Source organism: Adiantum capillus-veneris, chromosome 26, assembly GCF_014529385.1.
Source record: "Adiantum capillus-veneris isolate H3 chromosome 26, ASM1452938v2, whole genome shotgun sequence".
Taxonomy (NCBI): domain Eukaryota; kingdom Viridiplantae; phylum Streptophyta; class Polypodiopsida; order Polypodiales; family Pteridaceae; genus Adiantum; species Adiantum capillus-veneris.
The window spans coordinates 20,923,736-20,992,500 of record NC_140956.1 but is presented as its reverse complement, the minus strand read 5'-3'; the positions used below and the strand labels follow the sequence as shown (position 1 = coordinate 20,992,500).

At 41.7% G+C, this 68,765-nt stretch overlaps 1 protein-coding gene and 1 pseudogene across 1 annotated transcript; both read left to right on the top strand.

Annotated features, from left to right (window-relative positions):
- Positions 1-11,845: 11,845 nt before the first annotated feature.
- LOC147423098 (uncharacterized) lies at positions 11,846-36,575 on the top strand (annotated as a pseudogene).
- On the top strand, positions 33,340-34,560 carry LOC147423099 (uncharacterized). Its single transcript, XM_086502352.1, has 5 exons — positions 33,340-33,397; positions 33,488-33,560; positions 34,161-34,230; positions 34,332-34,404; positions 34,493-34,560. Exons 1-5 carry the CDS (start codon positions 33,340-33,342, stop codon positions 34,558-34,560), a joined length of 342 nt encoding a protein of 113 aa, XP_086358478.1.
- Positions 36,576-68,765: the final 32,190 nt, after the last annotated feature.

Sequence of the window (68,765 nt, the reverse complement as noted above, 5' to 3'; positions counted from 1 at the left end):
TTTTGGCACCGCTGCCGGGGAAATGCCTTGCATTAAGCTTGAGTAGCACTCTATGGTGCTTTGTGGTGCATTTTGAAATGTAGGAAAGGTAGAGAAGGAAGGTGTGTGTGCTGAGAATGATTTTGTTTTGCTGCAGTGTATTGTTTTTGTTACTAAGGTGTTGAAAGGTACCGTGTTTTCTCTATGATAAGGTGTTAGAATTAAGGTAGTAGATCCATAATGTTAGTTCTGTGTAAAGTACAGTAACTAGACCTATTAGCTCATGAGTTACTGTAGTACTATGTTACTGTGTAACAATAGCTCTATTAGTTGTAAGTAGGTAGGTTAGGTGTGTGTGCTCGCGTGCACAGCGCGGCCGCGACGACCTTATCCCAAAAAAATAAAAAATAATAAAAATTATAATATATATATATATAATTTTAAAGGTAGGACCGGGGTCGGGAACATTCCCCAGACCCAAGCCCAACAAACCCCAGTCCAAGCCCACGCTCAGGCTCAGGCCCTAGTCACCCTTTAAAATTACTTATTTTAGCCTCATGCCTAAGTAAAAATAGACCTTTTTGAGGACCATCGGAGCTTCAAGTAATCGAACGTTGTACTGTAAAGCACACAACGACCCTCTAAGCGATACGCTCGTCTCCAGCTATCACACGCTCTAATCCAAAAATCGATCATTAAAAATATTAAAAAATGAGTGAAAATGATCAAAAAATCAGGCGGTTAACCTTTGAGGGAATTTGCCGACGCTTGTAGGGTTGCCAAAGGCACATGCATCTGCATTCTGGTTGTGTGCTAGAGACCGAGCAACTAGCGAGCATTTTGAATTACGCGAGTTCTCAATACCTATCTACTTTAGGTATCGGGCCCTCGATGGGAACCCAAGGTAGTACCACTCAGGACCTGCATATAGCGTCTGGTGACTCTTCCTCTGACTACAACGTCATGGACGGTTACCCAATGCCTAATCCTGATAGATCAAGCCAAGACATGCATGTCATGGGCCCACGGTCCAAGCCGAGCGTGCCTAGCCACTTGAAGGAAACGTTTAGTAGAGCCACTCGCTCCGTACATGGAGCTAATGATGTAAATGGGGGGGGGGGGGGGGGGGGGGGGGGGGGGGGGGGGGGAGTAAATTCTCCATTCATGACCAACATAGACCCTATGTCCTTAGAGAATGTGCACGTGAATACTCCATTCACTGCACCCTCTGACTCTTCAGATCTATTTCCCTCCGAGGTTATATTACCTGATGGTAGAAGCCTTGCCGAAGTACAAGAAGCTGAGCGGTATATCATCGCGGCTAGGGAAAAGGAAACTGAGAGCTTACGCAAGGCGGAGCAACGAAGAGGGTTAAAAGAGAAAGCCCCTATGTCAATATCTTTGCTAGGAGAGCAATTGAGTGCTCCTGAATTAGCAACCACTAAGGGTCAACCCATAGAGAGCCACATTGCATCTAGTTCAAAGACACCCCTAGCACCTCAATCCTAGATGGAGTGTTCTTAAATGAGAACTGAACTACAAACAGAAACTCTAACAGATCTATAAACAGGTCACACCTATCACGTGGGTTGATTAGATGTTTTACAATCCACAACGGGTGCTACTAGTGTGGAGGATCAACAACAAAGAGTTTGTGAGGTCATCCATAGGGTTATTGAGTTAGAGAGACAGAACAAGGGGATCCACATGCCTTCAACGAGTCTCATGAGATTCTTAGATATAGGGAAGGCTAAACAACCAACCTTATCGCAAATGGAGACTCCCTCGGTAAGTCCAATGGATCCTCCATATGTTGTTTCCCTAGGGGTCTCAGTGAAATCTGAGCCCACAAGTGATAGCTTTACTTTTCCAAGTTTAGCTCATCTTTCCCTTGATGACACCACGGCGACCATGCCTACACCAATGATGGGCATGCCAAGAAACACGCCATGGACCTCATTTATTAGTAAAGCACTGCTACATGGTAGCTCAATGCCTGCAACAGTACGTACAAGTGTGTACCAATCGTATACACCTATGGGTCCTCATACTCATGTAGTCTCCACCCCTCCCATTGTTTCAACAACCTATGCTCTACAACCACAGCACCCAAGTTCTTATTTCCATGAGACCATACCAGCTAGCATTAGCATGTCACATCCAACGTCTGCTATGCCTAGGGCCACACATATGAACTTTGGGCCGCCACATGGCACAACACTGTATCAAAATTGGAACCCAAGGGCTTCCTACGCGCCAAGCCCAATGCCAATACCTACTCCACATGTAGTCTTTGGAGAGCCTTCACCCACGGTGCCTGCTCACTTAGGTGACTTGGCAACATTTTCTCAAGCTATCGGTGGATCTATTGCTAAGAATATGCGTAACATGCATGATAGAGAACCTAGGAGTAAGACAATACAAATAGCCAAGCTCACACAAAAATTTAGTGGAGACGGGGATGTGAGAAAGCATATCAAAGTGTTTGAACAAACATGCGATTCTCTAGGAGAACACAATAACCTGCATAAGAGTAATGATTTAAGCCTAACCTTAAGTGGGAAGGCTGGGGATTGGTATAGAACCCTAAGGGTGGAAGAAAAAACAATTTACCCTACTCTTAGGAGATTGTTCTTGAAAGAATACATACGAGAGGGAGTGCTTTGGGGTGTAGCCTCTCAGCTCCAGAAAGCCCAACAAGAGAAAGGAGAGTCGGTGAGAGACTTTATTAGTCTCTTGAAGTGTTTGAATTCTCGTTGTAATCCAAATGAGCGCTTCAATAATAATCAATTGATTGATAGATTCATTAGGGGATTACGACATGAGGATATCTTCAATGGCCTAGTCATTAAAGGTATCACCATTTGGGAAGCAGTCACCACCAATGCGATCCAATTGGAGGATAATTTAATGATTCAAGGAGAAAGAGTGTCGTTGAGCCTAAATCTATTAGCTCGCAAGCATCGGGGCATTAGCCAATGACCCTAAAGCCTATTGCTAAGGAGCCAAGATATATGAGATGACTTTAGCAGATCTCACCAAGGCCATTCAAGAGAGTCTTAGAGACAATCGTGCTCCGCAAAACAATCATATGTATCCAAGAAGGGAGCAAAAGAAGGGAGCCAATGGTGCTCAATATGCTACGATCTGCATAGTACCAGTGAATGCCCTACTTTTAGAGTAAAAGTCAATGGGAACTGCAATGCCTGTGGGAGGTATGGTCATCAAGCTAAGGATTGCATATTATTTAAGCACGCAATGGCCAATAGACCAACCTTAGCATGGACAGTCACACCCCGAGTGCCTACATTGATGTCGGCCCCACCTCTTGAACAAACGCCACAACACATGGTCCCTAGGGCCCAAAATGTTGTTCAAACAACACCCTTACCACCTCCAGTGCTAGGACCATAACCACCACATTCGAGAATCACTTTTTTGAATCAAGTGGGTTGTGAGTCATCTATTGCTTGTTTGGAAGGCTGTGAGGAAGATATAGACCCTAATATTGCCTATGGGATTGATGTGCTTGAAGAAAGTTCAAAATACTACATGGAGGACTATTGGGGACAAGTCAAACCTGTTTATCAAGTAGCTAAAATGCTGCAAGAGGCCAAAATATCAATTACACTGGTAAGAGACCACCTCTTCAATGCTATGACTGTGGAGGTCCACATCGTGTGGCCGAGTGTCCTATTAGGATACAAAAGAACGCCACACTAATGCAAACCAATCAAGCGAGCACGTCTACAATGCCGATACTTATGTGTAATCGATGTGGTATAAATCATTTGATTGCCCAATGTCCAAATAATCCAAATGCACCGAAGATCATGCCATTAAACTTGATTGAGGTTACCGAGGAGCCATCACAGAGTACACCTGTGGTACCAGTAAATATACTCACACGATCGATGCTTCAAAAACAAAATTATATTCTTGAGGAAAGAGACATGGCATCAATTGCCCAATCTTAGAAAAGGAAGAAAACACAAAGGAAGAGATCGTAAAAAGCAGTGAAGTCAGACCCCAGTTCAAAGACCAACATAGGGACTGGTGATGACCCCGTATATATGAACGATGCTAAAGAAGATTTTGATTCAAGTGAAACCATGGAGATCAAAACGACCATAAGATAGAAACCAACAAGGAAGATTTTTATGAGCCACAATAGCCAGGATCCAAGAAACGATAGGAACTTATCCAAACCCTATAGAGGAGATCAGGCGAGTCAAACAATTAAGGAGTTTGGTAGAAGATACCCAAAGGGATCTAGAGCCAGCACCTAGGAAGATCCAGATTACAAACACAATATTCCCTACGCAACAACAACCTCACCAAGTCCATAGACCCTTAGCCATACCTAGTGTCATCCAAGAAGAAAGTGACTTAAAGTCATGGGAAAGTGGACGTACTCACTTCTTGATGGAAAGAATGTTTACAGAGGGACTATACCCCACACGACTTGGGGTCAGAATCATGAATTGAATTTGACTCTAAGGACGAAGAATCAGAGTTAAATCTTAGTGCAAATGTGGGGACAAACCATTCAGGGCCCAATGGTACCCTAGATGACAATCTATCCAAGGGAGCAGAAGACACTAGTAGCAATTTATCTAGTGACTCTTCACTAGAGATTGGCCATAATAAGAATTTAGACAAGAAGAGTAAGAGATATAAGAGGCAACAATATCAAGCAAATGTGCGTGTTAGAATAAATTAAAAGAAACCTAATGCATAATGGATTAATTATATAGGGGCATGTGATGCTCATTAGAAGTTGGTAGATAACTGGGGTGAATACCTTCAAAGCGTTATGTGGTGTAGTCCACAACCCATTGACATCGCACAACTAGAGGCTACAGAGAAGCCAAAGTTGAGCCGTACGATAAGGAGACGACAAAAATTGAGAGTTAGCTCAACAACAAAAGGAAAAAAAGTGAAATCATAGTTCACAGAACAATAGGACCCCACAGACTTACACCCTGCACCTGAACATTTCAAATCCTACACCACAGAGGAACGTAAGGTTGTGTATACAAAGGCTCAAAGAAAACCTATCACTGGAAGCAATGGAGTCTATGATGGTCCAATGATAGTTAAGGAAATAGAGTTAGCTGACCCAAGAGAAGAGTCCAAACCTGTCTTCATTGCCCAAGATCTGACAGAGAGTGAGGAGTGTGTACTTAGAGAACTTCTCAAAGAATTCAGTGACTTGGACATATCATGATATGAAAGGCGTTCCACCTTCTGTGGTGCAACACACAATCTCCATGAATAGCATGGCTAAACCAGTTCATCAACGAATCTACCAAATGAATCCTAAATATGTAAAGATTGTTCAAGAAGAGATTGAAAAGCTTGTGAAATATGGATTCATATACCCTATTGAGCACTCAAAATGGGTGTCTCCAATAGTGATTGTGCCAAAAAAGAATGGGAAACTCAGAGTGTGCATGGATCTCAAGAAGGTCAATGCCGCCACTAGGAGAGACCATTACCCCTTGCCATATTCAGAATATGTGCTTGAAAGAGTTGCAGGGAAGGAAGCTTATAGCTTTTTAGATGGGTACTCTCGCTATAATCAAATCACAATTGCACTAGAGGACCAATGCCCCACTAGGAGAGACCATTACCCCTTGCCATATTCAGAATATGTGCTTGAAAGAGTTGCAGGGAAGGAAGCTTATAGCTTTTTAGATGGGTACTCTGGCTATAATCAAATCAAAATTGCACTAGAGGAACAAGATAAAACAACCTTTAGAACCAAATTTGGAGTGTTCGTATTTTGTGTTATGGCTTCTGGCTTAACCAATGGCCCTGATACCTTTCAAAGATTAATAAACACCGCTTTTAAAGAATATTTGAGGAATTTTTGCAAAGTTTTCTTAGATGACCTTTGTGTTTATTCCATCATGCTTACGAAAAGTGTTTGAGAAGTGCAGAGTGTATCACATCTCCTTAAACCCTTTCAAATGCCAATTTTGGGTTAAACATGGAGTCATTTTAGGGCATATAGTGTCCAAAATGGGATTTCCACAGATGAGAGAAAAATTAAAGCCATTGCTGAATTGCCACCACCTACAAACTATAAAGGACTTCAAAGGTTCATGGGCCATGTTGGTTATTACCGACGGTTTATTTTAAACTTTACCGAGATAGCTCGTCCTTTGTACAAGCTTCTCATTGAGTTTCACTGGACTGCGGAGTGTGGCCATGCTTATAAGTCATTGAAAAAGACCTTGACTAGCGCTCCTATTCCAATTGGAATGTAATTTTCCATGTGCATATTGATGCATCAAACTTTGCTATTGGGTGTGTTCTAGCTCAACCAGGAGAATATAAATTGGAATACCCCATTAGCTTTGGAAGTCGTCAATTGAATGATGCCGAGAGAAACTACACCACTATAGAGTGAGAAGGTTTAGGTATGATTTATGCAGTGAAGAAATTTTGCTACTACCTTCTGGCCAACAAGTTTGTTTTCTATGTTGATCATCAAGCCTTGTTGTATCCAATAAATAAACCTTGTTCCACAGGAAGAATTACACGATGGTTGTTAATTTTACCTTTGTGGTGAGACCTGGTAAAAGACATGTCATGACGGATCATTTGTCTCGCATACCCAATGGTGAAGACCCTACTGGAGTCGATGATGAATTGCCTGATACTTCTCTATTCCTAGATGAGACCATACCTGAATGGAGTGAGAAGATTTTGAACTTTCTAGTTAATGGTTTTCCACCCAAAGAGCTTTGTAAGGACATAGCTTGAAAACCGTTAAAAGAATGTGAACCATTGAAGGAAATCTCTAGAGACTAGGGAAGGATGATATTCTTAGACGTTGTGCCCATGAGGATGATTATTTATACATAATGCAAGAAGCCCACATGGGTATAGCCGGAGGACATTCTCAGGGAACTAACAGCTACAAAGGTGTTGGAATGAGGCTATTGGTGGCCTACCTTATTCAAGGATGCATCACTTTTTGCAAAAGGGTGTAATGAATGCCAACGTTACAGATCACACAACGAAAGGATAAGATGTCCTTACATCCTGTTAAAGTGATTCAGCCATTTGAAAAGTGGGGTTTGGACTTTGTAGGCCCAATTAGTCCATGCAGCTTGTAGCACTCAATCTCGATATATTATCATTGCCACTGACTATGTAACAAAGTGGGCGGAAACCAGGGCGACACGCAAGGCTGATGCAAGGTCAAATTCCAAGTTTCTCTTTGAGAACATTATTAAAAGATTTGGTTGTCCCTTTGAGATTGTGAGTGACAATGGCACTCATTTTATAAGCGGAGTGATAAAAGAACTCAATACCAACTTCATGGTAGCTCACCATAAGTCCACACCTTATTATCCACAAGCACACGGCCAAGCTGAGAGTACCAACAAAACTCTCATCTCCATTTTGACAAAGACAATTGAGGCTCATCGTACAGATTGGGATTTAAAGCTTACATCAGCTCTATGGGCTTATCGTATTGCGTACAAAGTTTCCATTAACTGCACACCGTGTAATATGGTGTATGGCCAAGAAGAGGTTATGCCATGGGAGTTTGTCGTTCCTAGTCTTTGAGGAGCTTCACAAGAAGGTTGGGATGGTAACCCTATAGTTGAGCGATTATATATCCTTGAAAGGCTAGATGAAGAGAGGCAATTAGCTGTGCAAAATGCACTTGTGGAGAAAGATAGAAGGAAGAAATGGTTTGACTGTCATCTAAAGAACAAGGATATCAATGTTGGTGATAAACTTCTTATGTATGGACTGCGTAACGAAAAGAAAAAGTTGAAATATGCGGGAAAAGGACCATATAGAGTATGTGAAATCACCCCACAAGGGACCATTTGTGTGGAGACTCTAGATGGAGTTGAAACCATTGGATTCCTCAATGGGAGTAAATTCAAAAGGTACTATGATCCTTTAAAACAAGAGGAACTACGTGTCATCCATAAAAAAAGGCAGCCAAGGCACAAACAAAATTGAAAAAGATACAAGCTCAAGCCGAGGAGAAAGAGCGACAACAACGCATAAGACGCCAACGAGAGGCCAACCTTGGAGTTACACATGCATTCCACGTTGAAACCAACGAGGATTGGTTGGACTCTGACACACCTCTAAAATACCCTATTGAGCTAAACAACGCCTATGGAAAAGTACTATATAACGCCTTATTGGACACGGGTGCTAAGTATAATCTACTATCATATGGGGTGTGGTGTCAATTGGGAAATCCACCTCTATTTGAGAGTATTATCCAAGTCAAGGATGTCAACAAGAAAAAAACTGCAACTTTAGGAATCTGACACACTTCTGTTAGTTATGACAATGGGGTTGTACCTCAAGACTTTTTGGTCATGCCTGCTGGAACTATGGAGGGTAATATAAACCTAGGATGCACGTGGATGATAGCCACCAAATGCACTATTAATTGGGGGACAGGGGGTGTCACAACGCAGAAACCAATGCCACTCAAGCCATAGTCCTAGAGATATTGCCCTCTTAAGGAAATAAAACCCAAAACATTGCATGTCCAAGAGGTTGAACCATATGTCCCCATAGCCCAACTCTCTAGAGCTTCAACTGATGTAGTTGAATTAAAGCTTGAGACACACAAGGCCCATCCCAATATAACAAAGAAAACATACAAGTGGGTCCCTAAAGCTTCTTTAGCGACCATAGCTAGTGCTAAAAGATAGGAGCCTTGTACGAGACGTCCCACTCACCCCAAGAAATGTAAAGAAATGTTGCATTAGATTTCTAAAAGACTATTGGAAGCCCAAGGCTACTATGAAGGAAATGATCAAATCTGAGTGCCAAAACCTAAATTGTGCTCTTACTTGTCACCTGGCCATGTGAGCCCAATCCTGTGTCTCCAAAACGAATTGAAGATTGTGGAAAGGAAAAAATCATGGAATGCTACACACCCGCTCCAGATTTAGTTTGGTATCGAGGAAAGAATGATTTGTTCCACCTAGCTCAGGAACAGGGAAGTCAAATGAAGCTTCTTGCTCTTTAGTTCTTATACAAAAATAGAAGCTTTGACACAATCTCCACCTACCATTGTACATATCCATACAAACAAGGAAGAGTTTGCACCTCCCGTTGTAAGTTCACCACCTACAACAATGTTGCAAATAAAATCATGGGAGAGTACCTTACCACCCTTGCAACTAGATGAAATGCATAGGACGGTCGAAAACTATTGGTTAAAGTCTTTACCCATAACAACTTGGGACAATTGGTTTCAAAAGGTGACGACATCATTCCAAAAGGTATGATCTACCCAAGGAAGGGGGGAGTGTTTCTGACATCCATCATTCACTTGCTTCCCTCTCAACCTTCCTCCCTGACCTCTCAATATCCAATCCTAGGGAATGTATATATAAAGCCTTATAATCACAAAAACAAGATAAAAAAGTAAAAGAGCAAGAGCCACCAAACAATAATGTGGAAATTTACAAGTTCTATACAAAACACAAAATCATAAAAACACATTATGCACAAGAACACGACCCTTGCAATATTTGCACTCTAACCATCATCTATCTGTGTGTATAGATATTGCTAGTATGCTAGAGTCATCCACTCATGCCTTGGGTGAGAGGTACCCTTGTTACTTTTCACAAGTATTTCACATGGTCTTTCCGGTGCTTGCCTGTGAATGGGATTTGGTAGGTACGCTAGCATGTGAGAGGGATTTCAAGGAGTTAGAATGGCTGATACGTCTCTTGACCACGACTGATCCATACTTAGTAGAGAGTGTCTCTCCCATTGCACAAGCCTATCCTTTTGACAAAGATGACTATAGGCGTCTAGTGACCTTCTTAGTAAACACTGGTGCCTTTGATGATGAAGAAGATTTACATGATTACACGGATGGCACATATGGTCTCACGGATGATGACTTTGTTTTTCTCTACGACGAGGATAGGGGTTTAGCCTTATGATTCCCCCCCAATCACTATAATATCCTATTCCCTTTACTCTCTAGGGGGAGTGCAAATAATTAGATTAGGGTTCCTTATGTTTTTTTAGTTGTGTTCAATAAGTGTTGGTACTTTTCCCACTGATCTGCCATTTAAGATATCAATTTGTAACAATCAAAGATCAAATTTTTGATCTAAAAGACTGTATTATCCAGTAGACACAGAATGTTGTATTGGTCTATATGAAATGTTAATCGAGTATTATGACATCTTGTTTAAATTTCTTTTTTGTTATTTTAATATATTATTCAATACAATTGTTAAGTATGGTTCAATTATGAGGGGATTTTCATACTTAAACACACACACACACACACACACACACACACACAAAGAGCTCCGTTCAGGACCTCGCTACCGATCAAATCCATCCCCTTGCTTGCAAATGCTCAGACCCCTAAATCTTCTTGCAATTCAACATGGGCTGCCACAAATCATGTCGAGCGGCTAGACAAGCTGTCCACACACACACACACACAAAGAGAGAGAGAGAGAGAGAGAGAGAGAGAGAGAGAGAGAGAGTAGATCTGATGTGTGGACGTTGTGCATGTAGTCTTTTGTAGGTAAGTGGGTGAGGTAAACTCTTGCACACGGGCCATGTCGACCCGCCTCCTCTTGCACATTTCAAGAAAAGTTGTGTGCATTTCAAGATTATGCACACACTACCTTAAGGTTGGGTGTTGAGGTGTAATACTGCTTGCAGAACAGGCAGGGGTTGGGGTGGGAGGAGACCGCATGCAAATGTGTAGGAGAGGGAGAAGTAGGGGGAGCTTTCGAAGGCTGAAGCAGAGAGAGAGAGAGAGAGAGAGAGAGAGAGAGAGAGAGAGAGAGAGTTGTCACGCGACAAGGGATTGTTGACTTGGATTTTGGAGGGGGGAGGGGAGAGGGAATATTTCAAAGTATCATAAGAAGTAACTCGATATCTTTTAGTATGAGCTAGCGTCGAGATAGTAGAAGTAAGTGGAGGCAGTTTACCAATCTTCTTTCCATGATCTTCCCCTTTCCGACAGCAAAATGAAAACACATCACTATGGTTTTAGCCCTTTGGGAAGGCCAAAAACATTATGTGCAATTCTTTAAAGGTTATCGTTTTTGTTCTCTCTTAGACCATAGTAAGTGTGATGATTGTTACGCTTTGTCACTTCACTGAAGACTAAGGTTGAATACAAAGGCCATTTTACAGTTGGGAATCCCTATTCCATATTTAGACATTAAACTTTAAAAAGTAATATATGAAACCCTTAGATAGGGATGGCTCTCTATGCCTTTTTTGGCCTGCTAAAGAAAGGCCCTAGTATTGGGTCAGCTTAGGCGTCCTTTAACTGATGGCGTCCACGTGGATGACCATTACTTTTTTGAGTGTTTCGTTGTAGGTGAACTCGTGAGCCTCGAGTCCTCAGTGGACTTTGTTCCTGGGGTCCCTGCCTCTCGTCATTAGAGCTGACGGAGCCTTATCATCGTCAGCACAGAAATGAAGCACTAAATACAGGCAAATTCGTACTCGTTCCTGTTCCGTGCACGCACACACACATAGGGAGTCATCTGTGACATTCTTTGTGTACACTGTACAGTGTGTGTGTGTGTTGAGAGAGAGAGAGAGAGAGAGAGAGAGAGAGAGAGAGAGAGAGAGAGAGAGAGAGAGAGAGAGAGAGAGAGAGAGAGAAACTGTCTTCTTGACTCGTGAGAAACTGTCTTTGGATCAAGCAAGACCTAGCTTTGCCTCTTATCATGGACCTAGACCGTGTTATCCGCATAGAGAAAGAAGTAGCATTAATTTGTACCCTTTGTAGAGGGAGGTGGATCAAAGAAAACCCAAGCCCAAAAGGCAGTGGGATTCACAAGAAGATGCCGCCCTCTTCGCAATGCCTATGTCAGATGCTCCGTCGTTTACTATCTTGCAACGTCCAAATGGTAATGAAGCAGCCAATGAGTCGGCTACCTGGTTTCTCACCGTATCTGATGTAACCGAATCGCCCATTCTGGTGTCTAAGTCAAGGTTGGGTACCAAGGCCAATGGAACCAAACCTTGCAATAGTCCAAAATGCTCCCCTGGACCGGAAGAATAAGAATGGGATCAATGGGAAGAAGGGGTTTTTTGATTCACAGATGGACAAGTCCAACTTTCAGGGCTGCCACATGGGAGTGCCCAGACTCCATGACTCTGTCTCAAGCATGTCGGTAGATCAAGCGGTTGTGAAAGACCCAAAAGGTGAACAAAGCAAACTTAACAACGCTATGATCGGGAGTATGGTCAGGCCTAGGAGGAGCTGTGACGACATTTTGATGCTATCAAAAGGGCTGAATCAAGTGCCAGTGCTTGGAATCCACGCTGAGCAGAGTCTCCGAACTACGCATGCAACTGAGAGTGTCAGCCCCAAGGCGGTGCTCCTAAATCAAGCCTCCAGAATACTGGCTAGGATAAATTTCGAGCACTACCTCCAGCATGGCGGAGGTAATGCCTTGCCAGGACGGCAACTAGCCCACCGTGGCATGTCGCAAAAAGGCTGCAACCAGTCTTGCATGTCGTTGCCAAAAAGCTGCAGCCTGCCCTTGCGCTGGTACAGTACTGCCACACCGTCATTGCAACTGTTTAAAGGAGGCAATTTAATTTTGAGCCTTAAATTTTAGGGATTAGAGAAAATTACCAAAATACCCTCTAAAAGGGAAATGGCATAACCAATCAACCCTAGCGATCGAACCCTAGCCTGTCATTGCCTCTGTCAAGGCGGCGGCCCTCTTCACGCTCCATGCAAAATGTCTTCTCCCACTATCCCACCTCATCACACTCCTAGCGCAAGGCCCCGCAATATCTGGGCCACGGGCGCTCTCCCCCATCACACACTCGTGGGCAATAACTGCCAGATACTGCATGGCGATGGTCTCACAGATTTCGACCCAAGCACATTCGCCCCGCATAACCCCCTAGCCGCAATGCTACTAAATGGAATAGACCACCATAGCCCGCTCGTCGGAAGTGCAGAGAAGCTCGAGGCTGCTAGACTATTGCGCCATGATTTCGGCTTCTTCTCCCAACCAACAGCTCACCCTCAGCATGCAGGTGGATCTTCGGAGGCTCTGCCATTGGCATACCGCTGACATGGAAAGTAAATACTGACAAATCAAGTAGAGGCACCTATTGGGTAGGGGTTGCTGTTGAGTCACCAGTGCAATTTTATGATTCTGTTTGTCTACGCAGGGGGGTCTGTCAGAAACAGAACCCAACTCTGGCAACAACTCTCTACTCTAAATGACCCCACCATCCTCTTAGGGGATTTCAACATGGTTGAGAGTATAGAAGACCGATTTCCCCTCAGGGGTAATGTGATCAATGGAGCAGAAAGACATGAATGGAATCGACTCAAGGATCACCTCGACCTGTGGGATGTCGGCTCTCCTGGGGAATTCACTTGGCAGAATTACTCTAGAGGTACTAATGCTAGAAAAGCAAGGTTAGACAGATGCTACCTAAGCACTGCATTGGCCAGAACCTTTAACACAATCAAGGCCAAACCTAGGATCACTTCTTGCACCTCATATCATTATCCTCTAGTTATAACATTGGATGACAAATGTAAGAAAATAATGAATCACTGGCCACAAGGGGATTCTCCCTCTACCTTGGATCTCCATATTCTTTGGCCCTGAGGAGATGACCCCTAGTGGTTCCCCCCTTCTTAGATCACTGTGGGGAGCTTGGAACAGATATAAAGAGCTTCTAAGAGTAAACTGGGATTCCAAACACAACTACTACCTAAGAACCCACGAATCGTTGTGGTGGGCTATGCCTCCTATCCCCCCCCTCAGCCAGTCTCAGATTAGGACTGCCAAACGCATCCAGAACAAAGGAATCTCAACCTGAAAAAACCTGTGGCACAAGCTCGAGCACAGGTGGCTCTCCCTTACCGAACTCACAAGTCGTTACCCACTGCAACCTTGGGAGATAGCACTTATAGAAAGAATGAAGGCTCTCTTCCCAAAGCAACTACAATGGACCCTCTTGATTAATAGCGACCCCTCCCCCAAGGCTTTCCACTGGGCAAATGGGAGTGCTTTGCCCAACCCCCCTACTCTGAACCCTACCCTGAAAGAACCTCTGCACAACGCTCTTAACAGGAAATGGAAAGTCGCATTTAACTCTAGGCAATGGACTTTCAAATTCCAGGCCTTGTGGAACAAGGGCATCCTTGCAAAGCATTCCGTCATACTCTGGCTAATTTTGCACAAAGCAATCTGGGCAGGCCAGAGAATGAAGAATGCTGGTCTAGGAAACGGAACTTGCTCACGATGCAACAGAGATGAAGAGGACATCCCCACCTTTTCATCAACCGTCCTAAAAGCTTAAAGATTTTGGCCCCTCTTATTGCAGGTCTAGGGTTCACACCCAGTTGGAAGCAACTTCTTCTAGGAGATTCAGTTTCTTTACTGTCGGTTTTTTGGAATAGGATAAGAGGGGAGTTCTTTTGGATCATTTGGTCTGACCGAAATGACAGGTTGTTTAACAGGGCTTACCAGACTAAAAGTCTGAGAGAACTTTTTCATTGCTTTTCCCTGCAGGTTAACCATCTAAAGCTTGATCAATGCAAAGTTTACGAAGCAAGATTCAAAGTGCTTACCGATTGCATGAGCTCTTACAATAGCGCCAACATAAACAAGCAACAAGAGGTTCTCCTTGATGGTTCCTACACACACCTGCAAAGGATGCTTGATGAATGCAGAATGGACGTTGAAAGGCTACGAAGGCTTCACAGCAATGGGATACGTCTGGTCGCCCACATGCAGGATCTTTTAGAAAACCCGACAGCTTAAATACCTTGTATGCAGAATGGTGTGATGCTCCCCAATTTTTTGTAATTACCTCTGAATGTAAATCGCTGCTATCGGATCATACGGAAGTAACATTTTGTAAAGCCCCACAATGTAATTTTGTTCTCTACTTAATATAACGCTCTCACGCCCTTTATGGGAAAAAAAACCCCCCTCTAATTTGTAGAAATTCCCAAAATACCCCTCAAATTCCAAAAATTCCCAAAATACCCCCAAAATTTTGCCATAAACTTCTGCAATGTGCTTCTAATTTTCTAAAATTTCCAAAATACCCCTAGTTGTGAGAGTAAATTTCTCCAAAAATAAAAAAATTTGTAGCTTTTCATAAGATGACTAATTGTCTATAGTACAAGATGCTAAAACTAGAATTTGAGTTGGTTACGTAGGCTTTCGGGATGAATTCTTTCAATATCTTTGAACGTAATTACCTTTTTTGTGAAGTAATTTGTGACAAATTACATGCTAAGCACTCGAAAATGGATCTCATTTGTCAAAAAGGAATAAAGATTAGAAAATGTTGAACAGTCCAACCAAAATATTTTGAGAATTTTTGAAATTTGAGGGGTAATTTGAGAATTTCCACAAATTAGAGGGGTATTTTGGTAATTTGCCCTAAATTTTAATTGAGCCAAATATCGGTAATAATATGCTAGCCATTTATCCTTAGAACTTAGTTACTTTTTTTCAAACTTCACAAGGTCCCCCCCCCCCCCTCCCCCCCCCCCCCCAAAAAAAAAACACACACACGCACACACACACACACACACACACACACACACACACACACACACACACACACACACACTTTGGACAGACACGTCATCACTTTGTGACATACCTCCCTCTTGAAAGCATTGTAATCAATCTCGATTACGCCTGCAAAACAGGAAGAATCCATAAACCGTCTTAGCAGACACTGGCTGTCAGTACCTACGTACTAGGAACACACATCTAGCACATGTACCAATCGACAATCACATCACACGACATCACAGGACATCATAGGGCATCACATGACATTCAATCATTCATTGGGATCTTAGACCGTGATTTATCGACAATGTAGCTAGCAATCGCATCTAGATCCAATTGAGACCTCATCGATGTCCGATTGACTAACCCCTATTGTAACGATGTCTATTCGAGATCAATCAGACCAAAATGTTGCAATGATTTCGTGTATCAGTTCCTGCACTTAACAGAAGTCAAGAACGAATCAGTATCATAGTCAGGAATTCCACCCGACTCTCTCTCCCTCCCTCTCTTTCAAAATTAAGTGAACAAACAAAGAAAGCATTGTAGTGGTTTTAGGCTCAAACTTGAACTGTTTATGGATATTTAGACTAAAAAAACATGAAATTACCGCACTATTGTAAAATTATCCCATCCTCACTTTAACAAGGAATAAGAGGAACATTACTAAGGCTGTACTTATTGGTAGTGAATTTGAAGGCCGCAAGCAATCCAAGCGATGAAGATTAGGCAGGTGCCAGGGTGCTTTGGAAATATATCACTTCCCATTTTTAGGTAAAAATTTGAAGCATTTGTTGGTTTTAACACTAAAACTTGTAAAATTTTTCAAGCCAAGCTTGGAATAGCCAGTATTTCACAAATTTAACATATTAAAAATAGAATTAGTGGGATATGTGAACATTGGGACTCTACTGTCCACACACGTCCCAATTTTCAAATTCCTAATCCTGTTCGTTAATTTTGGAATTTACAAAAAATTACCTCTAATTTGTGAAAATTCTCAAAATACCCCTCAAATTTCTAAAATTCCCAAAAGACCCTTGTATCTATTTTGGTTGGAGTGTTCAAGATTTTCTAATCTTTATTCTCTTTTGACAATTGAGATTCTTTTTTGCTTGCTTAGCATGTAATTTGTCACTAATTACCTCACAAAAAAGTAATTATGTCTGAAGATAATGAAGCAATTCATCTCCAAAGCCATAAATTATATAATCAACTCAAATTCTAGATTTAGCATCTTGATTTTATAGACAATGAGTCTTCTTATGAAAAGCTATAAATTTTTTATTCTTTGGAGAAATTTAATTTCACAACAAGGGGTAGTTTGGGAATTTTGGAAAATTTGAAGTGCATTTTGGGAGAGGTATTTTGATAATTTTCCCTTATGAAACAAGTTGAGGTCTTACTAAAGAAAATAAGGCTCTCACTAAAGAAAATAAGGGCACTAGCTTGAAATCTACTTAACATAATATGGCGGCCACCCTTGCACTTTACACGTGTCGCCTTCTACGAAATGAAGGCTTGAGTCCAAAAAAAGGGAATGAATTTTTTTCAGGCAATTTCCGGGCGGCTCTGGAAGGCTTTGAACGCTCAGGCAATTTCCAGGCGGCTCGGCAAGGCTTTGAACGCTCATTTACTTGCGTCTCCTTGCTCGCTCATGTTTCTTGCTCGTATAGCTCCTTGCTCTCTTATTTCGTGCTCCTAGAGAGAGAGAGAGAGAGAGAGAGAGAGAGAGCCTCAGTCTACAGGTAATGCTCAACACCTGCCCGCCATTGTATTTCCTCCGGCTCTGCTGGCTGCCCGTCATCACCAAGAGACTCGTGCTCTCTGCTGCTCTCTGTCGTGCCCACCTGCTCATGTACCTTCTGCTGCTGCAGTCTTGCGCTGCCCATCATCGCCAAGAGGCTGCTGCTCACTAACGCGCGCACCTGCTGTACCTACGAAAGGTGCTGAGCCATCCGCTGCTGCAGTCTTGCGCTGCCCATCATCGCCAAGAGGCTGCTGCTCGTTGCCGCGCCCACTTGCTATACCTACGGAAGGTGGTGTATCGCCAAGAGGCTGCTGAGCAATGCCTTGCGCTTCCGACAGCTAAACGTCGACAGCTTCTGAATGCCTTGCGCTGCCGCCTGTCTTGAGCAACCTGCCTGTGCCGAGCTAAACACCGCTGCGCCTGCTGCCAGAAACGTGAGTCGCCTGCCGCATGTCCTGTACGCCCCCGCCACCTCACGCTTTTATTATATTAATATTCATATTAATATAATAATTAATGATTAATACTAATACTAATACTTACTATTTTATTATTTTTTGTGGTAGGTGCAGGCACACACAGCTTCGAGGCACACACCAGTTCTAGGTAACTTTGTTGAATTTACTCATTTGTTTATATATTTATTTATTAAAATCCCTTGACCTAAAAAAAAATCATAAAGATACACATGAGAGAGAGAGAGAGAGAGAGAGAGAGAGAATGAAAAAAAAATGGGGGAGAGGGAGAGAGATTAACCTTATGCAATGCAAAAAATTCATAAAGATGCACATAGAAGGAAGAGAGAGAGAGAGAGAGAGAGAGAAGAAGAAGAAGACCAAAGAGCATGAAAAAATGGAGAGAGAGAGAGAGAGAGAGAGAGAGAGAGAGAGAGAGATGACAATGAATCTCTTTGGGGGTCATATGTAGTTTAGATATTTTGTTTATTTAATTTAAGTGTGTGTGTGTGTGTGTGTGTGTGTGTGTGAGAGAGAGAGAGAGAGAGAGAGAGAGAGAGAGAGAGAGAAAAGACCAAATAGTAAATGACAATTGACTTGAATTTAGGTAAATTAGGTAGATGAAATGAAATGAAATGTTCGATTAGCGTCTTTAAAAGGCGAAAATGACCTATGAGACCAAACTGTTACAAAATTGAGAATCTGATACCATGTCTGGGTGCTAAAAGACTAGAACAAATATCGAGAGTATGACTCGAATCTTCTTGTGAACTCTTTGTCGATGCTATGTAGCTTCACTCCTCAATTGTGGGTGTCTGGACCTCCGTAGCTCCTATGAGAGAGAGAGAGAGAGAGAGCCATAAAATACCAAAAAGTAAATGACAATTGACTTGATCTTAGGTAAATTAGCTTAATGCAATGCCCGAGAGAAGAGAGTTTTAACGATGTAGGAAACGTTCCCAAAAGACCCTAAAGATCTAGCATACGAGGAGTTGAAATGAAGACATGTTATTCAAGAGGGGAATGAAATAACCAAACTACAACACTTGGGAGAGAAAGTTTATACTTTTTCTCTTTTTATTAGGGGACACACACTCACCCACCCACACACACACACCCGAGAAGAAGAGAGTTTTAACGATGTAGGAAACTATCCCAAGAGACCCTAAAGATCTAGGAGACGAGGACTTGAACCCAAGACATGTTATTCTAGAGGGAAATGGCATAACCAATCTACCACACTTGGGAGTCCACAATGGTTATACCCATGTGTGGACATAGAGGAAAAAAACCCATAAAGATTATACAATTTTTGTCTTTTCATTAGCGCGCGCGCACACACACGAGAAGTAGAGAGTTTTCACGTTGTAGGACACAAAATTGTCCATAACGCTTCACACACATAGAAATAAAACACACACATGCACAAAGACACATAGAGAGACATAGAGATGAAAATGAACTCAATTGGAGGGTACTTACACACATACACACACACACTACACATACACACACACACAAACACACACAGAGAGAGAGAGAGAGAGAGAGAGAGAGAGAGAGAGAGAGAGAGAGAAAAGAAGAAAAAGACCAAAGAGAATAAAAACAATTGGGGGGGGAGAGAGAGTGATGACAAGGGGTTGAACTTGAGAGCGTTATACCATTTAACTCTTTCCATTAGCGCACACACATACCCTGTTGGGGTATGAAGCCCAATGTGGTCGCCCAGGTAAGTGGGCGGGCCGCCAGGTATGTACACATATTCTTTTGTAAAAACCTAATAAGAACTCAGTATGCTCTACACATTACAGTAGAGCGAGTTCACCATATCGTCGTGCTCTTCTTCTCGCACTCTCTCTTGCGTCAATCTTTCGCTCGTACTCCTTCAACCGGTATAAGAGCTCAGATCGAGGCTCGGGGCAACACTGCAGGAGGCTAGAGTCACCAGCTCAGATTGGAGTGAAATTCGACAGGCGAAGATACGGCCCCAAATCTCGTGGGACAGCCCAAAGGGCTTGGTGTTGTCAGAATTTCATTCTGAGGTCATCTCGGCCACCGTTCGGCTTCGACAAAGGTCTGCGCAGGCCATTTTCGACTACGTGGTCTCGGCGGGTGCAGATCCGATTCTGTAACTTTGGGGTTTTCGGCCTACGACTGCAGGTGCTGAGGATATCGACACTCCCAGAGTGTTGATTTGTGGCTCTCTACACATCGAAGGACGGCTCACAGTTCTTGGAGGCGTGTCACATACGACACGGGCGCATCTACACATAAACTGTAGGCGACATCCACTAGTTCATCAAGTAGCTTGTGTTTGCTGCTTGATATTCCAGATTTCATCCTGACATTGCAGGTACTTCCACATGGGATGTATTGTCAGAGATGATGTATGTCTGTTGAGGGTTTGCTGGCTGTGAGTCACGCAGCAAACAACCGCCGCAGCGGTTACAGCATACAGTGGGAAATTTGTGGATGTATGACTTTGTGGGAAGTCTATGTACTGTCAGATTTACTGCAGCCTTTGTTGAGGGTCGAGTGAGGTTTTATTGAGCTGGGGGATTCTCGAATGTTGAGATCCTTTCGGTGATACAGGTCTTGGAGCGATCCCTCGAGCACCCTTACATAGGCAGCTAGGATGTATTGACTGTGAGTTAGACAGTTGGGATTACATATTTGCTTTACTGCCGTTGAGGCATTGTCGCAGTCTATGCTTATAGGACAGTGACAAGACAGTGAGAGACAGTACACGTGCAGGACAGGTTTACCCGCAGCTTACAGTGTCAGAGAGACAGTGTTCTTTGAGCTATTTTTTGGTCTGTTTTCAGTACACTAGAGCCATTTTACAAAGGAGACTCTGCCAAAATTTTTGCAGAATCTGAAGCTTTCTTGGTTCATTTGACAGGTTGATATTGGTTCAGAGGTCAGTTTACAGGGGAAACTCTGCCGAAATTTTCCCAGAAAAGTAAACTACTGTGAAGCGTAGCTATGGCTGGATCACAGGACACTGCTCTTTACAATATCAAGAAGTTGGATGGAACCAATTTCCCATTGTGGAAGAAGCAGATTTGGCACGTGTTGGTACAAAAGAAGCAGATAAAACCTATAAAGCTCAAGGGGATAAAACCAGAAGATATGGACGAAGATGAATGGAGCGAAATGGATGAATTGGCACTTTCTACCATTATGCTGACTTTGGCAAAAAGCGTTTACTTCAATGTAGCAGACGAGATGTCGGCTTATCAAGCATGGTTAAAGCTAAGTGATCTTTATGAACGAAGGGACACCTATGTCCAATCATCTGAATGAATTCAACACAATCTATAGTCAGTTGTCAGCTCAAGGTGTCAAGTTTGATGAACCTGTTAGAGCTATGTTCCTATTGATCACATTGCCAGAAAGTTGGGACACTTTTTTGCACAGCTTTGAGTAATTCTGCACCTCCAGATGGTTTGAACATAGCAGGTGTAGAAGGAAGTCTGTTTACTGAAGAAACCAATAGAAAGACAATGGACAAAGGCAAAGGAACAGCCTTAGTTGTCAGGGGAAGGACCAAAGAAAAGTACAAAGGTGGAAAGAGGAATCAGACTCGTAGCAAGTCCCGCAGTGCTAAAGGCAAGACTGACATAGAATGCTACCATTGTGGCAAGAAGGGTCACATGAAAAGAGACTGCAGAGAATGGAAAGCAGAAAAAGGAAAAGAGAAAGCTGAAGACCATGGTGAGAAGAACAAGTCCTCAGTGAAGATTCAAGAAATAAATGTGACAAACACTGTTGCAGAGGATGACAGTCTAGTGTCAGGAGACATTTACTTCTTGAAGAATACAATGGACTCAGCTCTTCTTACAGCATCTGATGGAAATGCACTGAGTGACTGGATTATAGACTCAGGGGCATCACTTCATGTGTCTCCAAACAAGGAGTGGTTTACCTCTTATGTGACCACTAAAGATCATGTTCGGCTAGGCAATGGGCAGACATGTGAGATCTTAGGTGTTGGAGATGTTCAATTGAAGTTTCAGAATGGCTCTTCTTTCACGCTGAAGAATGTGAGACATGTTCCCGCAATTACAAAGAGCTTGATCAACACAGGTTTACTTGATGACGCTGGCTACGTCACCACTTTTGGACAGAACATGTGGAAGATATCCAAGGGTTCTATGACAGTAGCACATGGAGTAAAGTCTGGAGGACTTTACATGATTTATGTATCAAATGTCTCTAAAAATGTAATCAATGTAACCGAGCAGCCGAACGTTTCTTTGTGGCATAGCCGGTTAGGACATATGTCCAAGAAGGGAATGGAAATCTTGTCTCGTTCTGGTTATTTGCTTGGCTTTTCATTTAATGATTTTGAATTCTGTGAACATTGTCTGTATGGTAAGCAAACACAGCAGCCACATAAGCATAGAAGCAGTAGAAGAGATACACAGTTGGCACTTGTTCATAGTGATTTGTGTGGACCTATGCCTAACCTATCTCTAGGGGCAGCTTCTTACTTTATGACATTTATAGATGATTACTCGAGGATAGTATGGGTTTACTTTCTCAAGCACAAGGATGAAGCGTTTAGTGTTTTCAAAACATTTGTGACACTTGTGGAGAACCAGAGTGGCAACAAGCTTAAAGGCTTACGCACTGACAATGGTGGAGGGTATGTTTCAAAGGCCTTTCAGGACTTTTGTGAGTCAAAAGGTATAAAACGTGAACTTACTTCTCCTTACAATCCTCCTCAAAATGGTGTTGCTCGGAGGATGAATAGGAACATACAAGAGAAGGTTAGAAGTATGTTGTCTAATGCACAGCTGCCAAATGGGTTTTGGGCTGAAGCTGTATCAACAGCTGTTCATCTTGTAAATAGATCTCCTAGCAAGGTTTTACAGAAGGATTCAGTGCCAGAGATGGTATGGTCAGGCAAAATGCCCTCATACAAGCATCTCAGAGTCTTTGGCTGTGAGGCATATACTCACATTCCAAAGGAATTTAGGAACAAACTTGAGCCAAAGAGTAGAAAGTGCATCTTTCTAGGCTATGGTAATTCTGGTGAGATGGGGTACAGACTTTGGGATCCCGAATCCAGATTGGTTGTCCGCAGCAATGATGTTCACTTTAATGAATCCAAATATCATTCTAAACCAGAGAGGGTTGAGGAGATTAGAAGAGTTGTCTTCCAAGAAGATGGACCTGCACGTGCAAGACAAAATGTCAGGGCTCAAGAGGAGCAAGGACAGGATAGAGTGGAACCACAGGTTGTGGCTGAGCCTGAGCCACCCATTGTGCATAGATCTGGACGTGTCACGCGACCTCCTGATAGGTTTGTTCCATCTATGAACTATGTCATGTTGACTGATTGCAATGAGCCTTCATGTTACAAGGAAGCACTGCAAATGAAGGACTCCGGGAATTGGCAATTGGCCATGCAGTCAGAGATGACAGCTTTGCATAAAAACCAGACTTGGAAGCTAGTTAAATTACCACGGGGCAAAAAGGCTCTACCTTGTAAATGGGTTTATAGGTATAAGATCACTGCTCATGATAGTCAGCCAAAGTACAAAGCAAGGCTTGTTGCCAAGGGCTTTAAGCAAGAACAAGGCATTGACTTTGATGAAATCTTCTCTCCGGTGGTCAAGATGACTACATTGAGATGCTTTCTTGCATTGGTTGCCATATTAGATTTGGTGTTGCACCAAATGGATGTCAAGACAGCGTTCTTGCATGGTGATTTAGATGAGGAAATTTACATGCAGCAGCTAGAAGGGTTTGTTGAGAAAGGCAAGGAAGATTGGGTATGCCAGTTGTTAAAGAGTCTTTATGGCTTAAAACAATCATCGATGGCATGGTACCATAAATTCCACAAGTTTATGCTTTCTCAAGGCTACAAACGTAGTGAGTTCGATCACTGTCTATATACAAAGAAGGCTAAGGATGGTAGTTGGCTGATCCTTATTTTGTATGTGGATGACATGTTGATTGCTGGCAAGCACTTGGAAGAAATTTCAGCTTTGAAGTCAAAGATGGAAAAATCGTTTGACATGAAAGACATGGGTGAGGCAAGTCATATACTTGGTATGCGCATTGAGAGAGACAGATAAAAGAAGTTGATTTGGTTATCTCAAACAGAGTATATTGACAAGGTTTTGCAATGTTTCAATATGGAGAAGGGAAAGGCATTGAGTGTTCCATTGCCACCATATGTGAAACTTAGCAAACAAGATTTTCCTGTGTCTAAGGAAGAACAGGCTGAAATGGATAAGATTCCATATGCGTCTGCAGTGGGTAGTTTGATGTATGCAATGATTTCTACTCGCCCAGACATTGCATTTGCAGTGGGAGTAGTAAGTCGATACATGTCAAACCCAGGCAAGAAACATTGGGAGGCAGTGAAAGGAATATTGAGATACCTAAAAGCTACAAAGAGTATGCGTATATGCTACGGGAGTTAGGAGCTAAGTGTAAAGGGTTTTACAGACTCAGAATATGCAGGTGACTTAGACAACCGAAGGTCTACGTCAGGGTATGTCTTTACATTGGCTGGTGGAGCAGTATCATGGCGTTCTAGATTACAAGATTGTGTTACTCAGTCTACTGCAGAGGCGAAATATGTTGCAGCATCAGAGGCATGCAAAGAATCAATTTGGCTTAATCGACTAGTAACAGATTTGGGAATCAAAGAAGAGATGCCTATGTTATATTGTGATAGTCAAAGTGCTATACAATTGGCTCGCAATCCAGTTTATCACTCAAAGACAAAGCATGTGGATGTGAAGTATCATTTCATCAGGGAAATGCTCGAGGATAAGCAACTTCAGCTTGTCAAAGTTCACACCACAGAAAATCCTGCTGATCTACTTACAAAAGGACTTCCCTCAGAGAGCTTTGCGCATTTTCGCAAGCAGTTAGGTGTAGGGTAGTACATCACTTCTCTATATCTCTTGTAAATTAGCTTGTATAGTAGCTTCTCTCACATTTAAAGTACCACATTGGACTTTAAGTGGGAGGTTGTTGGGGTATAAAGCCCAATGTGGTCGCCCAGGTAAGTGGGCGGGCCGCCAGGTATGTACACATATTCTTTTGTAAAAACCTAATAAGAACTCACTATGCTCTACACATTACAGTAGAGCGAGTTCACCATATCGTCGTGCTCTTCTTCTCGCACTCTCTCTCGCGTCGCACTTCCGCTCGTACTCCTTCACTAAAAGACTAGAACAAAAATACTACTACTACTAGAATCCATCTTCATCTGCACTCTGGATCTCCGTAGCTCCCGTGTTAGAGAGAGAGAGAGAGAGAGAGAGAGAGAGAGAGAGAGAGAGAGATAAACACAAACTTGACAATAAGGCCTCACACACATAGAAGTAAAACACACACACTAACACACGTAGAAAGCTAGAGAGATGAAAATGAACTGAGAACATACTTACAAGAGCATTTCAAGAAACCCAAGAGCTTAAGCTCATGATCTTAAAGCAAGAGCTTGGATTGATTCGTCATTACAAAATTTACTTGAGTTGGGTTCAAAATAGATTTAAGAGAGTATGGCATGAAATATTCTACTAATGTTTCCAAAAGGCCAAAATGATCTATGAGACCAATTTGGTACAAAATTGTGAATGTTTTGACCTAAATCTAGGTAAATTAGGTTATATTAAAGTCTTCAAAAGGCCAAAATCAACTATGGGTCCAAACTGTTACAAAACTGTGAATCTGATACCATGTGTGGGTGCTAAAAGACTAGAACAAAAATACTACTACTACTACTAGAATCCATCCTCATTTGCATTCTAGATATCGAGAGAGTATGGCTCAAATCCTCTGTTGTACTCTCTGCTATGTAGCCCCATAGCTACATAGCCGTCTGTATCTCCATAGCTCCTGTGCTTGATCGAGAGAGAAATAAAATGAAAGGAAATGTTATGTTAATGTCTTCCAAAAGGCCAAAATGACCTATGGGACAGAGGGTTACAATGTGTTGAATCTGATACAAGGTCAGAGTAATAAAATGAAAAGAAAAAATGATAAAATGATAAGACAAAAGTACTATGGGATCCTAAACAAGTAGACGTGAACTAAGCCGAGAGCGCGCGCGCGCGCGCGAGAGAGAGAGAGAGAGAGAGAGAGAGAGAGAGAGAGAGAGAGAGAGAGAGAGAGAGAGAGAGAGAGAGAGAGGAGAAAACACACACAAACACACATAGAGAGACAAAGAGTTGAAAATGAACTGAGTTTGAAGGGTACTTACTCACATTCACGCGTGCATGCTACACAACCACATACAAACAAAGAGAGAGAGAGAGAGAGAGGGAGAGAGAGGGAGACGTAGGGAGAGTTAAATGTGAGTAACAATTCCATCCAAAGATGTAGATTTTAATGTCACAGAGAGGGTTTCCAAAGATCTCGGGCTTGATGTAAATGCCTAGAGCAATTCCAATAGACCTTAGAGATTCTTGCGTAGTCTTGAAAATCAAGGGATGATACTCAAAAGGAAATCCCAAGAGAGCCTTCATCCTGAACCAAGATGGTATCTTTGTCTTCACCCTAATAAGGAATATTTTTTTAGGGTCCTGTCTATGGAAGTATTAAAGGATCTATCTAATGATAGGCCCTCCAAATCTACCTATGCTATTCCAATGATGGTTAACATAACCAGTTTGTCACTCTCATACGAATAGTTTCAAAAGTTTCCAAGGTTATAAGTGCCCTGTTGTAAGAAATTCAAGAGGGAATTTGGAAAATTAACATCAACATCTTCTTCTTAACAATAAGATAAAACACCTGATTGTTCTATACATCATGCCGAGTTTGATAATTGTGGGAGGAGATGATGTCCCAAAGAGGCAAGGACTGATCTATTTTCCGTATGATGCGAAATGAGGGCTTCTCTCCTAATGCATTTACATATGCATTACAGTTCAAAATAATCCATAGTTTGACCACCAAAAGGTGACCACATGGATAGAAGATCACATGAAACCATTATAGATTTCAAAAAGGGTTGGATAGAGAGAATAACACGTGTGATTGAAAGATCTAGTACTGCTTCCGAACCCTATAAATTTTAGATATAGAGTGAAAGTGAGAGATAGATAGATAGAGAGAGAGAGATGGAGAGGGAGAGAGAGCGATGGGAAACATACCTAGAAACAGACTTATTTAAAGAGACATATTGTTTTGTGGATGAAGTCCTAGAGTAACTACACTTACAATGTCTCTTTTTTTTTCTTAGGAACTTTATGGCACCTAGGGTATCTGCTGAATGCTTTGTTCATGGATTGGAAGCGATGGAAATAGTAATGGATCATGTAATGATTCACTACTCTCCGGAAGACAAAGCTGTCTTCTTTCAAAGCATTGTTCGAGGTTTCTTTTCGGGTGTTACTATAGAAGAAGCTTGGAGAACCTACGACCGCACTTCCATGACCAAAGATGGGACACCCTTTCACTAGGTGTTCGTCAGAATCCAGAATGATCCCAGTCAATGGTTTCGCAACCTACGCCTTTTGCAAATTCGAGTAAAGATGGGATATTTAGATGCCCTCTACCTTGATTCTGAGTTAGGTTGTTGTTCTGTATCTGAAGTTTATAGCAAAATTAATGTGCTAAAGAACATTGTAGGACCTGACAAGATAGAGAATCATAAGGAGCCTATTTTCAAGTGTCCCAGTGCTAAACGCTCTTTTCCCATTTTCAAATGTAGATGGGGTTGAGCATGTATTGAGCAAAACTTTTATCTACTGAACAAAAGTGATTCATGAGCATTTTGGTTTGTTTTCCACTTCTCATGCAATGCTTTGTTGTTTTTCACATCTAGATGAAGATGATGTATTTTTTATTCTAAAATAGCAAGCACTTAAAAACTGAATATTCTATGAGGGTTGATTTTTAATTTACAAGCATTCAAACCTTCTCTTTTGTTGTCACATTTCTCTTTGCAACCACTGTAGTTTTTTGTGTATAGTAAAATGGAGATTAGTTGTGCCATTCCATTGGCTATTGCAACCAATGGCTTGATATCTTCTGGGATATCTGTAAGTGCATTAGCGGGTGAAGAGGAGATACTGTCATCTCTTCCTACTATTCGCAATGTGCGTGCAACAAAGAGAGAAGCTCGAAATGTAGGGAGGAATAGTGCACCTGCTAATGAACGGGAGATACTTTCATCTCTTCGTATTCGAAATGTGCGTGCGGCAAAGAGAGCAGCTCAAAATGTCGAGTTGAATTCAAAGAAGCAAAATATAGAAACCTTGCTAGAGATCAAAGCCTCCTGCAATAGGATAGAGACAATGCAGACCAATGTCTCGGATGTGGTTGAAACTTTAAGCTCTGCATTGGAGATTGAAAGTGGGATACTATGGAAATTGCGAGAAGAGACAAAATTGCAGAGATTAGAGAGTGAGGCATACATGAGAGAGAAACTTTCCAAAGTTGAGGATTCTCAACAGTTGATATTGGCATCTATTGAGAATCTTCAAAAAGAGGCTTCGCAGAGTCAACGTGAATCAAAAGGACGAATGCCAGACAATAATCTACGACAAATCGTGCCAGGATTGAGAAGTATCGTCAACAAGCTTGGTGCTTTGACAAAGGTTCAAGGTTCAAGGCTTTCAGATATCCGAGCTACCTCAAATAAATTAAGTAATTTGGCTAGATTAGTTCGACCAAAGCAGCGTCGAGTTTCTCAACGGCCTATTCCTACTAACCCTACTAATGGTAGAAATATGTAATGTTTTGCTGTATCTTCATCAAACTGTTCTTTTTAATTGAGTCAAGCTGTTGTGTCAAATGTATTTAGTTCTACTTATGGTAGAAATATGTAATGTTATGCTGTATCTTCATCAAACTGTACTTTTTAATTGAGTCACTATCAATGTGTCAAATGTATTTAGGTTAGAGGATATAGTTAGATGTCCCACCTTATACTGATTTTTATTATGCATAAGAATGTTCTTTTAGTGACAGATCCAAATTATATCAGGTATATTGTATTTATATGAGATCTATTTGCACCTGATTTCATAGATGGTATTTGGACCACGTATATTTTCACCTTCGTCATGCACGACGTAGTTGACTGTGTGATGATTCGCGAAAGGAGAGGCGCCAAATAGCACGAGAGAGAACAAGGCATTCACTACAAAGTACTATTGGAACTTTATTGGAGTGCAATGAAAGGCAAAGCATGCATGTTGTACATGAAGGAAACTCTGAAGCCATGAATGCTAGGACGACAATGAACTTAGTAGAGAGAAACTATTCTAAGGTATAAAAGCACTGTTTGTCCATCCACTTTGAATATCCAACATCTCTCCTTTTACATCACAAGTCTATGGCACCAATTCTATCCAAAAGTGTGTGTTGCACAATTTAGGAAGCTTAGATTATGTTTGCTCCAAATGTGGAGCAAAGGCCTGGAAGGACGAAGGAAAGACTATCCAAACATTTGTGGGTAAATATTGCTGCTCTGATGGAAAAGTCCAATTACTTCCTTTGAATGAGCCACCAAATGAATTGAAAGATTTGATGAGCTCAACCACAACAAGAAGTAGACAGTTCTTACAAAACATTCGAGGATATAATAATGCATTGGAATTTGTGTCTCTTGGTGCCCATATCGATGAGAGTATTAATTATGGTGGGAGAGGTGTATACACTTTTAAGGTTCACGGCTTTGTCTATCATAGCATTGGTTCTTTAGCGCTAGCCGAAGGACAAAATGAAGTCCCACGCTTTGCACAATTATATTTTGTTGATACCGAACATGAGTTGAGCAACAGATTGCATCATGTTTCAAATTTAGATCGTAGTATTCTAGAGTGTTTACAAGTGATGATGCATAGAGTGAATCCTTATGCAAATGCTCTACGATCTGCTGCTTCTTTTTCTGGAGATGCTATTGTACCCAATATGAGGATGGTTAGCATTGTTGTGATGGTTGGCAATATCTTGCTCCAAGGGGTTTTGAAATTGCTACAATTATGCCAGGACAAGGGGATGATAGAAATATTGGCTATTGCGACATTGTACTGAATTTTTGACACGGGGGTTTGAAAAGAATCTCCAGCATGCATCGAGCTTACATGTCCTTATTATATGTTTTATTATTTCCAAGTGAAGAGGATGGGTGGCATTTTTATTTACATACTACCGATGGAAAAAAATTGAGTCAAAAGCAATATTATGTCTTTCGCTCACAAATAAGAGATGATACTGTGGAGTGTCTTCTTAGAGGAGGTAGGCTATTACAACAGTATGTCGTGGATGCTTATAGTACTCTAGAGGAGTCACGGCTTTTGTGGATGCGAAATAACCGAAAAACACTTCGTGATGAAGTGTACCAAGGATTGGTTGACATGGTTGAGAGACTAGAGATGGCTTGGAGAGGGCTGAAGGTCAAAATGTTGGCCGTAGAATTGTTTTGCCTTCGTCTTTTGTTGGAGGTCCAAGATATATGTGCCAACTATTTCAAGATGCAATGGCAATTGTTCGTAGTAGGGGAAAGCCGGATCTCTTCATCACATTCACATGTAATCCACGATGGAAGGAAATAGATGATGCATTACTACCTGGACAAAGTGCTGTTGATCGTCCTGATCTGACTATACAAGTGTTTTATCAGAAGTTCCAAGATATGATGCATTTACTTATCAAGAAAGCCGTATTTGGGGAGGTGATTGGACATGTTTCAGTGATTGAGTTTCAGATGAGAGGTCTTCCTCATGCACATATATTTTTGATACTTGCATCCGAATATAAACCCACAGATACATTACACTATGACAAGTTGGTTTGTGCAGAGCTCCCTAACAAGAATGTGGTTCCAGAATTATTTGATGTAGTGAGTCGTTGTAATGTTCATGGGCCATGTGGTCCTTTGAACCCATGTTCTCCATGTATGGTTGATGGTAAGTGTAGATTCAAGTTTCCACGAACATTTTCTACGTCTACAAATGTAAACGAAAGTGGATATCCTGTGTATATGAGAAGAGATGATGCAAGGTTTGTTACGTCTAAAAATTACAATTTAGATAATCGTTGGGTTGTTCCTTACAGCCCTCTCTTGTCACTAAGATACCAAGCCCATATTAATGTAGAGATTTGCTCAACTGTCACTGCCGTGAAATACCTTTATAAGTTATTCTACAAGGGACATGATCGAGCCACTGTTGTCCTTCAAGATGATGAAGGAGCTACTGGTGAGATCAAGAGTTATCTCAATGCACGTTATGTTTTTGCATCTAAGGCTATGTTGATAATATTTGGCTTCGACATGCATAGTGAAAGGCTAGCTATTCAATGATTGCAAGTACACCTTCCATTGCAGAATATGGTTACATTTCAAGATGGTGATGATGTATCACATTTGCTAGATAATGAGCAAAATAGAAAAACTACCTTGACAAAATGGTTTGTTGCAAATCAAAATTATCCTGAAGCAAATAGCTTCACATATACTAACTTTCCAAATGGTTGGGTATGGAATAAAAGTCGAAAGGCATGGTCTCCATGACAATAGGGTGTTTCTATTGGAAGAATGTATAATATTGTCCCTACTACTGGTGAGGTTTATTACCTACGAATGCTGCTCAATATTTGCAAGGGATGTAAGTGTTTTGAAGACTTGCGTATGTATGATGGTCACATCTATGATACATACAAGGAGGCATGTATAGCTAGATGATTATTGCAAGATGATGAAGAATGGTCAATTTGCCTCCAAGAGGCATCTTTTTTTCAAAATGGAATGCAGTTGAGACAACTGTTTGCAATCATATTAGTCTTTTGTGAGGCACTTCATCCGGCTGCTCTTTGGGATAGGTTTTGTACTGAATTTTGTGAGGACTATGTTTATGCCCTAAGGATGCGTATTTTAGATGCAAGTGTGCGATTTGATGTGGCAAAAAATCAAGCTTTGCTTCATATAGAATGCTTTTTGCAACAACATGGCAAGAGGCTTTGTGATTATATGTTGCCTGCAATAGACTCAACATTGGTATCCTTAAGTAAAAATGGTGCTATAGCTGAAGAAACAATGTTCAATGTTGATGAACAGTGTAGTATAGCAGATTGTATGGAAACTTATTTAAATGAGGATCAGCGAGATGCGTATTACCAAGTGCTACAAGCTGTTGACACACATTCAGGGAAGGTATTTTTCCTAGATGGTCCTGGTGGCTCAAGAAAAACTTACTTATATAATGCACTTGTTTCACGAGTGCAAGGAAGTTGTAGAGTTGCTGTTGTACGTGCATCCTCGGGTATTGCATCTTTGCTTTTGAGTAATGGAAGAACTGCTCATTCTAGGTTTAAGATACCTTTGGAGCTTCACTCTGAAGAAACTTGCAATATAAAGGTAAATAGTCAACTTGCACAACTTCTAAGGAATGCAGCTTTACTTATATGGGATGAAGCTCCCATGACACATCGCTATGTATTTGAAGATTTGGACAGAACTTTAAGAGATATTATGCGAGATACTTTGTTTTGTGGAAAAGTCATTTTGCTTGGAGGTGACTTTCGACAAATACTACCTGTTGTACCAAAAGGTAGTCGTACAGACATTGTAAATGCTTTGTTGTGTCATTCTCACATATGGAAATACACGAAGATACTGAGGCTTACCAAAAATATGCGTATAGTTGATTGCGGCACAAATTCACTTCAACAAAGTTTTTCCTGTTGGGTGCTTGATATTGGCAATGGGGTTATGGATGATGGAGGAGACTTAGACACAATCAAAATACCTTTACACATGATGCTTCCAGGAAATAGTTTGGCAGATCTCTAAGCTTTATATATGGAGATTTGTGTCATTTGCAAGATCATACAACTTTTTTCAGAGATCGAGCAATACTTGCTCCACGGAATAAAGAGGTGGATTTAATTAATGACTATGCATTGCAAAGAATGCATGGAGATTGCAAAGAGTATCTGAGTGCAGATTCAATTTGTATGTCAGAGGAAAACACACATTTGTACACAATTGAATATCTGAATAGCCTTACTCTTGGTGGTGGTTTTCCACCTCATGCTTTAGTCTTGAAAGAAAATGCTCCTATCATGTTGCTGCGCAATTTGGATCCAAGACGTGGATTATGCAACGGAACTAGATTGATATGCAAGAAATTTCATCATAAGGTAATTGAGGCAGAGATAGTTACATGATCAAATATTGAAGAGAGAGTTTTTCTTCCAAGGATTGACTTTATTATTGGAAGCCATCAGGGGCTTCCATTTCAAATGAAGCGTCGTCAATTTCCAATTAGGCTTGCTTTTGGGATGACTATCACCAAATCACAAGGGAAAACACTTGGAATTTTTGGTCTATATCTTGAGTCATCGATCTTCTCTCATGGATAGTTGTATGTTGCAATGTCACGTGTACGAAGTGCAGCTTCTATGAGGATTGTTGTCAATACTGAAAACACTCAAGGAGAGTGTTACTACACTCCAAACATTGTATTCAAGGAAGTATTACAACTAGCGAGCTCATAAAAATAAGTTCAAATTGACATTGTGGCTCTCACTTAAAGTCAGACACACTTGATGTTAAATTTTATTCATATCTCTCAGATCAAAGTATTTCCAAAGGATGGACCCTCGACGCAGTGCTTCCTATGTAGTGGGTCACATCACTGAATTCATTCGAGGTATTTATCTTCTTTTTTAAATTAGTTTATTAACTTGACCTATTATTTTCTTGAGAAGATTGGCTTGTACATTGACTTAATCTGTTCAAGATCCACCGCAATGGAGGGGAAGAGTTCCTTCTATGTTGTTGGTGATCTTATTTGATCAAACTCATATTATATTGTAAGAATTTTTATATATGGTATATTTGTAGTTTTAAGCTTTTATTGCTCTACATAATTCATGGATGCCTTTGCAGAGATCACTCCCATCGAGGTTTTATCATCGTAGGTGTTTATGAAATGCTATACTTAGGTAGAGATATGTCCATGGAAGTTCTTGGATACTACCATGTTGCCTTTTCTTTGAACCACAAGCATCGTCAAATTCAAGTTAATATTTGGTTTGTGGGTGACGAGAGACCAGTCAATGCACAACAAGTGAGGGTTGCTGGAGACCGCACTACACCATATCGATTGTGGATATTTACTCAAGTTGAAACACCACCCCGTATCTTGAAAAATGTATACAACATAGGTCCTTGGAATTATAGAATCCCTAATGTGGTCTCCCGAAGGCTACACTTTGAATAACTATTTTGTATTGTCTCTTTGTGAAGTTGTGAAATTTCAAAGTCTTTTGAATTGCTTTCGTTCCTCTCTCTCTCTCTCTCTCTCTAAAACAAAAGAAAGAAGGACAGGATTCGCTACGACATGATCGTCAAAGTCTTCTTTATTCTATTTCATATTTTTTTCTCTTAAACTTCCAAATCTGTGCTGTTAGAGCAGATAAAGAATGGCACGACACATCATGGTTTCGTACACCCTCAATGATGTACTTACTTATATTAGAGGTATGTAAATATAAAATCTTATCTTTTTTACTTACTTTTACCATGAATGAGAACTTTTTGGCCTTTATTTTGTATGTTTACACGTGTAACATTTTTTCTAGATCCTCCATTGTGGAGGGGTCCTGCACATGCTGAGGATATTGTTCGTATTGTCGAGGATTTTGAGATCCTTCGGTGTGTATAGCTTGAACTTGAATCCATATGATGTTAAATGTGTTGTTACTTTTTATGTCTGAATGGTTGGTTGTTATTTTCGTTGCAGGCTTCAATATTATTGCAGACATTCTGTCTTGGCATTATATGAAGCACGATATTTTAGAAGTGTCGTAGGTTATTATCACATAGAGTTTGATATAGATGATATGCGAATCACTGTACGAGAGTTAGGTATGCAACACCCTCTCAATTGCAACTTTTCATATGGTCCCTATGGAGTGAATGAATGGATGTTTAGAATCTATTCTTTGGGTGAATCACCTCGACGCCTCGGTCGCAGTGTTCGACGTGTCGGACCTTGGATCTTGAGAGTTCCAAGTAGAGTGTGTCGTAGGATCAACTTCTCTAGATGATCGAACACTTTGATCCATTGTTTATGCATTCTAAGTGCCATATTTTTTTAGTTACCGTTGGCTTAATCAAGTGGGTTTTAATCTACTACATAGGTTAATGTGTGTGTGTGTGTGTGTGTGTGTGAGAGAGAGAGAGAGAGAGAGAGAGAGAGAGAGAGAGAGAGAGAGAGAGATTTGCGAATTGCTAATGTAGGTTAACATGGGTCATGATGTATTGGATATTCTCCCAATAGATATAAGGATGAATATATATTTGAAAGTTAAGGAAGAGTACATTTGTCAAGGATATGGTACATGGTGTTGGTGGCATCATTGGGTGTATTCATATGCTGATGGGTGGTATGGAAATTGTGGACGCTTAAGCATTACACTATGTAAAGTGTCACAAATATTGAGCGAAATAAAATTGATGAGAGTCCTACAAGAACTACATATGGTTGATATTTATTATGTCAATGTTTATGGTTGTGATATTCAGTTGCGAAAGATATATCACAATCACAAATCTTACATTTCGGATGAAGAGTTTAAAATTTTGAAACTAATTGTGAATTTTATCAATGCGGTATATTGGAGTGATCCTCATCCATCCAATTATAGAGTAGAATTTGAGTTGTTCTAAACAAAAAATTTGAGGTTGTTGTAAAGACTTTGACCTAATGAACCTCTTGACACTTTTTGGCATGACAATTAGTAATTAAAGTGTTCGTATTGCGCTTATACTTTTTTAAGTGTTTAAGTGGCCATGTTGATCATCTCTCTCTCTCTCTCTCTCTCTCTCTCTCTCTCTCTCATTTTAAGCTTTGAGTACTAATGTTGTCTTCTTTTCTTGCAGCCAATTAAATGGCCCACGAAATTGTGAATAATTTTCCAAGTGTAATTTTTTTAATTATTGATGCCTTTGAAGAAAATATGTTACCTGCTGAACGTGGATGGCAATGGGCATGGGAAGTGATTGAGAAAAACTACACTGTTTGGGGGTCATATGTAGATGAAGAGTTGGACACAATTTACATCAAGTTGCTTGATCCCTATTTCTTTCCCAACATTAGGCTCATGCTCTTAAAGCAAGAGCTTGGGTTGATTCATCATTACAAGATTTACTTGAGCTGGGTTCAAAAAATCTAGATTTAAGAGAAGTTTGTAGAGCTCCAACGCAATATCTTGATCCTGTTGAAATAGCACGACTTAGAGTGCTATGCACATATGTTCCTGAGCCTTGTTGGAAATAATGTTTTTTTTAAAAAAAATGTCTCTTTAGTCATGTGCTTTTATGTAATCTCTCTCTCTCTCTCTCTCTCTACCCCCCCCCCCCCCCCCCACCAGACTCTACGATACTCTCTCTCTATCTCTCTCTCTCTCTCTCTCTCTCTCTCTCTCTCTCTCTCTCTCTCTCTCTCTCTCTCTCTCTCTCTCTCAGACTCCAAGACTCCAAGCCTAGGCCCGCAGACTCTGTGTGTGTGTGTGTGTGTGTGTGTCGGAATCTTGGCCTTTCGTATGAAGCGCTGGCCTGCAACATCAATCTGTGACTAAGCCCGTGTGGCAGTACAACAAATTACAACATTGCATCCGACGCAGCTTTTGGCGATCAGGCCAGCCACGGTGGCAAGCATACTAAGGTGGCAACGGGCGCCGCGCCCTCCTGCCACACTGGAGGAGCGCTCGAAATTTATCTCGAGCCCCAGAATACATGCAGTGGAGGGTGGCCTGTCAAGGCTAAGGCGGGCATCAATGGACCCTCAAATTGTCGAACATCTGGGGAAGTACAGGAGCTAGGTGTTACAGATTCCAAGCAATCAAGGGAATATGATCACCAGAACTGCTTCTCTGCCGCTCCCTGAAAGGTGGGCTGGGCCTGCATATTGTGCTTCATCAGCACCTAGCTCCCTGCCTCTTCCAAAGTTCTCACTCCTCGGCCAGAAGATGCATGGCTCTCCTTTGATTGGAGAGGGACAAAAGAGTAACATAACAAAGCCCGTACGTAGGCTTAGGATCCACATTTTCTACCTTTGAATCTCACGTCCATGCGGAAGGGGAGTTGGATGTGGCCTTTGCAACAATGAACCTGCGAAGGATGTTGAAATTGGACCCATCTTGAGTTACGGATAGAGTTAATGCTATGATCTGATGTGGAGCAATAGAAGAAGTTGCAGCGTTAAGTAGTTTTTCTAAATGTATGCGCGCGCGTATAAGGGAATGAGTATAGTCAGGGGGAATATGTAAAACTTAGTCAACATATTAACTTACTACAGGGTCAAGTATTTGTAAACATGTAAATATACACGCAGGTATCTGACAGGTGACCTCACTGCTTACTGCATGAAGCGGATAAGTGTATGTAGAGTGTTTAGGCTTGCGCCCTTCGGCTTGGAGTGGCAGAGGGGTGCAAATCATCATCGACTTGTATGATGGCAGGAGCTCTGCTATCGCATGGATTTTTTGACATGCATTGCAACAACGAGATGCTTCTGGGGAGGGTGGTTTTTCCACATGCATGAGGTGGAATCACGTGAATGATTCCAGAAGGATGGAGGGGATGGATGGTTTGTAAAGAATGAGGATGCAAGAGAGCTACACAAGACAAGCACAAAGCACACAGAGATGGAAAGCTTCTTCTTCTTCTTCACAGAAAAGAGAGTACAAAATGACTAAGTGCTAAAGCTGAAAAGTAGCACATATGTACATGCGGTCACTAAGTGTGAACTCGCTAGAAGCGTACTAGGCTGGCACTATAAGTGTAGTCCAGCTGTAGAATCACTGGCAGAGATCCTCCGTGTCGGTCACCTAACGCGCCAGTGAGTAAATGCCGTAAGCGGCCAAGACCCGTAGTGGATGCCAGCTCAAGGTGTAGAGCTCGACATCTCAACATGGTTGATGCCAATGGTGAAGGAAAAATTGTTCCAGGTATGTGTGTCATCAGAGGGAGCGGAAGGGACAGCTGCGGAATAAGAGCTGCTCTTTGGGTGAAGAGTGGACAATATCAACGCAGCAATAAAGGTGGCTCTCTTCATTATCATTCTGTGTAGGTGTACAAAAATTGTAGTATCAACCCCAAGATTTTGATAGTGGGTGGCTGTGAACTTCTATCTCATCAAGTAGATATACTTGTGTCCGTTTTAATATGGAAAATTGCACTTATCTTCTAGTAAAGATCTAGATACTGGCATGCCCTTGGTCTTGGCTGTACCAAGACTGCTAGCAATGGCATGGTGTGGATTTGAATATATATAGAGGGTTCTGATGCACTACATATTATGGTCATGTGTGTGCTTGCTTGTGGCAAGTTTTGTTGGCTCCATGATTACTGATATAGATGTCTGCTTTCCCCCCTGTTTCTCGAGTGTCCTTTTGGCCTACATAAGGCCTTAGCCAGCCTTGAGGACGGTTGCTGCTATAAGAGTGGACGACAAGGCAGGAAGGCTATGGAAGCAGCTCTATAAAGCCTGGAGAATATGAGCAAGGTCTGTGTTGGAGCATAGATCTCTCTCTGGCCTTGCCATAGCCATAAACTTGGAGGAGGAGGAGAAGAATAAGTCCTTGCACATGAAGCACTATGTTTTCTTTGGCACGTATTTCCACAAACAGAATATACACCTCGTGGGTGGTGTTCAAGAAGCTAATTCAGAGCATAACCTCATTCATGCCAACTTCCCTTGTAGAGAGAGACTCACTCACATGATACTTAGGGAGAGAGAGAGAAACAACCGTAGAAATCCCTATTGTCGGTCTGAGGACGGTAGCTAGCTTGGATCCTCTACTCAACTTGAGCACTGCAGAAGCTAAAAGGGGACATCAAAATCTGGTAATTGAGTGGGAGTTCTCACCAGATATGCTCATGTGCCATACAAGGTGATGCTCAAGAATGCCTACCTCGAGGGACTCATTTCTCCTCAAATTTAGATTGTGTCAAAACATGATAAAATGATCAAAAGGTTCAATTGGATAAAGTTCACAAGTCAAAGTGTTTGTGGATGTTTCCATAATGATTCTTGTATATTTCATGGAGAGAGATGGTATTACATAGTTGTGCATGGGGATGTGTAGCTGCACATTTCTCGTCTATATTTGGGAGTAAACTTCCCATTTTGTTCATGTACGGATTTTGAGTTCAAATAGATGTGCTGAAACATGGTTTTACAATTGCAACCGTGTACATCATCTAAATCTGGGTAGTGGCCGAGTTAGGCTTCTCGAAGACAATAAAATCTCTCTCAATCTCTCTCTCTCTCTCTCTCTCTCTCTCTCTCTCTCTCAACCTTGTCAATCTTTGCTATGAATTTTACTAAGATCTTCATGCTTACATCAAGACTGATTGCCAAATTCTTTTGACTATCACTTGTATGTCCCAAAACCACTCTAAGGACACAAATGGTTAACCATCTAGAGGATGGAAGGCTCTGTTAAAGATCCTCTAGCACTAGGCCTCTTATTAGAAGAGTAGCAAAATTTGAGTGGGTGTCCTCTCTCTCAATCTATTGTAGAAATGTGATGTATCTATATGTATTCTATAATGGTAGAGAGAGTGCCCTTTACACATGGCGAAAACTACGATATGAAGACTAAAGTCCAAAACCAGAGAAGCTCCTCTATGCATGATAAAGAGGGAGAGAGAAAGAGACAGAGAGAGAGGCGATATTTACTGAAAATGGTAAAGGAATTGTACAAAAACATTCCTTGTGGACACCCTTAACATTGGTACTCCCCATTCCTTTGCTCTACTGCAGGCCACCGTGAAAAACTACGATATGAAGACTAAAGTCCAAAATGAGAGAAGCTCCTCTGCGCATGATAAAGAGGGAGAGAGAAAGAGACAGATAGAGAGGCCATATTTACTACAAATGGTAAAGAAATTGTACAAAAAATTCCTTGTGGACACCCTTAACATTGGTACTCCCCATTCCTTTGCTCTACTACAGGCCACCGTGAACTTTCACCTTGCTTTTACCTGCATAAAGCTTTACCATCTATACTCATATGAAGCGGCTTAAAATTTGGAGCCCAATGAGCACCCACGTTCGCGCTCTCCTCCTTCTTCTCCAAGAAGAGCCCATGCCATCAATGCTCTCCAACGACCTCGATGAGCCTTACATCGACCTCGACCTGTGTGTGCGTGTAGCGAGAGTCCAGACACCATCGACTAGTGTGCTCATGTTTGTGTGATGACTCCCTCGACCTCTGTGCGTGCACAACCATACGTCTCTCTCTCTGTGGACAATATTGCCAGCGGCGGCCAGTCTAGGCTTGCAGGTCAACAATGTTGGTAGCACAACAATGTGTACTCGTGCGCAACAATGCGTGCGTGCATGTGTGTGTCCGTGACATTACGGGTGTGGGGGAGTGCACAATGTAGGCTTCAAGACATTCTATACTCAGGACCTTTAGGCTTGTGATTAAGCTTCTATTGCAGTTGTGCACGCGCACACACACGACCATTTAAGTATCTCCTGCAAAATGGCACAATTGTGCATGTGAGAGAGACTGGAGAGAGAGAGACCAGAGTCCAAAGTCCAGTTGTGTGTATGAGAGAAATGGGAGAGAGAGAGAGAATGGTGATTAGGCTTCTGCGATGACAATACTAGGCTTCTGTTTTGCAGTTGTGCACGGAATCTTGCAGAACGCCCACTCTGCGCGTGATAGAGACTTGAGAGAGAGAATTGATTAGCCTCTAGAGCCGAGACTCCAACTGCATGTATGAGAGGAATGGGAGAGAGAGAGAGACTTGATTTGATTGTGTGTGTGTGTGTGTGTGTGTGAGAGAGAGAGAGAGAGAGAGAGAGAGAGAGAGAGGAACTAAATCGGAGCGAGAGTTTTTGGAAGCAAGAGAGATAGAGAGAGAGGGCTCCTTGCCATTCCACACGCCAACCTCTTAGCGATAGGCCAGCAAGTCGGGGAGATTGAAGCTCGGTGATCATTTTTCGGCAAACCAACGAGCCAAAGAGATCCAACATGGGAGCGAGCAACCCTTGGGTGGAGAAGGCAAGCAGTCGGTGAATTAAGCATGAATTAAGCAAGTGGTGGGTGAGAGACGACGGCAAGTGACGACGGCAGGGAGACGGGAGTGAGCGGATTGCGGGCGGTGAACGACAACCTCGGCTACATTGGCTACATTTGAAGGTTTTTATGTTAAATACTTTCCTTTGTTTGCGTTCCGCATGTGCAATCACCTTAAGGTGTTCTCACAGTCATAATGACAATTTCAAAATCACATTTTTCAGAAGTAAATATCAAAATTTGTCGGATGCGCTTACATCAAACTAGGTTTTTCACGCACCCTCATAGACAAAACGTTTTCCCAAAGGCCTTTGATTTGGTGGTGGTGGAAATGGTCTCACTTGGAGTCAATGTTATGGTTCAATCTATCACATTATCATCTTACAAAATGAAAGCTCTGTGAACCTTTTTTTTACAACATCAACCTATGGCTATAAATCAAAGGTAAATCTAAAAATTTGTCAGGTGGGATTATGATAAATTTGGGTTTTTTCGTTCTCACGGTCATACTGACAATTTCAAAATTAAAATTTTTAGAAGTAAATATCAAAATTTATTGGGTGCGATTATGTCACACCGGGTTTTTTGTGCACCCTCATAGCCAATGCTTTTTCCTAAAGGCCTTTATTTTGGTGGTGGTGGAAATGGTCTCACTTTCTGACATTGTTGTGGTTCAATCTATCACATTATTATCTTACAAATGAAAGCTCTATCATAACCTTTTTCTTTACAAAATTAACCTATGGCTATGAACCAAAGGTAAACCTAAAAATTTGTTAGGTGGGATTACGATAAATTTGGGTTTTTCCAAGCACTTCGATACACAATGTGTAATTGCAAAAAGTGGGTGGTGAAGTAACACAGGCGGGGAGACAAGAGTGAGTGAATTGCAAGCGCTTAAGGGCAACCTCAACTATGTTTGAAGGTATGTTGAACTTTCCTTTGTTTGCGTTTCGCATGTGGAGTTACCTTGAGGTGTTCTCACAGTCATAATGACAATTTCAAAATTAATTTTTTTAGAGGTAAATATCAATTGTTTTTAGGTGCGATTACACCAAACCGGGTTTTTTGTGCACCGTCATAGACAAAGCTTTTCCCAAAGCATTGGTGATAGAGGGTGCAACAAATTAGGACAACGCTCCGCTATATTTGAAGAGTTTTACATTGAATTCCTTTCGGTTTTATGCATGCTATCACCTCATCTTGGGGTGAAATTTAGCGATAGATCTCAAAATTCATAAGTCAAATTGCACTAAACTTATGATGTCCTTTTTTCAAAGCACAGACTTGTTGAGTTTCATGAGTGCTATCACCTTGAGGTGAAATTTTAGAAGCAAATCTCAAAATTCATGGGTAAGATTGTGCTAAACTTGGGTTTTTCCCGAGCCAGCGTTGATAGTGATGATCTTTTGGTTGGGTGTGCTTTCTCTTGGGACCAAAAAGAGAAGCAAAGGCCTCTAATTTGGTGGTGGTGGAAATGGTCTCACTTAGTGTTAACCCTCACGGCTCACGGACACCCCATCACCTATGACGGACGTGTATTATGTATTTGGTAGAGTCAGGTACCGGGCTTGTCGGACCAATAGGAAAAGGGTAAGAGTGATCGCCGATGAGAGGCGCACTCTAACTGGGACATTCAAAGGATTAGTTGGCTAAGCATGGGCGCCCAAGTGTGAATGGGGTGAGCTCATATAAAAGCCAACTAAACCTAAAATTCACTCATTCTCTCATTTGTACAATAGAAGAGTGCTCTTGCTCCATCTCCATCTCCATCTTCTTCTTCTTCACCTCCTTGTGTGTGTGTATGTGTGTGTGTGTGTGTGTGTGTGTGTGTGTGAGAGAGAGAGAGAGAGAGAGAGAGAGAGAGAGAGAGAGAGAGAGAGAGAGAGTGCGATCGAGCATTGCGGCGGCACGACGGCGGTGAAGTGGTTGAGCGCGACGTAGCGGCGTCTCCTTCTTCTTCGCGGCGAGGGATCCTCCACGGCAGGAGCATAGAGCGGTGAGTGGCACACCATTGCCCTCTTTTGAGCTTACTAGTTAAGCTAGTTGTGTGCTTGGAGCCGTCTATGGCTCGCACACGGTGTAACGGCAAGTCCCTTGCTTCGACAGTGCGGCAAGGAGCGCACATTTTTGGCGCTGTTGCCGGGGAATCGCCCTGCACTAAGCCCAAGAGGCACTTTGTGCTTCTCCTATGAGTTGTTTGTAGTAGGAAAGAAGAGGAAGAGGAAGAGGAATGAGTTGTTTTTCTGCAAGTTGTTAATTTCTGTATTGTTTGCAAGTTCTGTGATTTCTGCATAATGTTGTGTTTTCTGTTTGCACATAGTCTTTGCACAATTAGTAGTCGTTAGCTTGTTTGCAGTGAATGAATAATTAGGAAGGCAGTTAGCAATTTCTGCTTGCACACAGTCTGTACACAGTTTTCTGTCAAGGTTTGCCTGCACACAGTCTTTGCACAATAAGGTAGTGAGAGAGGAAGTAGGTGGACAGTTAGCTCACTGTCAGTAAGCAGTTAACAGATTAGTTAGTAGATTAGTTAGTGGTTAGCAACACTGCTAGTAAGTAGATAAGGTAGTGAGCTGTCTGTGAGCTGTGAGCTGTTGACTGGGAGGTTAGGTAGGTGACAGTGTGTGTGGCCAAGAAAGGGTCACCAAAACCGCGCGCGGTCGTCACCAAAAAAAAAAGAAAAAAAAGGGAAAAAAATAAAAAAAATTTAAATTAAAAATAAAAAAACCAAAAATATTTAAGCGTGAGTGACTGGGGGCTACATTAAAATTTTGATCGGGATCATTTCCCCAAGCCCAAGCCCAAGCCCAGGCACAGGCCCAGGCCTCAGGCCTCAGTCCTATGATATATACTAGACTCACTCTTATATATATACCCTTCCCCCTCAAGAGGGAATGAGAGCATGTGGGGCAAGTCCTCCACTCTCCTCCCTTCTCTTCCCACTTGCACCCTTAGACTTTCTAATTTGGGCTTAGTTCCCTACTAGAAATTGACGGTTTTAGGGATTCCGAGGGCATAAAGTGACCAAACGGAGGGCTGTAAAGCACGGCATGTCCCTCTGACCGAGACGCTCGTTTTGAGCTATCATACGTTCTATTCTATAGCTGGGTCAGAAAAAAAGGACCGAAAAATCAAAAAATAAATAAATAAGAAAAGACTTGGGTTGCAAAACACCCAAAATTACTAGGTGAGCAGCCTTCACGGGCCCTCACTGACACTTCTAGGGGATCCAAGTCATATGAACCTACGCTCTGGACGAGTGTTAGAGCACGAGCATATTGGTAGTGCCTCCATTTACGCGGGCACCCATTATTCCTCCACCCTAGGTTCTGGACCTTCGGCCGGGACTCAAGGTAGCGTGACCCAAGATCCTCATATCGCGTCTAGTGATTCTTCCTCTGACTACGAAGTCATGGAGGGGTATCCTACACCAAACCCTGATAGTTCATGTCAAAACATGCATGCCATGGGCCCACGGCCCGGGTCCAGCGTGTTTAGCCGCTTAAAAGAGACCCTTAGTAGAGCTACTCGCTCCGAACATGCGGTTAATGAAATAAATGAAGGGAGTGGGGAAGTAAATTCATCATTCCTGCCTAAAATGGACCCTATGCTTCTTGAGAGTGTGCATGTGAATGTTCTATCCACTGCACCTCCTGATCCTTTAGGACTATCTCCCTCTGAGGTTTTACTACCCGATGGTAGGAGTCTTGCCGAAGTGCAAGAGATCGAACTCTATATGCAAGCAACAAGGGAGAGGGAAATTGAGAACCTACGAGGGCTAGAACAAAGCCGAGCCCTGAAAGCAAAGTCTCCTATGACAACAATCATGCCAGCCGAGCAACCGAGTGCTCCCAAAGTAGCAGTCATGGAGGGGCAAGCTATGGGGAGTAATAATGCTTCCACTTCAAGGGAAACCTCCAGCACGCCAAGCCTAGATGGGATATTCCTAAACAAAAATTGGGAGGATGACCTACAAGCAGAAGCTTTAACTGATCGGTACACAGGACACACCTATCATGTGGGTTGGTTAGATGTTCTACAATCCACATCGGGTGCTACTAGCATAGATGAACAACAACAGAAAGTCTGTGATGTCCTCCATAGGATTGTCGAGTTAGAAAGACAGAACACAGGGATCAACATGCCTTCAACAGGCCTAATGAGATTCTTGGATACGGGAAAGGCCAACCAACCAACCCTGTCACAAATGGAGACTCCCTCAGTGAGCCCCATTGATCCTCCATATGTTGTTTCTCCAGGAGCCTCAGTACAATCTGAGCCCACAAGTGGCAGCTTTACCTTCCCAGATCTAGCTCATCTTTCTCTTAATGACACTACGGCTACCATGCATATCCCAATGGTGAGCATGACAAGAAGTACACTATGGAGTTCATTTGTTAACACTGCGCCGATGCCTAGTAGCACAGTGCCCCCAACTATACCTACATGTATGTATCAACCATGTGCACCTGTCGTACCTCAGCCTCATGTAGCTCCTACACCTCGGATTATTCCAAGAGCCTACAATCCACAATGGAATTATCCAAGCTCTTATACAAGTGGAGCCATGCCATTTAATAATAACATGCCATATCACGCACCCCCTATGCCTAGGGCCACGCCTGTAAACTTTGGACCACCGTCTGATACACCACCATACGAAATATGGGACCGAAGAGCCGCGCGTATGCCAAGGCCAAGGCCAACTCCCATCTCACATGTGGTTCCAGGAGCACATACACCCATTATACTTGCTCAAATAGGAGATTTGGCAGCATTTGCTCAAACTATCGGTCGCTCTATTACAGAAAACATGCGTAGTGCACCTGATAGAGAGCCTAGGAGCAAGGCAGTTCAAGTAGCTAAGCTCACACAGAAATTCAGTGGAGACGGAGATGCTAGAAAGCATATGAAAGTCTTTGAACATGTGTGCGATTCCTTGGAAGAGCACAATGATCTACATAAGTGTAAGGCTTTGAGTTTGACCCTAAGCGGAAAGGCTAGAGATTGGTATAGAACCTTAAGAGTAGAAGAAAAAACGATCTACTCTACTCTTAGGAGACTGTTCTTAAAAGAATACATACGAGAGGGAGTACTTTGGGGTGTATCCTCTCAGCTCCAGAAAGCCCAACGAGAAGAAGGTGAATCCGTGAGAGACTTCATTAGTCGCCTAAAGAATTTGAATTCTCGATGCAATCCAAACGAGCGATTCAACAACAACCAATTGCTCGATAGATTCATTAGGGGACTACGACATGAAAGTATCTATAATGGCCTAGTCATTAGAGGTATCACTACTTGGGAAGTAGTCACCATGAATGCAATCCAATTGGAGGATAATTTAATGATTGCAGGAGAAAGAGTGTCTGCCGAGCCGAAGTCAAGTAGCTCGCAAGCATCAGGGCATGGGCCAATGAAGATAAAGCCAATCGTGAAAGAGCAAACGATATCTGAGATGACTTTGGCAGATCTCACCAAGGCCATCCAAGAAAGCCTTAGGGGTAATCGTGCTCCACAAAACACTCATATGTATCCAAGAAGGGAGCAACAATGGTGCTCAATTTGCTTGGGCCCACATACTACGAGTGAATGCCCTACTTTCAGAGTAAAGTTTAACGGGACTTGTAACGCGTGTGGTAGGTATGGCCATCAAGCGAAGGATTGCCTAATGCTTAAACGCATCATGGAAAATAGACCGCCTATAGCTTGGGAAGACTCACCTTGAGTTCCTGCATTGATGCCTACCCCACCCATGGAGCAACAGTTGCCATTACAGCTCATGGTCCCTAGAACCCAAAATGTGGTCCAAACCACACCGTTGCCACCTCCAGTGCTAGGACCGCACCCCCCTCATCCAAGAGTTATACCTATGAACTAAATAGGTTGCGAGTCATCTAGTACTTATGTAGATTGCGAAGAGGACATAGACTCTAGTATCACCTATGGAGTCGACATGCTTGAGGAGTGTCCCATGTACTATATGGAAGACCATTGGGGACAAATCAAACCGGTATATCAAGCTACTGCGCTAGCAGCAAGAGGCCAAAACATTAATAGTTTTACCAGGAGACCACCTCTTCAGTGCTACGAATGTGGTGGACCACATTGAGTAGCTGAGTGCCCCATTAGAATGCAAAAGAATGCCGCACTAATGCAAACAAGTCAAGGGAGTGCATTGGCAATGCCAATACTCACTTGTAATCGTTGTGGCATAGATCATTTGATCGCACAGTGTCCTAACAATCCAAACGCACCGAAAATCACACCATTGAACATAATAGAGATAGTTGATGGGACACCACCAACTATAAACATAACACCAGTGAATGCACTCACACGGTCTATGCTCCAAAAGCAAAATTACATCCTCGAAGAGAGAGATGCTGCATCCATTGGCTGAGAGAGAAAGAAGAAAACACGAAGAAAGAAATCCCTTAATGCTTCTAGCTCAAAACCTAGTTCAAAGACTAACATAGGGACAGGAGAGGATCCCGTGTATATGAATGACCCTGAGGATGACTCAGATTCGATAGAGACCACGGAGACCAAAACTATTACTACAAAGGAAAAAGCCAGTGAGGAGGATCACGAGAGGGAATTACGATGAACACCAAAAGAGTATTCAAAGTTAAACCACCCAGTTGCGAACCCCCAAGATAAGCCACGAGAGACGAAAAATGAGGATTGCAAGAGAAAGATTGGAACCTATCCAAACCCAATAGTGGAAATTGAACGAGTCCAACAACTGAGGGGTTTGGTGAAAGAAACTCAACGAACATGAGAACCTGAACCCAAACATATCCAGATGTCGGACACAGTGTTTCCCACACAAGTTCAACCTCACAAGAACTACAGGCCGTTAGCTATACCCAGTATCATTCGGAAAGAGAGTGAGGGTAGGACATCTGAAAGTGGACACACACCTTTTCTACTAGAGAGAATGTTTGGTGAGGGAATGCCCGACCCCCTTGAGGAAGTGGAGATTCCATCTTCACCATTCTCTTGTCAGGGTCCTACGTCCCACAAGATGCCATTAAATGTTGCCAAATTTATGGATTTCATGTCTTCAGAAGTTAGAACCACCATCATGTCCAAACTATATAAAGACCCCGAGCTAGTCTCAGCTCTTCGAGCCTTCCTCAATGGAGAATTACAGGCCGGATTACCACAGTTTGCACATATGAACAAACCTGACTCGATAATGAATGATGAGGAACATTTAGCACCACCATCTGACCTAGCGGGACATGAATCTGTAATTGAAGTACCCGTTAACAAGTTGGGGCAATACTTTGAAGGTGATGAATCTAATGCTACTCTGCCAATCACTACTAAAGGATTAACTGTAAAGGGAGTCCTTGACGGTGGTGCGGGAGTCAGCATGGTGACAAAGAGTTGTTGGGAGTCTATGGGGCGACCTCACCTTGAAGCCACAAGCGTAGTGGTAAAAATGGCTAATGGATCTATTGTTACGCCTATTGGAATGCTTAAGGATCTCAGGATCAAGGTCTTGGGACACAAGGTAAGGCAGACTTTCATTGTTATGGATTTTTCCAAGCATCCTATGTCATTTGAGATGATCTTAGGGCGTCCATTCATGAGGGAAGCAAAAATGGTGCATGACTGGTCCAAAAACCACGTCTACTTACAGTTCCAAGGCTCTGTCATTCGAGTTGATCTTTTAAGTGGTCGAACGCATCCTCTAGGAAATAAATTCATCATTGATAATCGATCAGACACAAAAATTCACTCAGCTCCATTACAGTATTGTTACACGTGTAACGAAGACACGGATATTGGGAAGAACTCTCCTTATATGGATATCCTACCCGGAATGGCTGAGTCAGACAATGTTGATTGGGTACACCTAGCGGCAACTATAGATACATGGGGAGCTAGAGGAACAACCTGGGTAACACCAGATGGGGAAGAGATACCACACATGGCACCAGTAAACATGTTAGGTGTAGCGCATGTAACATCCGATGATAAGAAAGAGGGGCACCTACCTGAGAGTGAAACCGATGATTCCTCAAAGGCTTCAGGCCAATACAAATCAGAAACGGAATCTGAGGGAGAAATGGATTCAGAACCTGAGGAAACATCGAGTGAGCCAAGTATAGAAACTGAACACTCAAGGTCTAGTACGACCATCTATGGTAATTTATATGAGAGCGAAGAAGATACAAGCGAAGACCTATCAAGCGAGTCGAGTTCAAACATTTACCAAAATCAAAACCTTAACAAGAAACAAAGGTCATATAAGAGACGACGATATCGAGCAAATGTGAGAGCTAGGATAAACAAGGAAAGATCTACTGCAGAATGGATTAGCTATCTAGGGGCATGTGATGCTCATCGAAAGCTAGTAGACAATTGGGGTGAACATCTCCAGAGTGTCATGTGGTGCAGCCCGCGACCCATTGACCTCGCTCAATTGGAGGTTACAGAGCCGAAATTGAGTCGAACTATAAGAAGACGTCAAAACCGAGAGTTAGCACAACAACAAAAGGAGGCATAACTAAAAGAAAGGTCTCCGTCAGGACAAGAGCCTACTGACTTACATACGGCTCCTGAACATGTTAAATCTTATACCACGGGGGAGCGAAAGGTTGTGTATGCCAAAGCCCAACGAATACCTACCAATGGAAGCAGTGGAGTCTATGATGGTCCAACGGTAGTTAAAGAGATAGAATTAGCAGAACCAGGTGAGGAGTCTAAACCAGTCTTTATTGCTCAAGACCTTACCGAAACTGAAGAGGCTGTACTTAAGGAGCTCCTCAAGGAATACAAGGATATCTTTGCTTGGACATATCATGACATGAAGGGCGTTCCACCTTCTGTGGTGCAACATACAATTCCCATGATCAACACTGCTAAACCCGTCCAGCAACGACCCTATCCAATGAATCCTAAGTACGCCAAAATTGTACAAGAGGAGATTGAAAAACTTATCCAATGTGGATTCATATACCCTATTGAGCACTCAGAATGGGTTTCTCCAATAGTCATTGTGCCAAAAAAGAATGGGAAACTAAGAGTGTGCGTGGACCTCAAGAAAGTTAACGCAGCCACTAGGAGAGATCATTATCCCTTGCCATATTCAGAACATGTGCTTGAAAGAGTTGCAGGCAAGGAAGCTGATAGCTTTTTAGATGGGTACTCTGGTTACAATCAAATCACAATTGCATTAGAGGACCAACCTAAAACTGCTTTTATCACAGAGTTTGGAGTGTTTGCATTTCGTGTTATGGCTTTTGGCTTAACAAATGGCCCTGCTACATTCCAACAATTAATAAACACTGCGTTTAAATAATTTCTAAGGGAGTTTTGTGAAGCTTTCCTAGACGACCTTTGTGTTTATTCTTCTTGGGAGAAGCATTTGTTATATCTACGAAAAATATTTGAAAGGTGCGGATTTTATCGCATCTCATTGAACCCTTTCAAATGCCAATTTTGGGTTAAGCATGGAGTCATTCTAGGGCATATAGCGTCCAAGAACGGGATATCCACAGATGAGAGTAAGATTAAAGACATTGCCGATTTGCCACCACCTACGAACTATAAAGGAGTTCAAAGATTTATGGGCCATGTTGGTTATTATCGAAGATTTATTTTAAACTTTGCCGAGATAGCGCGTCCATTGTACAAGCTTCTTATCGAGTTTCAATGGACGGAAGAATGTCATCAATCTTATGAGTTATTAAAGAAGGCCCTAACAAGTGCTCCAATCCTGCGAACACCTGATTGGAATGTACCTTTTCATGTGCATATTGATGCATCAAATTTTGCTATTGGGTGTGTTCTAACTCAACCAGGAGAACATAAATTGGACTACCCTATTAGCTTTGCAAGTCGCCAATTAAATGATGCCGATATGAACTACACTACTACAGAGCGCGAAGGTCTAGCTATGATTTACACAGTAAAGAAATTTCGATATTACCTTCTTGCTACCAAGTTTGTGTTTTATGTTGATCATCAAGCATTGCTATATTTGGTAAACAAGCCGTGTTCCACAGGTCGAATTACACGATGGTTGTTAATTCTTCTTGGGTTTGACTTCACCGTTGTTGTGAGGCCTGGGAGGAAACATGTCATGGCGGATCATTTATCTCGTATCCCTAATGGCGAAGCTCCTACGGGGGTTGATGATGAATTTACTGATACTCCTTTGTTCATTGTTGAGACAATGCCTGAATGGAGTGAAAAGATTTTTAACTTCTTAGTTAATGGTTTTCCACCCAAAGAACTGCGAAAAGATATAGCTCGAAAATTAATCAAGGAATGCGAACCCTATTGCTTACTGGCTGGAACTCTCTATAAGAGAGGAAAAGATGATGTTCTTAGACGCCGTGCCCGCGAGGATGAGTATTTATATATTCTACAAGAGGCACACATGGGCGTAGTTGGTGGTCACTTTTCAGGAAAGTTGACTGGCCGAAAGATCTTACAGTCAGGCTATTGGTGGCCCACTCTGTTTAAGGATGCATCACTTTTTGCAAAGGGATGTGATGAATGCCAACGCTTCAATAAGCCACAAAGAAGGGATAGGATGCCTCTACATCCCATCAAGGTAACCCAACCATTTGAAAAGTGAGGCTTAGACTTTGTAGGACCGATTAGTCCGGCTGCACGTAACACGCAATCACGATATATCATTGTGGCTACCGACTATGTAACCAAATGGGCTGAAGCAAAAGCAACACGAAAGGAGGATGCAAAAACAACAGCTAAGTTCCTCTTTGAGAACATTATCACACGTTTTGGATGCCCCTTTGAACTTGTGAGTGACAATGGAACTCATTTTATAAATGAAGTAATAAAAGAACTCACATCAAACTTCATGATATCACACCACAAGTCTACACCCTATTATCCCCAAGCAAATGGCCAAGCTGAGAGTACCAACAAAACTCTCATCTCCATTTTGACAAAGACAGTGGAGGCTCATCGCACTGATTGGGACCTAAAGCTTACATCAGCTTTATGGGCTTATCGTACTGCGTATAAAGTTGCTATTAATTGCACACCTTTTAAGATGGTGTATGGCCAAGAAGCAGTTATGCTATGGGAGTTTGTCATTCCTAGTCTTCGAGTAGCTTCTCAAGAAGGTTGGGATGGTAACCCCTCAGTGGAGAGATTATATATCCTGGAAAGGCTAGATGAAGAGAGGCAATTAGCTGTGCGAAATGCTCTAGTGGAGAAGGATAGGAGAAAGAAGTGGTTTGATAGCCATTTAAAGGATAAAGACATCAAGGTTGGTGATAAAGTTCTTATGTACGGGGTACGTAATGAAAAGAAGAAATTGAAATACGCTGGTAAGGGACCATATCGAGTGTGTGAAATTACCTCGCAAGGTACCATTCGTGTGGAGACTCTAGATGGGGTTGAAACCATTGGATTCCTTAATGGGAGTAAATTCAAAAGATATTATGATCCTCTAATCCAGGAAGAGTTGCAAGCCATCCATCAAAAGAAGGCTGCCAAGGAACAAGCAGAGCTTAAAAAAATCCAAGCAAGAGTTGAGGCTCGAGAACGACAACAACGTCTTAGACGCCAATGAGAGGCTAATTTGGGAATCACGCAAAAATTTTTCGAGGACACAGATGACGACTCATTAGAATCTGAGCCACCCCTACGATACCCAATTGAGCTAAATAGCCCCTATGGGAAAGTACTATACAATGACTTATTAGATACGGGAGCTAAACACAATTTGTTATCCTATGGAGTTTGGTGTCAATTAGGAAAACCGACCCTATCCCCGAGTACGATGCAAGTCAAGGGCATTAATAAAAAGAAAACTTCTATTCTTGGAGTCCTTCAGACCCCTGTTGTCTATGACAATGGAAGCATAGTGCAGAGGTTTCTAGTCATGCCCGCGGGAGCTATGGAAGGCAACGTAAACCTGGGACGCACGTGGATGTTGGCAACCAAATGCACTATTGATTGGGATACTGGTAGTGTCACGACGCGACCACCGACTTTTACCCCTATCATTCAAGCAAAGTCACCTACGTTGCAAACTCTAGCAAAGTTGAAGGATAGCCAACATTCACAAGCCAAGGTGGTTAACTCGTCTTTGCCAGCTACCCATGAACCTAGCACTTCAACACTTGTAGTTGCAGCAAGCAGTAATATTGCAAGTACTCAACCTGCATGACCTAAGAGTACATATCAATGGGTCCCCTAGGCCTTACTTCCAACTACCTCAACCCTCCCATCCATTCCAAGAAAAAATTTCCTGGGAAAACCAAGAGCGCGCCCTAAGAGAGTCAAGACCAAATCATGATGGATTCCAAAACAACTATTAGAAGCCCAAGGCTACTATGATGGAAATGAGCAAATTTGGGCACCTAAACGTAAAATGTGTCCTTCCCTATCGACAACAAACCCATATGAGTCAAACAGTGTAACGCTAAAGCCAATGGCAGACCGTGGGAAGGGAAAGATCACACAATGCTACACACCTAGTCCAGAGCTAGTTTGGGCTCCAAGGCAAAACCAATTTATTCCACCTAGCTCAGGAAGGGGGGAGTTCCATGAAGCTTCTAGCTTCTCATGTAATACATCCATAGAGGTAAAAGCTTCTACACAGCCTCCATCTATAGTAGTGGACCTCCATGAAGCTACAAAAGAATCCACACCTCCCAGTGTTCAAGAATCACCTGATGAACCACTTCAAGTTCGATCCTGTGAGAGTACCTTACCACCCTTGCAACTTGACGAGGCACCTAGGGTAATAGAAAACTACTGGCAAAAATCCTCACCTATTACCAACTGGAACAGATGGTTTCAAAGGGTGATGACATCATTTCAAACGGTATGATCTACCCAAGGAAGGGGGGAGTGTTTGTGGACATCCATCATTCACTTGCTTCCCTCTCAACCTTTCTCCCTGACCTCTTAATCTCCGATCTTAGGGCATGTATATATAAAGCCTTATACTCACAAAAACAAGATAAAAAAGTAAAAGAGCAAGAGCCATAACACAAATCATAAAAACAAATTATGCACAAGAACACGACCCTTGTAATATTTTCACTCTAAACATCATCTATTTGCGTGTACAGATATGGCTATTATGCTAGAGTCATCCACTCCTGCCTTGGGTGAGAGGTACCCTCGTTACTTTTCACAAATATTTCACACGGTCTTTCTAGTGCTTGCATGTGAATGGGATTTGATAGGTACGCTAGCATGTGAGAGGAATTTTGAGGAGTTAGAATGGCTGATACGTCTCTTGACCACGTCTGATCCATACTTAGTAGAGAGAGTTTCTCCCATTGCACAAGCCTACCCTTTTGACCAAGATGACTATAGGCATCTAGTGACCTTCTTAGTAAACATGGGCACCTATGATGAAGAAGAAAATTTACACGACTACACGGATGGCACATATGGTCTCATGGATGATGACTTTGTTTATCTCGACGACGAGGATAGGGGTTTAGTCTTAGGGTTTCCCTCCAACCTCTACAATATCCTATTCCCTTGACTCTCTAGGGGGAGTGCAAATAATTAGGTTAGGGTTCCTTATGTTTTTTGTTGTGTTCAATAAGTGTTGGTACCTTTTTCCACTAATGTGCCTCCTGGAGGTATTCCTTTTGTTTCCTGGTGTGTACAGGAGCGTGTTGCTATTGGTAGGATTTGGACCTTCATGGAATCTTTATCTCAACTCACTCTTCAAATCAAGCGCAACCATCGACACAAACAGGTGTTTCTTTTCCATTAGCATTGCCCCTTATCTTTTTGCATCTATGATTGTCAGCTTTAATTGTGATTGGTAGCCTAATATTCACCGCATTTGCTTAGTATCAAACATTTAATTCAATGTAATTTTTTGTCATAATCACTTGTTTAGGTTTAAAAATCAAGCAGTTTGACAAACTAGTTTGACCAAGTTAGGTGTTAGAAATCTTCTCTTAATACCATGGGGAATGCCTTCCTAATAATTAATGGTTACTTAGGTTCTTAATCTGATTTAGGCAGCATTGTGTGAAATGTACTAGGGCTTTCTAGTGGGCTTGACCCTATTGACCTTTAGCTTAAGTATTATAAAGGGAGTTTACTAGTGTGATGAGCCTGGGGAGGTGTATCAGTGTTATATGACCCCCCAAAGTTACAAAATTAAAATGCTGAAAATGAACAAACAAAAAATCAAAGTGCCACACTGTAAAATCTTAAGCTGGAAGAGAAATCTCAGCCCGATTTGGTACTTCACTCACATGTATTGCCTATGGTACTAGAGCCCTAGAGGTTCCCAGTATGGGCGCTTTTACTTGAAAAGGAAAAAACCCAAGGCATACAAAATAAGCACACACATCAAAATTGAATCAGTGTGAAAAGACTTTGGGGGGTCAAAGAAAAAGTAATCGGTCAGGCGACGATTGCATGAGAAATTCCTTTTATGGTAGCTTAACTACAAGGTCTTCTAGATATAGCCTCTAGTCAGCCCTCGAACATGAATACTTGGCTCTCGCGATTAAACAACTTAATTGAACACAGAAAATTAAGAAGCTTACCCATGGTATTAATATTCGATCTCTAGTGCCTTTCGACCGTCAAATTAGCGACCCCAGACTTGTTTAATTTTTTACCTTTACATCTGTTTATGCATTTGATTACATTGGAATTTAATGTTCATTGCTGACAAATTGTTTGAAATTCTTTTACTAATCAATTTGTCTACCTAAAATTGCATATGCTTTTTAATCACTTATGAGAATGCAATTACTGTGCCAATGTTGTTTGATTTTGCAGTGACTGAAGAAGGCTAAGGACATTCATCTCAAATGCTCTTCCACCTCGACGAACGAGCTTCAACTCAATAGCTTCCGAGGACGGAATCTACATCAAGAAGGGGGGCATGTTAACCCTCATGGCTCACGGACACCCCATCACCTACGACGGACGTGTATTATGTATTTGGTAGAGTCAGGTACTGGGCTTGTCGGAGCAATAGGAAAAGGGTAAGAGTGATCACCGATGAGAGGCGCACTCTAACTGGGACATTCAAGGGATTAGTTGGCTAAGCATGGGCGCCCAAGTGTGAATGGGGTGAGATCATATAAAAGCCAACAAAACCTAAAATTCATTCATTCTCTCATTTGTGCAATAGAAGAGTGCTCTTGCTCCATCTCCATCTCCATCTTCTTCTTCTTCACCTCCTTGTGTGTGTGTGTGTGTGTGTGTGTGTGTGTGTGTGTGTGTGTGTGAGAGAGAGAGAGAGAGAGAGAGAGAGAGAGAGAGAGAGAGAGAGAGAGAGAGAGTGCGATCGAGCATTGCGGTGGCACGACGGCGGTGAAGCGGTTGAGCGCGACGTAGCGGCGTCTCCTTCTTCTTCGTGGCGAGGGATCCTCCACGGCAGGAGCATAGAGCGGTGAGTGACACACCATTGCCCTCTTTTGAGCTTACTAGTTAAGCTAGTTGTGTGCTTGGAGCTGTCTATGGCTCGCACATGGTGTAACGGCAAGTCCCTTGCTTCGACAGTGCAGCAAGGAGCGCACACCTAGATACTGGTATCATAGTATTATCTTACAAAATGAAAGCTCCATGAAGCTTTATCTTTACAACATCAACCTATGGCTATGAACCAAAGGTAAATCTAAATTTTTTTAAGGTGGGATTACGATAAATTGGATTTTTCCAAGCACCCCGATACATAATGCATAATTTCAAAACGTGGGTGGTGAAGTGACACGCACGGGGAGACGGGAGTGAGTGAATGGTAGGCGACGAACGACAACCTCGACTATGTTTGAAGGTTTCTATGTTGGATTTTCCTTTGTTTGCTTTTCATATGTACAATCACCTTGAGATGTTCTCAAGGTCAAAATTACAAGTTTAAAATTATAATTTTCAGAGGTAAATATCAAAATTTTTAAGGTCCGATTACATCAAACCGGGTTTTTTTGCGCACCCGATTAGACAATGTTTTTCCCAAAGCATTAGTGATAGAGGCCGCAACAAATTAGGGCAACGCTCCGCTATATTTGAAGATTTTTACAATAAATTCCTTTGGATTTCATGCGTGCTATCACCTCACCTTGCGGTGAAAGTAAATGATAAATCTCAAAATTCGTAGGTGAGATTGCACTAAGCTTATGATGCTCTTTTTTCAAAGCACAAACTCACCTAAGGTGAGCATCATAAGCTTAGTGCAATCTCACCTTGTTTCATGAGTGCTATCACCTTGAGGTGAAATTTTAGAAGTGGATCTCAAAATTCATAAGTCGGATTGCGCTAAACTTAGGTTTTTTTGAGCAAGCGTCAATTGTGATGGTCTTTTGGTAGGGTGTGATTTCTCTTGGGACCAAAAAGAGAAGCAAAGGCCTCTAATTTGGTGGTGGTTGAAATGATCTCGCCTACAGTCAATGTCAATGTTGTGGTTGAGTCTATCTTAGTATTATCTTACAAAATGAAAACTCTATAAAGCTTATTCTTTACATCAACCTTTAGCAATGAACCAAAGATAAATCTAAAAATTTGTTACATGGGATTACATTGGATTGGGTTCTTTTGACCACTACAATACACAATGCGTGATTGCAAAACGTGGGTGGTGAAGGTGGATGGAAATGGGCAACCCTTGCATGTACTTGAAGGTCTTTACCCCTATGTCCTTGATTTTGATAGATGAATCTCAAAATTTATGGGTGGGAAAGCAACAAATCTAGATTTAAAGAGCGCTTGAAGGCAAATTAGAGCTTTAGAGACAAATCACAAAAAATTACAGACGTGGTTATACTAAATTCACTATTTTTGAATTGAGGTCACACTAAATTCCTTTGGGCTTTGCGGGTGTTCTTGCTTTCAAGTTGGAATTTAGACATGAACCTTAAAATTTGTGGGTCAGAAGGTTTTCACATTGAATTTTGGTTTGCATCTCATGTGTGCTATCACGTTGAGGTGTTATCAAGGTTAAAATGAAAAATTTTATATTAGAATTTTTAGAAGTAAATATCAAAATTTGTTAGGTGTGATTATATTAGAGCGGTTTTTTGGAGTTCTCTCATAGAAAATTTGTTAGGTGGGATTATATTAAAGCGATGATGAAGGGTGCGACAAATTATAGCAACCCTCTCCAAATCTCTCTCTCTCTCTCTCTCTTGCCACTTTTAACCACAAGCTACCTCTGTACACCTTAGCACAATAGACTCAAGTGCCACTAGGACCACTACACCTGCGTTCTATCACACTGCCATGCTCTCTAAACTTTGTAGGTTTTTCACCTTCAATATTTTTTAAAGAAAAAAGTTGAATCTAAAAAAGTAGATATTTTTTTTTTAATAGCAAAACTCACAATTGTGAGTGAATTATATTGATCAACCTAAAAAATTACAAGGTCTTGTCATGCTCGTGTTGAGCCATGACATCATACAGGGACCACAATCACAACGGCTATCAGGGTAGCAAAGTCCATTGTCATGTTCTTCTGATATCTTATAAATACCGATGGATAGTATTTTCCCCCATCCTAGGCATGCCAACTGCTGACAACAAGTCAGTAATCCTAGACCAATCCTCCGAGTGTTGCTTGCGTCCAAGTGTCCATATTAGCACTTTGCTTTCTTGTATAATTTCTGTGAAGCTTGCCACCTCAAAACCTCCTTCAAACACACGGTGGTTCCTTGTCTACCATACATTATGTAAGAAGAAGTATTGGATGATTTAAGTGCTGATGAGGAGGGCAGGACTACCTGAATTCTTCCCTCCAACGAATATATCTGTCTTGAAGAAACCAATTTTCCATGTTCTTTGGACCCACTTGCATATTTTCCCTGCTAGGCCTTTGATAGTTGGGCAATCCATAAAGAGGTGGGCTAGATCTTCACTAGCGAGCCTGCACCCCAAGCATCGATCTGACCCAATCCCTCTCTCCTGAATTTTCACCCCCGTCGGTAGAGCACCCCATATTACCTTCCATAAAAATACCTTCATGTGCTGTGGAACCTTAGGCTTCCAGATGTTCTCTATTACTTGCTCCCACCTTTCCTCCGGCCATTGTTTTTCCCATATCTTGTTAAGGGGGCTAGACCAATTCTTCTTATGCATCATTGTAAGATAAATGTCTTTAGGATGGGGTTTCCATAAGATACTGCTTCTAGGCCATTTCCAGGCATTCCAGTCCAACTCTGAGTCACAAATCGGCATCACTATATTGTCAAGCTCTTTCATCACTTTGTGGACAAGCAAGACCTCCAAGCTATTAAGTTGGTTCTGGGCAACCAGAAGATCAATGGTTTTCCAACTCTTGTTGTCACTATCCCAGAAGTATCCAAGTCGATTCAAACCCTTGTTATTCAGTTTCCTGGCTGTCTCTATCCCCAACTCCGAGTCACAAATCGGCATCACTATATTGTCAAGCTCTTTCATCACTTTGTGAACAAGCAAGACCTCCAAGCTATTAAGTTGGTACTGGGCAACCAGAAGATCAATGGTTTTACAACTCTTGTTGTCACTATCCCAGAAGTATCCAAGTCGATTCAGACCCTTGTTATTCAGTTTCCTGGCTGTCTCTATCCAATAGGTAATTTGTGGCGGATCTACAACTTTGGATAGCCAGGGGGACCAATGCAAAATGGAGTTGTTGAAGTATCTGGTTTCTTCCCCCCACTTTAAGACTCCTACCACCTTATTGCATTTTCTTACCAATTCTCCTGAGCTGCCCCCTAGTCTAAGGGTAGACCATGACGGGGCTAATAGTTTGTCATGGAACTCCACCCCTCTCCATTTACCTCCTTTTGAGCCAAGTTTAGCCGCTTCCATCATATCTTCGATCATGACAACCCAAAATTGATCCTGTTTAGCCAAGGAGATGACAAATTTGGCACAAGCTTCTGCATGGGACACTGGGTTGAGAATTCCAAGGCCTCCTTGATTTACGGACGAGCAACTGATTCCCAACGGGCCCATTGCCAAGGCCTGGTGGATTTCATGTTGTTTTTCCATAAAAACCTTTTTAATGGTTTTAAGAACTCTTTCCAGTGGCACTAAGCCATCTTGAGAAGCAGGCTAGTGTAGGCAACATAAGGAATCATGAAGGCATTTATCACTTTTATCCGACTTTGGAATGGAAGAAGAGCATACTCCCACCTACTCATTTTGATTTTGATTTTTTCAAGCACCACTCAAATCTTTGCTTGTGAGTTACATCCACCCCAAAGCATGCTCCCAGATGTCTGAAGATATTCCCTTTTGTGACAATCTCCCCTGACCAGTAAGAAGGGTCAATTGAGTCATTTTCTGATAGGGAGATTAGCCTTGACTTCTCTATATTGCATTTGGACCCCGAAGCTACCGAGAATATTTGTACAATCTCCAGAGCTTTCTTGATGACCTGGGGGCACGCCTTCAAGAAAAGGAGAGAATCATCTGCAAAAAGTTTTTCTAGGAGTTGGCTATTTCCTGGTAAATCCAGGCCTTGCAACTCCCCTCGTTCTGCACTAGCTTCAAGTGCCGTGATTAAAGGATGAGATCTTATGGCGAAAATCAGGGAGGCCAAGGGGCATCCCTGCTTAATAGACCTCTTGACCTCAAAAGAGCCCACAATTCTATCGTTGAATAGGAGCTCTAACTGGCTTCCACTCCCCAATACACGTTCCAGACAGCCCAGAGCTTCCATGACGGCTTCTATATATGACCATGTTATTCTGTCATAAGCCTTATCCAGGTCCAACTGCAGACGAATGCACTCTTGCTTTGTGATAGTTGCGTATTCGATGCCCACCATTTTTGCCAATATGTTATCGTAGATGGACCTTACTTTGATGAATCCATGTTGATGGGGAGAGATGATCCTGTGTAGTAAGGGGGAAAGTATGAGGGCTACTGCTTTAGCAATAATTTTGTAGGCCACCGACATCATCGTTATAGGGCACCAATGTTTAAGTTGAGAACAACAGATCTGCTTTGGGATGGGTTTGATAAGCCCTCTCTTTACACTTATCTCCATCGACCCTTTGACAATGGCTTTATTGGCCAACCTTGTGATTGGGCCCTTGAGACCATCCCAAAATTATCTAAAGAATTCTAGCGTCATCCATCCCAACTAGGGGACTTTTCCTTGCCAAGGGCTTGCATTGCAAGAGAACATTCATCTTCAGGAAATGCCCTTTCCAAGCTATTAGCTTATGAGTGGGGAATCTTCTTCTTGACACTCTGAAGTAAGGTCCCTATGGCTTCTTCCACTTCTTGGGATTGGATCTCTGGCCGTCCGATGATTTGACTAAGATAGCTCAACATCAGACCAGCCATCTCATTCTGGTTATGAACTACTGTCCCTTTCTCATCATAGAGAGAGCGGACATGGCCCCAACTCTTCTTGATTTTTAAAGCCCTAAAAGACTGAGCTTGATTAGAGGCTTCCGATTGAAGGAAATTCTCCTTGGAGAGAAGCCTTGCCTTTCTGATATCTTCTAACTGCTCATTAGCAAGGTTAGATTTGGCTTCAAGCCATTGTTTGTGCTCATCCTCAGTAGCAAGCCCACTGGCTTTTTTTTGGAGGTAAGCAGTTGTACCTCCGTTGCAAGATGCATAAGGTGTCCCTCCCTAACTTTCTTGATTCGGGGGCCCGAGGTTTTGAGTGCTTTCTGGATGCTCCGAGCAAAGAGGTCCCACGCATTGTGTTTGTTGAGGTCGACATCTTTTCTGAGCTTTCCCAGTGCTTTCTTGGTTAGATTCTTGAAAAGAGGGTTTTTGAATAGGTGTGCACATGTTACCCTCCCCTCTTGGGGTCTGCTCCTCCCCTTTATTCTTCTTAATATGTATGTGCAAAGGTATGTGATCCGAAAGGCTTTTTGTTGGGACTACCTTCATCTCCATCAACGGCGGAATCCAGTCAGCTTAGTGTGAGCAATAGCATCTGCCCAGCCTGGAGGCAGTGCGGTATACTGAAGGCTTGTGTAGGTGAAACCAAGCATGCTGTTCCATGGGCCGATTTCCCATAAGTCGATCATCGCTTACTTTTTGCACAAACTTTTCCATTTAGACCTTTCTGAGCTAGCCAACATCTGGAGGATCCTATTCTATCCCTGCTCTTTTCTACCATATTGAAGTCGCCAACCAACAACCACTCACCTTCAATAGAAGTATCTCTAAGATGCATCCATATTTTAGCTCTATCTTGTGCATTTCAAGGGCCCTACACATTCACAATGGTGAAGGAATGCCCTTCCCATCTGATTCTAATCCCCAAGATTATGTCGGAAGGGTGGTTTAGAACCAACTTGGGCTCCAATTCTCTGTCCGGAATGCTGAGGACACCACTGAAACCATTACTTCCTTCCCCATAAAATACAAGTTTCTTTCCTAGCACCTGCTTTCTCTTGCGATGGGCATCTAAGTGGTGTTCTTGGATGGCCCAGTAGTTGACTGCCTTCTCCTTTTTTACTTCCTCCCAGACTAGGGTACTCTTCTTACGGGTTTTCAACCCCTTTACGTTCCAAGATTGGATAGTGAGAGACTCCATCATTAATGAGGGGTTCATTGGGATAGAGGAACGAACTCTTCAGCATCCGAATCATCCCCCCTCCCCTCCTTGGTCTCCGGAGAATCCAGGGGTTCCAACTCATCTTATTGAAATAGATCTTATTGAAGTTTGACATTCGAATTGCTCTTACTATGTTTGAAGGGTCTAACATTACATTGATAGAGATAAATTGATTAAGTTTAATCATCTTTGCGCATTCAAATACAAATGTGCATGACAAGCAAAAAAGTCTTTGAGAGGGTTGGCAAACATGACATCTACACACAAACAAAAGGGACACATGGTGCCCATGCATGATTCACACACCCAAAAAGTGAATTTATTTCTATTCTTGAGGTTGATGGAATTGTTCCATACACATGAAGCATTAGTGTTAGACGAATGTATATTTATGAGCACAACAAAGATAGCCACACTAGATTCATTAGCACAAAATACAAACTTGCAAAAATTATGCATGCAATAAAAAACACCCGCTGCATTCCAAAGACAACCTTGCAATGGGCTTTCAAAACATAATGTTGTGAGCGTCGCGCGTGCGCACGCGCGCACACACACACACACATAGAGAGAGAGAGAGAGAGAGAGAGAGAGAGAGAGAGAGAGAGAGAGAGAGAGAGAGAGAGAGAGGCAAAACCGTCAAGAAAATTTGTGCCAAAACAACATTTGCTATTTTAGAGGAACAAGTGATTCCTCAAACTACAGTGGCAAACATAAAGCTCATTACCTTATCTACATTGTTCATAGAAATATTGGATGAGACATGCAAGGCCCCTTGACACATCCACACGTCAATAAATTGGACTCTTCCTCTTACTCATCTATAACATAGCTATCAAAAATCGAGAGGGAATTAGAAGAGCCAGTCTATTGCAATGGAGCAAGCAACTGATTGATTCTCTTCCTCTCCTTCTTCATGCATGTAGCCATGATAAGCACAATTTCTAGCACCATGGGAAGGCCCCATGAGAGGGATGGTAATAAAGACAATGGTAATAAGCTGATGAGTCTTGATCCCTAAGAGTATTATTTCAAGGGTGAATTGGGAGAACCAACCTACAATATCTGGAAAGGAATTGGGAGAGCCCATCTACCATATTGTTTACCGTATTAGGGGAGCAAACTAACAAAAATAGTCTACACACTTGGATTGTTCAGGCTTTCTCCCCTTCTTCATGCCTGCACCCATGAAAAATCTATTCTTGACATCATAGAGAGAATCCATGAAAGAAGATGTTCTAAAAGATATACAAAAATGCTAAGAGACCTTCAAGAAGTCTCACAACAGTCTTGAACTCCAATTGTGTCATTTCATAGCTAATTCATCTACTGATGGCTATTATATTTAATACATATTATTGAAAGAAGAAAAGAGAGGATGCATGAAAGAAAGGTTTGTTATTGTGATAGAATGGATCTATCTGTTGACCCTTGAATTCATGAGCACTCTATCTTCCTTCGTTGGGGTGTACTACTCTAATCAATATTGTGATGTATTGAGGGTATTTCATACTTTCATTTTTGAGAGTAAATAAAATGAAAAAACTTATGCACTTATAATGAACTTGGTGTTTTCTCTCTTGCTTGGCAGAAGCATTTATGAGGATAAGGGACACATGCCTTTGTCTTCTTGAATCTCCAAGTTATTCATCCCATATGTGTGCACGTCAAAAGGTTGCAAGAAATTATTGTTGCCAGCTTGCTATACAACGTACATCATACTTGCCAAGTGATAACTTGCCATCCTCGACAAATGACCATGGTCAGGGTAGGAGTCCCTCCACATTCATGGAGGCTTGTGTCGATAGTGATGTTTCTATTCCACAAGCCCCTCTACAAACTGCCATGCAAGGACAAGGACGAAGACTACACACTCTTTCATGTTTGGATGAAACAAGAAGATATCGTCGACAACATGCAAGGCAACACACCTCCAACATAAGAGAGCAATGCCATCAACATGATGGTCACTTTGGCCCTCTCATAGGCACTCAAAATGAGGATCAAGCCCTTTATGTTCATGACACATGCATTTTACATGCGTATCCCTGCATACAAGGGGTTCACCCTTCCATTCTCTCATTTTTACATTGAATTTTCCTTTGCATCTCATGTGTGCTATCACGTTGAGGTGTTCTCAAGGTCAAAATGAAATATTTTACATTAGAAATTTTAGAAGTAAATATCAAAATTAATTATGTGTGATTATATTAAAGCGGTTTTTTGGAGCACTCTCATAGAAAATTTGTTAGGTGGGATTATATAAAAGCATTGAAGAAGGGTGCGATGAATTATGGCAACCCTCTCCAAATCTCTCTCTCTCTCTCTCTTGCCACTTTTGACCACAAGATACCTCTCTACACCTTTGCACAATAGCCTCAGGTGCCGCTAGGAACACTACACCTGCGTTCTATCATACTGCCATGCTTTCTAAAATTCTTAGGTTTTTCGCCTTCAAATAAAAAGTTTATTAAGTTAAATCTCAAAAAAGTAGATCTTATTGAAGTTTGAAACTTGAATTGCTCTTACTATGTTTGAAGGGTTTTTCATTAAATCCATAGAGATAAAATGATTAAGTTTACTCATCTTTGCGCATTCAAATACAAACTTGCATGACAAGCAAAAAACTCTTTGCGAGAATTGGCAACATGACACCTACACACAAACAAAAGGGACACATGGTGCCCATGCATGATTCGCACACACAAAAATTTGCATTTATTTCTATTTTTGAGCTTGATAGCATCGTTCCATACACATGAAGCATTAGTGCTAGACGAATGTATATTTATGTGCACAACAAAGATAGCTACACTAGATTCATATGCACAAAAGACAAACTTGCAAAAATTGTGTATGCAATAAAAAACACCCGCTGCATTCCAAAGACAACCTTGCCAATGTGCATACAAAACAATGTTGTGAGTCACACACACACACACACACACACACACACACACACACACACACACACACACACACACACACACACACACACACACACACACACACACACAGAGAGAGAGAGAGAGAGAGAGAGAGAGAGAGAGAGAGAGAGAGACAAAACTGTCAAGAAAATTTGTGCCAAAACAACATTTGCTATTTTAAAGGAACAAGTGATTCCTCATACTATAGTGGCAAACATAGAGCTCATTACCTTATCTACGTTGTTCAGAGAAATATTGGATGAGACATGCAAGGCCCCTTGGCACATCCACACGTCCTCTTATTCATGGATAACATAGCTGTCAAAAATTGAGAGGGAATTGGAAGAGCGAGTCTATTGCATTGGGCATGCAACTCCAATTGATTCCCCTCCTCTCCTTCTTCATGCATGTAGCCATGATAAGCACAATTTCTAGCACCATGGGAAGGCCCCATGAGAGGGAATGTTTTGAAAGTCATACAGACAATGGTAATAAGCCGATGAGTCTTGATCCCTAAGCATACTCTTTTGAGGGTGAATTGGGAGAACCAACCTACAATATTTGGAAAGGAATTGGGAGATCCCATCTACCGTTGTCATGCTGTGATACGTACATAGTGGGAACACATGTTATAAGAGTTATCTTGTAACCTTTTAGATACATAATTATATTTCCTATAATGTACATATGCATATCTAAGTATAATAATAAGATTTCTATCTCATCCTATTATCTCAAGGGTAACATATTCTTACTTTACCGTCAAAAAGTACTATTGAAAAGAGTCAATAGCTCCGCCTCTTTAACTTGGGGCAAAAAGAATTGATTCTTTCTTTCTACTATCTCATTATTATCTCACACCCTAGCTAGATCCTATATCTAGAGTAACTTCCAATATATATATATATTCTATGTATTTTTCATATTTTTCTTATATTTATTTTTAAATAGCTACTAGGAAGGAATCAAATCCTAGTGGGGCACTAGCTTGCATGATTCTCAAAGATACCCCTATTTTAATGCATTATTTCAAGCATGATTACAAAACTTTGTCAAGGAGAAATGTCATGCTTTTGTATTGCATGAGGTGTCCTTTGGAATCAAATGAAATTCTAGGCTAAGAGGACCACAGGAAGGCTTTTGCTACCAGAAATGGACCCTATTTTGATGATTTTTTTTACACAAGGTTTCAAACCGAATCGGAAAATGTATAGGGAGTCGTAGCTAATGAGCTGAATTTTTTGCCCATATTTTTACTTTTTTATTTGGAGCCACGGTTGAGGAGATATGATCAAAATACTGGACCCTAGTCTGTCCACATCATGTAGGGACAGCTCATTTCCAACTTTTCCAGTTTCTATTCACACTGGCTCTCATCTTCTTGTGTAAACCCTTGGGGGTTCCCCTCACCTATAAAAGGGGCCTCTTCTCCTTGAAAATCATTGAAGCATTCAAGCCATTGATGAGAGGAATTCATGAGGGAGTGAATAGTAATGCTTAACTGTACTTAGCCATTAACATAAGCCTAAGCCTACACTTTCTTCTAGAGGAAGACTAGCCATTCTTGTAAGCTATCCTTGGGAGATCTACTCTAATCGAAGAAGGTCTTGGATTTGGTGTATCAATGAAAGTTAAATTCTTCCCTGTTCTTCTCTCTCCATCACTAGTGCCGAAGGGTTTGACAAGTAAGATGTGTTCTACATTGATACTTTGATGATTTCTTGTTGTTTTATTTTTCATCTTTAATCCAACATATATATATCTAATCTCATCTCCTTAACCAAACCTATGTCTCTCACTCTTAAAAATTCATTCTCTCTACAAATTCTAGGTTCTCCTTGCTACAGGTACATCTCTCCCCACAGTATCCTTATTGCCTACGGGCAAGAATAAGGCTTGGGAGGGAAACTTGTCATCTCTTCACTTCTCTCATATCTACATTTCTCACATACTATCCTAGATGAATAATCCACATGATGAGAATTTCTATCGCTTTCACTCTGTGTGGTCTATTAGAATTAATGGATTAGCTGTAAAATACACTTTCAACAACGTATAGTGTTTCTCTTTGGCCCAGAAAGGCTCAATGAAATACTTCTTTCACTGGATCCTATCATCTCTTATATACTATAACTTTTCTTTTGATGTAAGTGTAGTTATCTTGCTATGAACCAAGAGGGTTTGTACACACAATTAATCCCAATCACTAGACAAAACATATATATTATGGTAAGCACAAAACTACAATTCCAAAGAACAATTCGTAACCTGTTTGGTCGGCAAAGATTGAACGCCATTAACTCATCTATTAACCCTTTCATATTACCCATGATACGATATAACCATAGCCTTGATGTTTTCATCTTTGTGTTGTTTTGATATTCTCTTTTGTGTTCTTTCTTTGTGTGTATGAGTACAAGAGAGAAAGAATGAAGCTTCTTTGATTGTACTTCTTTGATTGCACTTCCTTCCAAACCCTATACTTCATGGCATCTATGGTTTAACTCCTTCATATAGTTTTTGGAGTTCTCTCACAAACTCTCATAGCCAAAAGCCCGGTGCTTTCCTAGCAAGACCACAAATTTCTCGACAAGAACTAACAAAAATAGTCTACACACTTGAACTATGCAAGCTTTCTCCCCTTCTTCATGCATGCACCCATGAAAAATCTGTTCTTGACATCATAGAAAGAATCGATGAGAGAAGATGTTCTGAAAGATATACAGAAAATGCTAAGAGACCTTCAAGAAGTCTCACAAGAGTCTTGAACTCCAATTGTGTCATTTCATAGCTAATTCATACGCTGATGGCTATTAGATTTAATACATATTATTGAAAGGAGAAAAGGGAGGATGCATGAAAGGGAAGGTTTGTTGTTGCCACAGAATGGATCTATCTGATGAGCCTTGAATTCATGTGCACTCTAACTTCCTTCATTGGGGTGTACTACTCCAATCAATATTGTGATGTATTGAGAGTATTTTATGCTTGAATTTGAAAGTAAACAAAATGAAAACCTTCCTTGCCTTATGTACAATATCCAATCAATATTGTGATGTATTGGGGGTATTTCATGCTTTCATTTGTGAGTAGATAAAATGAAAAAACTTATGCACTTATTATGAACTTGGTGTTTTCTCTCATGCTTGGCAGAAGCATTTATGAGGATAAGGGACACATGCCTTTGTATTCCTGAATCTCCAAGTTATTCCTGCCATAATGCGTGCAAGTCGGAGGTTGCACAAAATTATCGTAGCCAGCTTGCTATGTACAATGTACGACATACTTGCCAAGTGATACCTTTCCATCCTCCACAAATGACCATGGTCAGGGTAGGAGTCCCTGCACATTCGTGGAGGCTTGTGTCGATGGTGATGTTTTTGTTCCACAATCCCCTCTGCAAACTGTCATGCAAGGACAAGGACGAAGACTGCACGCTCTTTCATGTTTGGATGCGACAAGAAGATATCATCGACAACATGCAAGGTAACGCACCTCCAATATAAGAGAGCAATGCCATCAACATGATGGTCAATTTTGACCTCTCAT

Bases quoted from the DNA above. Each gene is read 5' to 3' on its own strand.
- LOC147423099 (XM_086502352.1), top strand. From the start codon at position 33,340: ATGGACCCTCGACGCAGTGCTTCCTATGTAGTGGGTCACATCACTGAA. The intron at 33,398-33,487 runs GTATTTATCTTC...AATCTGTTCAAG, and splicing joins CATCACTGAATTCATTCGAG to ATCCACCGCAATGGAGGGGA. The intron at 33,561-34,160 runs GTAAGAATTTTT...CTGTGCTGTTAG, and splicing joins GATCAAACTCATATTATATT to AGCAGATAAAGAATGGCACG.